Source organism: Oryctolagus cuniculus, chromosome 17 (assembly GCF_051225735.1).
Source record: "Oryctolagus cuniculus isolate XC-2025 breed Fujian yellow rabbit chromosome 17, ASM5122573v1, whole genome shotgun sequence".
NCBI classification, from domain to species: domain Eukaryota; kingdom Metazoa; phylum Chordata; class Mammalia; order Lagomorpha; family Leporidae; genus Oryctolagus; species Oryctolagus cuniculus.
The window spans coordinates 20847211-20913438 of record NC_142883.1 but is presented as its reverse complement, the minus strand read 5'-3'; the positions used below and the strand labels follow the sequence as shown (position 1 = coordinate 20913438).

Sequence of the window (66228 nt, the reverse complement as noted above, 5' to 3'; positions counted from 1 at the left end):
CCACTGACTTACTCCTTAAATGCACAAAATGAGGAGGATTGGGCCAGGGCCACAGCTGGGAGTCGGGAACTCAATCTGGGTCTCCCACGTGGGTGGCAGGGGCCCAAGGACTTGAGCCCTCACCTCTTCCTTCCCAGGGTCTGCCTTGGCGGGAAGCTGGAAGTGGGAGCAGAGCCAGGACTCAAACCCAGGCTGATACGGGGTGTGGGTGCCCCAACCAGGGTCTCACCTGCCAGGCCAAAGGCCTGCCTCCCTAAGTTTTGAATCTCTCACAGACAAGCAGCAGTTGTGATTGGGGTAGTTAAGGAGGAAAGAGGCAGGGCCTGGGGGCTGGACACAAAATCACAGACCTGCCTGCATCCTCTGGTCCAGTCCCCTGCCTCTGGGCCTGCCAGGGGATGGCTCCACCTGAAGATCTGGCCCTTGTCCTCTTTGCAGACAAGAAAGATGCTGCGACCGTGGGTGTCTGTGCTGGTCTTGGCAATGGCTCTGGCCGCCTTCTGCCAGGCTTCTCGGAAGCCCCATTCCCAGCCGCAGGATGCACCCTCGGGTCCGGTGGCCAGCAGGGGCCTGGAGCCACGCTGGTTGGATCAGCCGGGCCCAGCATCTCACCACCGGAGGCAGCTGGGGGCCCAGGCTGCCCCACACCTCGTGCCAGGTAGGAGTGGCAGATCCCACCCACCCCACCCCACCCAGCTTGCCTGGCCTCTGTCCTGGAGATTAAGTGTCCTCCCCGCCCTTCTCACCTCCTCTCGGCTCCTCAGACCTGTCCAAGAAGCAGGGTCCATGGCTGCAGGAAGAAGAGGAGGCCTACGGGTGGATGGACTTCGGCCGCCGCAGCGCTGAGGAACCGGAGCTGCGTCCCTAGAAGCAGGCTATTGAGCCCAGCCTGCTGCCAGCCCAGCCCAGCCCTGCCCCAGGAAACAGAATAAACCAGCTCCCTGTGGATCAGTGGCTTGTGTCAAGTGTGTGGGCCAGGGGAGCGAGCTGGCAGAGGGGAGGGGTCAAGGCCGGGAGGAGGCCTGAGCACCCTCTAGGGGCAGGGACCACGGCTAATTCTTCTTGATGTCCTAGAGCCCAACAAACACTGACCACGAATGCACCTGTGTGGGTGGGACCCACAGCCGGAGTAATACTCTTAATGAATTAATTTGGAAGAAACACACACACACACACACAAACTCCCATCCTGCTGGTTCACTCTCCAAATGCCTGCAATGGCTGGAGCTAGGCTGGGGCTGAACCCAGGAGCCAGGAACACAATCCAGGTCTCTCGTGTGGGGGGCAAGGACCCAAGGACTTGAGTTGTCACCGCTGCCTCCCAGGGTTTGCACTAGCAGGAAGCTGGAGTTGAGAGTCGGAGGCAAGTCTCAGGTCACACCCCAGGTGCTCCAGGATGGGACACAGGCTAAATGTACCCTCCCCCGAGCCGCTGCCCGAGTAAGCTTTCCAGAAGACAAATCAAATGGCGTCACTCTCAGGTCTAACCTTCCATGGCTTCGCACTGCACGCAGGGTAAAATCTTAGCTTCCTGCCCCGGCAGGAGAGCTGGCCCTGCCGCCCTCCTCTGGCTCCTCGACGTCCCATACCTCCCTCCCCTGCCTCCTCTTCCTCCTGCCACTATACAGGACACACCGTGTTTGTTTCTAACCAGAACCTTGGGGCTTGCTGTCCCTCCCCCCGAGGGCACAGTCGTGGGGGCTCCCCTCCCCCTCCCAGGGCCTCTTGCTGAGCCAGCGGCCCTGTCTGCTCTGCCAGCCTGAGCCACACACCCTGCAGTCGGCCAGCTTCCTGTCTGCCTCCCCAGCTAGACAGACACTCTGTGAGAGGAGGGAGCACTCGGCCCCCTCCCTGCTGAGTCCCCAGTGCCAAGAACGGGGGAAACCCAGTAAGCATTTGCCAAATGGATGGTGGGTGAGCAGCTGGCGCAGGCACTCCCTCGCTGGGGTCTCACCCATATCCCCTGGTTATCTATTTGACAAGCAGGGTGGCCAGGCAGGGGGAGAAGCACACAGAGAGACAATATTCCAGCTGCTGGTTCACTCCCTAAACGGCCAAGGCCAGGGGCTCCTGCCAGGTCTCCCACATGAGAGGTGGGGACCCAAGTACCTTGGCCATCATCTGCTACCTCCCTGGGTGTGCATTAGTGGGGTGCTGGATTAGAAAACAGAGACAGGACTCACACACACACACACACACACACTTCCATAGGGGTGCAGCCTCTTCACCGGTTGCACCAAACACCTGCCCACTGCCTACAGTTTTCGGCTCTGCTGGACCAGAAATCCTGGTTTCTGGAGAATGAATGGGGAGGTACTTCCCTCCCCTGCAGTGCCAGGGGCTGCCTGGCCCTGTTGAGCTTTTCACACCGCAGACAAAGCAAGGCTAGGGACCGTCGGAGGTTACTGACCCTGCGTATCAGGGGGAGCCAAGATCACTGCCACACACAGGAACAGGAAGGGCCATGTCCCGAACTCGGGGGACATGTGGGTGCTTCTTGGTGCTCCCGCCTTGTGTTGGCTACAAGCGGACCATCACAGCACCCACAGTCTAGCAAGAGCACGGTGACCGAGGGCTCGGACCTCTCAGGGGTGAAGGTCTAGGTCTCTGTACCAGGAGAGACACCCACAGCAGCCACCCTGCTGGGCTGGGGGGGGCATACGGGCTGGTGATGGAAGATCTGTATCAGCGTGTCTCAAACGCTAACCCGCACGTGAACTCCCTGGGGACCATGCGAGCCTGCAGGGGCTGGTGCTATGTAGTCTGGGGTGGGACCTGAGGCTCCACTGCTGCCCGGATCATCTTCCAAACAAACTCCTTGTTCTCGAGCCCCATTCCAGGCCTGTCCCTGGGGGCCCTGAGCCCGGGCACTGGGTAACTCTCACTCCCACTCTAACCTTCACAGCCAGGGCCAAAAGGACCGGGGAGGGGAGCCTGCCTGAGCACAGGCTCCAAGGACTTGGGTTCAAACCCAGCTCTCCAGGGTCACTTGACCTGCCTGGGCCTCAGTTTCCCCTCTGACACCGCTCATTATCCCCCAGGGGGTGTTGATGTGATTCCACGGTGCATTTAATAAAAGTCAGAGTTCATCTTCTTTAACGTTGTTCCGCAAAGTGTACACACGCACACCCCTGCACCCACACACAGGCACACATGCTCCCTGAGAGAGAAGGCTGGAGGCTGGACCAGCAGTACACAAATCCTTTATTTCCTGCGCAGACACCTACACGGACAAGCAGCAGGGCACTAAGAAGCGCAGTGGGGGTCCTGAGGCCCGGAGCCCAGCTGTGTATGAGCGAAGGGATACAAAAGGAAGAACACCCAGAACTAGGGAACAAGGGCCCCCCAGGGAGGAGCGTGGGAGCCTGGACACTCGCAGGCCACAGGCTAGTGGCCGGGGCAAGGCAGACATACCACTGGGCAGAGGGACCCCTCCCCCACCCCACACAGAGCCACTTCTGAGTACAAACACCAAAGGGGACTGAGCAGGAAAGACAGGACTGGGGAGAGGGCCAGGTCCCCAGGAGGTGACCCCCAACAACTCCCGACCCTTGGGATCACCCCCCACCCCTCCTCAGAGCTGGGTCTGGTAGCCGGCAGGCCTCCCCCGGGGCTTCTTCCGCGCCTGGCGCCACCACGTGACCCAGGCCCAGCAGCCACAGCTCCTGCACCAGCTGCAGAGCGAAGCCCCGGGCTCCTTCAGCCTGGCCGGGAAGAGGCTCGAGGCTTGGACCCTCACGCTCTGGCCCAGGCTTGTCAGGACAGAGGGTGGGCTGCTGACATGCACCGGGTCACGTTTTGGAGAGGGGAGAGGGAGGGCTGGGGTGGGGAGGGCTTGGCCAGGCAGCAGAAGGAGGGGCCTCATGTCTGTGGGGCCTCTGCAGGCTGCTGGGAAAAAGCAAAGCCTGGAAGAAAAAGGGGTAGACGTGAAGGCCTGGCCCAGGTGGCTCTGCACCGGGAGGCGGACAGCCATCACAGATCCACAGGCCAGAGCCCACTGCCCAGCCACGGGCGTCCGGTTCAGCTTACAACCTGCACAACCTCACCCGGAGGCCCTGCTGAGGCCAGCGCTATTCCAAACCCAGCGGTGACCAAAGCACCATCAGAGCCGAGGCAGGCCACATCACAGGGAGGTTGCCAACAAGTTATAAACCCACGGCTGCCCACAGGCCAGCAGCAGAGGGGATGTACGGCACAGCACGGCAGGGTGTGAAGACATCTCAGCTGGACCTGGATCGAGTCACTTCAGCTCTCTGATCATCTCAGGGGACACCACCACCTACCTACAGGGCCGTGAGGGTGACAGGGGCTAACACCCGGGAAAATGGTCCGTCTGCAGCGCTGTCACCGGGTCACTGCAGAGGCAGGGCTCACCAGGCCTACGCCCGGCAGGTGCAGCCGCCTCAAACTTTGGGGCTTCCAGCTGGGGAGAGGAGACCCTGACCCGCCTCCCGCCACCCTGCAGCTGACCCTTGCCCACCTTCAGACTCACCCAGGGGACTGGTGCGACTGTGGCCCTTGCTGGCGGGGGCCTCGGTGCCAGCGGCCTAGGTGGCCCCCGAAGGCCCATCTTCCTCCCCGGCCCCGGGAGGGTGGCTGGCCCTGTCCTCCTCCAGCCTCCGAGAGTCCTGGGTCGGCACCCCGGGCCGCTGCTCCACGCTCCCGCCCCCCATGTTTGTTTTGGCCTGCTGCTGCCACTGCTGCAGGGTTGGGGAGCCTTGGGGACAGGGGAGGTGGGGGTGAAGGGTGGGGGGAGGGGGCAGGCAGAGACAGGAAGCTGAGGTGCAGTGAGGGAGACAGTCCCGGCCCTGACCCCAGCCCAGGAGCCAAGTGGGTGGACAGCTAGACTCCTAAGCAAATTCCACATAAAGGAGTGCTGGGTCCCAAGGACACCCGGGAAGGGGGCTTGAGGTGCCTATGCAAATGATATGCAAAGTCCATGCAAATAAGCACGCTGGGCAGGGCCGGGCTGGGGCAGGTGAGCACTTTCATCGGCTTGAAGACCTGCAGCTTGTCCGGCTGGCCGGAGGGAGGCCCCCGCGGGAGCACTCACCTTTGGGAGGCACCTTCGGCTTCTGCTGCCGCCTGCAGTGGGCGTCCTGCCAGTTGGCCAATTGCTGGAGGACATACTTCATGTCCAGGTGCGAAGGGCCCAGGCCGCTGGCCTCCAGGGCTGACGTGACCACGTTCATCCGCGTGGCCTCATCCAGCTCTGGCTCCACCTCCTCCCAGGCCTCCGTGTCCTCGGACAGCAGCTCCGCCTCCTCAGTCGCCCCTTCCTCGGCTGGCACCGCCTCCTCCGCAGCCCCCAGCTCCTCCTCGGGGATCAGCTCCTCGATGGGCTTGAAATCCACAGGCACAGCCTCCTCCGCCTGCGCAGAGCCCTCCTCCTCCTCCTCCTCCTCCTCTTCCTCCTCTTCCTCCTCTTCCTCTTCCTCCTCCTCGGCCCTGTAGCCCTGTGCCTGCGCTCGCTCCTCCCTGGAACACAGGTCCAGTCAGGGTAGGGAGACAGCCAGGTTCTTCCAGATTGCAGCAAGCCAACTCCTGCTGCAGCTCGCCGCGGGCATGCACACATGTGCACACACACATGTGCACGCACACACACACACACACTCCTCTGGGACACCTGCTGTTGGGGCTGTGGAGGAAGGTCCCACCACAAGCCCGCCCCCTCCCAGCCTCTCCAAGGGCAACCCTGCCCCACCCAGCCCTCACCCAGATGCCTGTGGTTCCTTCCTAGGTCTGCCCCAGCCAGGGGAAAGAGGAGCTGGGTACCAGCTTCAAACACACAGCCCCCAACACAGCCCAGCCTTCTCCCTCCCTCACTTCACCCCACCGAAGAGCCCAGCAGGACCAACCGTCCCTCCGCCTTCACAACCCACCCCACAGCTGGTTGCCATGGAACAAATCCATTGTCCTAAGGCTCAGACAGGCCAAGACACTGGCTGTGGGACTTCCAGCCAGCAATGGGATGGGACCAAGCTGGGGACTGAGTCCCAGATGTCCCCAGTTCCTAGGTCAGCGTTTCTTCCCCTCTCAGCCCCTGGACACAACCTTAAAGCAGACAGCTTCCTGGGGGCAAGCTTCAAAGGAATGGGGGCCACTCCCTCCCACAACTCTCCTTGCCGCGCCGGCTGCAGGCAGTGACGCGGAGGCCCCTGGCCAGCTTACCCCTGGTTTGGTGTCTCCCCCCTGGCCCTTCTGGAACTCCTGCAACAGAGAGAAGTGGGCACAGAAGCAATGTAAGCTGGAACCACAAACGCCCTGGTGCCCTGTCGTGCCAACAAGTCCCAGGGAAAACCGATGGATCTGCCTCTCCCCACCAAAAAAAAAAAAAAAAGATGGATCCCACACCACACGAGTATGGGAGGGGCTGAGAGAGGGAGGGAGGCAGGCGCCGAGCACGAAGGCCGCCCCCCTCCCACGACAGGAAAGGCTGCTGCCCACAGGACGGACGAGGCTGAGTGTGGGTCAGGCAAGGGGCCGGGGTCCCAGCAACACACCTGTCGGTAAAATACGTGGGGTCTGAGACCATCCTCCCGATAGATATTTTGAGCTCATCAACCAGGGACGCCGGAAGGCCAGAAAGTGCTCCCTACGGCCAACAGGGGGGACATTACCAGGGGACCCCACCGCACCCCCACTCACACCCCCAGGCACAGAATGCAGCTGACAGGGCTGAGACGCAGGGCCCACAGAGGTAAAGAGGCAGCCCCCTGGAGGGGTCCTCACCAGCGGCAGGCTGTACGCGAAGTGGGTGACCGACCCGGTGGACATCGGGGGCTGCGGGCGGAAGGTCTTCGCCTCCTCCTGGCGTGTGGCCCTGCAGTCCGAGTACTTGTCCCGCACGTCGTGCAGCTGCTGGGACCCACGTGCGTCCAGCCCAACACTCTTGCCTGCCCTGGCCCTAGGCTAAAAGGCAAGAAGCCCAGGCTCTAGACCCAAACAGCAATTCCCTGAGCTACCACCCGCTGCACCCTGGGCCACACACAGAGGGAAGAGCAAAGGACAGGACCCAGTCCCTCCTGCAGGCTGCTCTTCCTCTAAGGAGAGCCAGATGGCTGCCGGGAGCCTCAGTCCCCACCCGACCCGGGGCCTGGCGGGGCAGGGGCAGGGCCAGCAGCCTGGGCAGCCTCACCTCTGCATTCCCTTCTCTGAAGCCAGCGGCTCTGTCTCAGCCCCATACTGGAAGGACCTGACCAGTAAGCCCCTCCCGAGGCCCGCACGGCACCCCGGCCCCCCGCAAGGCGACCCCGGGCTGCATTTTGGGCAGCCCTGCAGTTAGAAGCCACACGGGAGGAGGGCAGATTAGGTCGGAGGGCTGTGCGGCCTGGCTCCTGGAGCCTCTAGACCCTCCTCAGGACAACGAGGCGCTGGGATGAGTGTCTCCTTGACGTCCCCTCCAGCTCTGACTCACACGGAGAGGGGCCCAGAGCCCCACGAGGCAGGGGCAGGGAAGAGGCCTGGGCCCCCAGGGGCCATGCCACGGGGAGGAAGCTCCCCACGCCCGCCCGGGCTCACCGACTGGCAGCGCTGCTGCAGCCTCGCGATCTGGGCCTGCAGCTGAGTGATCTCCTTCTGCTGCCGCTCATAGTTTTCCAGCCGGAGCACCAGCACCTCGGACAGCTCGGCCATCTGCTGGCTGGCCTCAGCTGCGGGAGGGGGCAGAGGTCAGAGGTCACCCACCCCTCAGCTCCCGAGGGCTCAGCATCCCCTCCCCACCCCCGCCAGAGCTGCTTCTCCTGATCCGCCTCTGGGTACCGTGCAGGGTACTGGGGCCAGTGGTCAGCAAGGCCTGGTCCCAGCCCACACTGTGCTTGTCTAGTAGGGGACAGCTGGGGAAAGAAACTCACAATAACAACCTACATAGGTTATGATGGAGCAAAGGTCAAGGGGAGGTCGTGGGGAGGGGGGCAAAGGTCAGGGAGGAGGGGTCATAACTGCAGCACACAACCCAGCCTGCCAAGGCCCAGGTAGGGTTCCTGCGAGAAGGAACCACTGAGCTGAGCTCACAGGGCAGAGGCTTGGCCAGGCAAAGAAGGGAAGACACCGGCCAGGCCCAGAGGGGACCGCGTGGGTCTGGCTGGGGCAGCGGACAGGGCCCAGAGCACAAAGCCTGGGAGTTAGCAGGAGGAGTGACATGGTCAGATCTGGTTTTAGAAGACTCAGCTAGGCTGTGTGCAGAAGGGTCTGGAAGGCCCAAAGCGTTCCAAGGGGGCAGCTAGTGATTTTCCTGGGCTAAAGGCAGCCGGAGCCCAGAGGAGCAAGGAGACTTGAGGCCGTTCCTGGGAGCAGAAGCAGCAGAAACTGGGGGCTGGCTCCTTCCCCAGGGGAGCTGGGAAGGTCAGGTTCAGGGTGAGGGGACAACAGGAGTTCAACCACTGGCCCGGAGGCCTGCATCTCCCAGCTGGACCAGAGGCTCGGGGCCAGGGCAGTGTGGACTCTGCCCTGGCGTGCCTGGCCTCTGGCAGCTCGTGGCTCCCTCCTGGCTGCCTCCAGTAGATGAGCAGCCCCAGGGCCCTGCAAAGCCCGTTACACGTTGCACAAAGCACTCCCTCAGCTGTTGCCTCTGGGGATTCTCATAAGCCCTGAGGGATGGGGGCAGGACTATTAACCCCACCCCACACCCCCTTGTAAAGAAGAAGGCTCAGAGAGGTCAAGGAACCATCCAAGCCCACACAGCTAGGAGGTGCCAGGGCTGGGGCTTGAAGCTCAGGCTCTAGAACGCGGGTGCCTCCCTGCACTCCTGGGGCAGCCCCCAGCCCAGGCTGCACCCGCACGTACAAAACTGCTCCACGCACTCCAGGATGAGCATCTGCTCCTCGTCCTCCAGGGTGTCCAGGTGAGAGGCCTAGAGGGAGGGAGTGAGGAGGGGGCAGGGCGTCAACAGCGCCCGCCCCCAGGGCCTGCCCTCCCGCCCAGCCTCACCTCCTCCCGAAGCTGGTCATTCTCCTCCTCCAGCAGCCTCAGCTTCCGCTGCAGGGCCTCCAGCTGTGGGCAGTGGTGCAGCGACTCCTCCGGAGAGGGCCTGGGGGATGCAAGGGAGTCAGGGTGCGGGGCGTGGGGCCCGGCTCCCAGCCAGCCACGGCCTCCCCAGCAGGGCTAGGGGTGCAGCCTGTGCGTCCCAGCTGTGCACATCCAGGCAAGGGGAGGATGCTCACGGCCTGGGGTCGTCATAGGGATGGTCATGCCTCCGAGCCTCCTCTTCCTCCTGTTCCTCTTCCTCCTCTTCCTCCTCCTCCTCCTCCTCCTCCTCTTCCTCCTCTTCTTCTTCCTCCTCCTCCTCCTCTTCCTCTCCTTCCTCTTCCTCCTCCTCCTCCTCTTCCTCCTCATCTTCAGAGTCTGAGTACAACTGAAGGAGATCATCTCTCAAGTTCACCTGCTGTCTGAGGTGTAAAATCTGGTAGAAGGAGAGAGGAGCTGTGGGCGGGGGCGGGGGCAGGGGCAGGGGCAGGGGCAGGGCCCTGCTCAAGGAGGGAGTAGGCCGGCCCCCCTCTCCAAGCCTCCCACCCTGTCACCTCCTCCCTGGCCCCCACCTCCACACCTCCCACCCTGTCACCTCCTCCCTGGCCCCCACCTCCACACCTCCCACCCTGTCACCTCCTCCCTGGCCCCCACCTCCACTCCTCCCCGGCCCCCACCTCCACAGCTCCTGCCCTGTCACCACCTCCCCAGCCCCACCTCCACACCTCCCACCCTGTCACCTCCTCCCTGGCCCCCACCTCCACTCCTCCTGCCCTGTCACCGGCCTCCCCAGCCCCGCCTCCACGCCTCCCGCCCTGTCACCTCCTCCCTGGCCGAGCCCAGCATGGCTTCCAACTTGCTGTTCTCCTCCATGAGCACGCTGTTCTGTTTCACCAGGGACTGGCCGATGCGAGCCGCCGTGTTCAGGTCGCGCTCTCTCTGCAGAGAGACCCCCACCTGTCGCGACTGCTTTCCCCATTGTCAAGCTCTCCCAGACGGGAGGGAGAGGCTCGGAGGTGCACAGGGGGCAGCAGGAGGCCAGGACTTCAGGGGAAACCCCCCCATCCTGCAGTTCTCAATGTGCCCGGCCGGAGTCTGCCACTAACCCACCATGGGACCCGACTCAGTGAGTGCCCCTTATGGAAAAAGGCAGTTCTAACCAGCCTGGCTGGGCGCTCTCCCCTAGCCTGAACATCCTGTATCCACTGCCTTCCAGAAGACCAACCGTCCTCCCCTCCCCGCTGGGTTGCCAGAGACTCAGGCAGGCAGGAAACAGACTAGACCCTTCCAGGCTACTTGGCAGAACTAAAGGGGGTGGGGGAGACTGGCTAGGGCTCGGGGCTGGCCTGCCTGGGAAGTGGGTACACACCTCCTCCAGCAAATACAGCATCACTTTGATATCGTCTTGGGTGATCTTCTTGGCTGGGGGTAGGTTAGGGCACAGCGCTGCGGGAGGTACAGGCAGTCAGGAACCAGGGAAGCTATGCCTCCAGGCGCCCACTGGAGTCCACACGGGGGGCGTGGAGGGAGGGCACTGGGCCACTTTCCTGCCCCAACATCCTCCCCCAGTACTCATCCACCCCCCAGTATTCAGCCCCTGCCTCCAGGGGCCAACTGGACCAGACTCCCGCCCCCATAGCGAGATCTGGGTAAAGCGAGGGAGTGGCAGTCCTCGGGGCTCAGGAACTGGACTCCCAGGCCACCCGGGTCCCCGCACCTAGGAGGCAGCATGGGAGCACAGCCACGCACTGGCTCCATGAAGCCACGCGAGTCGCAGAAACAGACTCAGTCCCCACCCTGCACCTGTTGCGCACTGACAAGAGGGGAGGGAGAGACTTCCAGAACCGAGACAGGGGTACCCAGACCGGAGGTCTGCCCCGCCCCGACTCAGAATAGGACGGAGACAAGAAGAGGGGCAGATGCCAGGCTGGGCGGGAGCGCGACCTAGATTCCCCTGGCCCCTAGAAGTCCAGAAGTGCGCAACGCTTGCCCCTCCGCCCACCAGCTCTGGGTCGCCAGCGAGCCCTGTGGGCCAGCGCAGGCTCAGAGCGCGCCTGGCGGCGCCCTCCCGCAGCCCCCCGCCCCTCTCCTGGCATTGCAGTAGACGGGGAGGGGGCACTGAGAGCGCGCAGATCCGCTGCAGCAACAGGCGCCCGAAGCGGCGGGGGAGCTTCGGGCCCTAGCCCGGACGCACCCGCGGGAATCAGGGAGCCACCGGGGAGCAAGAGATAGGAAGGGGGCGGCCAGACAGCGCTTCAGACAGGACACCGCCGGGGGGGGGGGGGGGTAGCCGGCTGGGACCGAGAGCCGGGGGCGGGGCTCTCGGACTCGACGGGGCCCCTTCTCCCCGGAGCTGCGCTGGTCCCGCCCGTCCCGGGTCCCCGGGGACCTGGTTACCTTCCTGCAGCTCCCGGATGAAAGCGGCGCGCTCAGGGCCAGACACCCCGGGCCGCCGGCCAATGTAGGCGGCCGGCGTCTCCCAGATGCCAGCAGCCTTTCCACGTCCCAGGCCCGTGGCCCGGGGACCAAAGGGCCCTTGAAACACGAAGCGGGTCCAGGGCGCGTCCCCGTGTTCGGCCCAAAATGCAGCCGCGCGCTGGGCTCGGGACTTGGTCCCGGACTGGGGCCCGGAGGCTGCTCCGGGTCCGGCCCCCGGTGCCTGCGCGGGGCTGGGTTCGGGCTCGGCCGAAGGCTCTGGAGCGGGGCCGGCTGCGGGCGGGGGTTCGGGGATGACCGCTGCTGGATCCCCAGGGACGGGGCCGGGGCCGGGGCCGGACTCCAGCCCATCGCCGGCGCAGCCCTGCCCCTGCTCCTTCGGGCGCATCTCGACTCCGCAGTCCGCTGCCGCAGCCGGTGCTTTATAACCTGCGCGCGGAACCGGTACCCCCGGGCCGTGCCACGCGTGGGGACGGGGGTGGCCGAGAATGAGGCGGCGGGACAGAGCGCGCGCGGGGGCAGAGCGGAGGACGCAGGCAGAAGCCGGGCTGCGAGGAGAGTGCGGCGTAGCGTCCCGCCGGCCCCGCGGGCGGGGGCTCAGAGTGAGGGTTTCTGCCCTCTCTCCCCCATCTCTGGAGAATGGTTCCTCCCAAAGCCGCTGCCTCCCGAGAACTCTCGGACGAGACTCCAGCCAGGTCTCCAGCTACGAGCGCCCACCGCCTCCGCGGCCTCCGCTCCCGCCGCTCCCGCCTTCCCTGTGTCGCGCCCGCCGGGGTGACCGGTGGGCGCGGCGGTGTCGTGCCTTTTGCGGTGAGCGGGGGACCGTGCGCAGCCAGCAACGCCGCCGACTTGGCTTTGTCTGCCTCCTGCCAGCCTGGCAGACACCTGTTCTGTCCTTGGGCGACTTCCCTGAGCGTCCCCGGTGAGCCGTGGGGCAGGCGAGAGGGGGCCCTGGCTGGCCCGTGGGTCACTGCTTCCTCCCAAGCCCCAGGACCGTTCCTGGTGTCCCCGCTGCCTTCTCCTGCACACCCCGGCGCCCAGCCCTACTGAATCAGCCTCTGAAACATCGCTCGAATGCTGGCCTCCTCCTCAGCCCTTCTGCTTCCTCCCATCTCAGACTCGCGGAGGCCGCCCCATCCCGTGTCCCCACATCCTCCCACGGGGTCTCTCATCCGTCTCTAACCCGTCCTCTGGCTCATGCACCTAAGCCAAGGAGTTCCAGGTGCCCCTGGCCCAGCCGCTGCTCCTAGCCTGAGTCCTACACAGGGTTTGGGGCCCCCACACCCAGGCGAGGCTCCTGGTACCTGTGGGCCCAGGTGATGCAGCTGCAACAGGAGACGCCACCCAGGAGGGATCAGCGTGCGCCCTCCACCTCCTTCCTCTGGGCTCACTTGTTCATTCCACAGATGTGTACAAGGGCCTCCTGTGCGTGCCAGGCCCTGCGTCTGGGGCAAGAGCAGGAACAAGAGAAACCAGATGTCTGTTCCCTCGGAATTCAGAGTCTAAAAAGGAGGCAGACAAGCAAGATAATCACAGGCTGCAGTGAATTCTCAGAAGGAAGCGAACAAGGAGCCACAAAGGAGGAGAGCAAAGCCCCACCTGCAGGTAGGGTGCAGAGAACCCCGCGTTCGCATCTCAGCCCACACCTGCGCGACCCACTCAGATCCCCTCCTCCGCTCAAGCAGGACCTCCCTCTCCCAGAGCCGGTATTGCCCGCTGCCGGCTGCAGGCTGAACGCGCCACCTGCCCCCTCGTGCCACACACCCACCACAGCCCCACAGGGATTCACTTGCCCAGCCATTGAAAGCGCGGTCCTGGCCAGCGCCGCGGCTCACTAGGCTAATCCTCTGCCTTGCAGCGCCGGCACACCGGGTTCTAGTCCCAGTCGGGGCGCCGGATTCTGTCCCGGTTGTCCCCCCTTCCAGGCCAGCTCTCTGCTGTGGCCAGGGAATGCAGTGGAGGATGGCCCAAGTGCTTGGGCCCTGCACCCCATGGGAGACCAAGATAAGTACCTGGCTCCTGCCATCGGATCAGCGTGGGGCACCGGCCGCAGCGCGCCAGCCATGGTGGCCATTGGAGGGTGAACCAACGGCAAAGGAAGACCTTTCTCTCTGTCTCTCTCACTGTCCACTCTGCCTGTCAAAAAAATTAAAAAATAAAAAATAAATTTAAAAAAAGCACGGCCCTGTCTGGTTGTGCTGTTACTGAAACACTGGATCCAAACCATCACCTCATTCGCCGGGAATCAGAACCCCACACCCTCGACCCTGCCCTCCCTGTCCTCACTCCAGGTCGCCGGTCCCTTCTGACAAGCTGTTGCGCGTGGCTCAGGCCAGAGACATTGGAGAAAACAATGGGACTTCTGCAGCTGGCGTTGTGACACAGTGGGTTCAGCCGACACCTATAGCCCAGGCATCCCATATGAGCATCAAGTCCAGGCTGCTCCACTTCCAATCCAGTTCTCTGCTAATGCACCTGCCCCCATGTGGGAGGCCTGGATGCAGTTCCTGGCTTCTGACTTTGGCCTGGCCCCCAGGCCTGGCTGTTGCAGCCATTTGGGAAGTGATATCCGTGATATCTCTCTCTCTGTCTCTCTCCCCTCCCCCCTTTCAAATAAATAAATAATTCTTTTAAAGATGGGAGCTAGAGGCAGGAAGTCCATTCTCTGCACTCCACATGTTTCTGTTTCCTGTGGTTTCTTTGTCAGTAAAAAGCCCACAGGAGGCGCAGCCACAGGGACTGCAGGCGACAGTGAGGGTGAAGGTGGTGAGGGCTGCACGGGCACCAGTGCAGCCGGGACTCGGTGAGGCTGCAGCCCCAGCACCTAGCACAGGGCAGCTGTGCATCCAGCAGGAGCCCTACATTCCCGAGAGATGCTTGTGGAATTGAATTGGTTCTGGCCCACAAGGGAGAGTCCTGTAGTCCTGTGGCCCCCAGGGAGTTGGGGTGTAGAAGAAACAAGAGGGAGGGAGAGGATGGAGCTGGGGGATCCTGGTAGCTTCCTGGTGACTGCACCCCCAGGTCGGGGCACCTGGCAACTCCGGCTGCAGCCACCAGAGGGCAGTGCCAGCCTACACACCACCTCAGTCCACAGCACGCACACAGACACACACACACACACCCCTGCAGGGTCTGTTCTCCAGGAGGGATAGTGACTCCATTTTAGAGATGGAAAAACCAAGGTTCAGACCCTCCCCCAGTAAACATTTTGAGCAGGACTGCCCAGGAGAGTCAAAGACTAGAGGGGGTCGGGTCTCTCCAGGGATGTCCTGTCTGCTGTCCCCTCCCTTCCCTGCCACTGGGCAGAGAGACTCAGGCTTCCTGCCTCCTGTCCAGTGGCTGCCCTCTGACCCCTGCTGGACCAGAGACTGGACAGGTGGGAGCAGAAGACTGACCAGGCTGTAAAGCCTGGCACACCCTCCAGGAACTCAGAGCATGGCCACCCGGATGCTCGGCCTCGGGCAGTGCACGTCGGCTCCTCCCATAGACAGTTCCTGGATAAAATCATCCACAACAAGTGACCCCATTAAAAAAAAAAAGGCCCTGAGGGTCAGTGCTCAGGATCCGGGCAGGGCCAGGCACCAGCATTACTTCTGTATCAACTAGGGGAGCCAGACCAAGGGTGCCCTGGACTTTGGATGGGGGCCACCTTCCCACCCCCTGCCACCTGCTGCTTCCCAAAGGCCTCGGAGGAGTAGCCCCCTCTTCCCCACCCCCCTTCCCCATCAGGACCGGGCATCAGTCACCATAGTCCCCACCCCGCCCAGCACCCAGTCATCAGCAGAGACAGGGCCACTGGACCACCCTCCACCCCGCAGGGCCCCCCTTTCCTTTACTTCTTCCAGACCTGGCCAGACTCCTGAGGCTCCCAGGCCCTCTGCCTCCCCCTGCTGGCCAGGGCAGGGAAGGGAGAGCAGCAAGGACTGAGGGCGAGCAGACGGCAAGTGTCCGGTTGAGGGCGGCCGGGCAGGAGCTCCAGTTTCCAACCAGAACCCTGCACAAAGAGACATTTCCCTCACCCTGAACCCCTGCTCTTTCCAAGCTGGGGTCTCTTGTGTTCAGGAAGCACCCCAGGTCCCACACACCCAGCAGGCACACCGCTACCCCCCCTTCTGAGGTCTGACGCCTCCTCCAGGAGGCCCTCTCCGGGGATCCTCTCCTGCCTGTAGCTACTCAGGCCTTATTCACAGGGTGATCCATTTGAATTACAATGAGGCCAGTGTCTGCTCTGTTCACTTCTGTGTTTTTCAGACTCTAATTAGCAATCCTATAAATATTTGCCGAATGAACACATGGATGGATTTCTGGGGCTGGGGGTGGGGTGGTGTCTCCTGGGCTATGAGCCCCGATGGCTCCAGCAGGACCTGGCTTGCCCAGAGGTCTGGGCTCCCAAACCAGTGCTCCATGTTCCCCCGCACAGGCGACCTAGCACAGGTGGGCAAGCCCCACCAGGAACAGCAGGAGCAGCAGACCCTCAGAGAGTGACCCTCCGCACAGTCCAGGTTCCCTCCCCTGCTCCTACCTGGAGGCCCTCAGCCCAACCCCCCGCCCCCCCTCCTGGAAGCAGAACTGGAGGCCTGGGGTGGCCTGGCACTGTGTCCAGCAGGTTGGCAAGTCCCTGACCAGGGAGGCTACAGAGACAGCAATTTCGCTCTGTGGAAGGGCAGGGCTATCAGCCGGCTCCAGCCTTCAGGGCAGGTGGCCAGGGCGGGCGGCAAGCCTGGCAGGACCCTGGCAGGTCCCCACAGCGTCCTCCACTGGCTGGCCTTGGCCCTAGTCCACCGCTCCCTGGGATCTGTGCACCCAGGGAGAAGCGCACCTTCACAGAGCTGAGCTGAGCCGGGGCACTGTCTGCCTCTGTCCCTTCCTCTTCTCATCACTAAAAGGAAAACAGTGTAATTACTATTTTACAGATGAGAAGCTCAGGCCCAGAGAGGTCGAGCAACATATCCAAGGCCACGCAGCCAGGAAGTGCCAGGGAGGTCGGACCACAGGCCGGGGAGGGGACACAGGGGCCTGCGCCCCTCCCTACCCCTTCCCTCCCCGGGGCTGCCTATGCTCCTGAGCCATCTCTGCATTTTGGGGACAGACATCACGGTGCAGGGAGTTAAGCTGCAACTTGGAGTGCCTGGTTCAAGTTTGGCTGCTCTGCTTCCAATCCAGCTCCCTGCTAATGTGCCTGGGAAGCAGCAGAAGATGGCCCAAGCCCTGGGCCCCTGCCACCCACATGGGAGACCTGGATGGAGTTCCTGGCTCCCGGCTGTGGCCTAGCCCAGTGCTAACTGTTGCAGCCATTCAGAGAGTGGACCAGTGGATGATCTCTCTATCTCTGTGTCTCTCCCTCTTTCTGTGTTACTCTGCCTTTCAAATAAATAAATAATTCTTAAAACAGAAAAAATAAAAGACAAGAAAAAAGAAACAGTAGTTTTGGGGTCTACCGCTAGATCTTTTTTTTTTTAAGATTATTATTATTATTTACTTGAGAGAGAGAGTTACAGACAGAGAGAGGGAAAGACAGAGAAAGATCTGTCTGATGGTTCACTCCCTAAATGGCCACAACAGCCAGCGCTGGGCCAGGCCAGGCCAGAGCCGGGAGCTTCACCTGGGTCTCCCATGTCGGTGCAGGGGCCAAGGACTTGGGCCATCCTCCACTGCTTTCCCAGGCCATAGCAGAGAGCTGGATAGAAAGTGGAGCAGCCAGGACTGAAGCCGGCACCCATCTGGGATGCTGGCATCACGGGCGGCAGCTTAACCAGCTATGCTACAGTGCCGACTCCCAGTCTTAGGCATTGTAAAAACACTAGTCTAAGGAGTCTGTGGCTTCACAGGCTTAAAAAAAAAAAGTTGACGAGCCCTGGGCTAGAGAAGCGTGAGGAGTATTTCAGGGTGAAATGATACGAGATCTGGGGTTTGCGTACAGAGACAGCAAAGTGGACGTGAGTGACATAACAAGAACAGCACAGCGTTCATGGCCTTGAAGGTGAGATCTGGGCACACGGGAAAGCCTTGTTCCACCGGCAGCTTTTAGGCCTTGCTTGGAAAGCTTCCTAAGAGAAAGATGTTTCACATGTCTGCGTCCAGCCACACTATCTGTGGTGTGGGTAGAGCTCGCGTGTGGCTCCCGGGGTCCTAGGCTGAGACGATCCCCATGGTGAGGGAGAAGGCGTGGACCTTTCCCCACACACTGGGACGCCCTGCTTCTGCAGGTGAGTGGACCCGGGAACACAGCAGGTGCAACAGCTGCTGGCCCCGCCCCAGGCGGGGGCGGCAGAGTTCTCTGTGCTCACCACAGCTGGGCCTCCTGCAGGCCAGCCCACACGCCCGCCCTGGCTTCCTCTCTGCCCCGGGTGCAAACGCTGACTCGGGGCAGGGGCCTGGCACTCCCTCATCTCTGTGTCCTCCAGCCTGGGGAAGGCTGTGGGCTGCAGCACTCGATGAACGCCCGCAAACCAGGGGAGCGGGCTGGTGGGCCCTGACCACCCTGACCCCAGGCTCTTCCTCAAGGCCCGGCTCTCCCCAAAGCCTCCTCTATCTTTCGCCTCCTCCAACCACATCGCAGTTGCTGGGCTGGGGGCCGGCACTGTGGGGTAGCAGGTAAAGCCACTGCCTGCGATGCTGGCACCCATAGGGGCACCAGCCAGTTCATGTCCCAGCCGCTCCACCTCTGATCCGGCTCCCTGCTAATGCTCCTGGAAAGCAGCGGAACATGGCCCAAGTGCATGGGCCCCTCACCCACGTGGGAGACCCGGATGGAGTTCCAGGCTCTTGGCTTCTGCCTGACCCAACCCTGGCCACTGCAGCCATCTGGGGAATGAATCGGAGTGGATGAAAGATATCTCTCTCTCTCCATCTCTGTTTGTTACTCTGCCTTTCAAATAAACAGATAAAACTCTAAAAAACAAAACAATAACAATAACAAAACCACTGGGCTACACAAAGCGTTGGACTAGCACTTGGGTGATTATTTAGAGCTTTTGGTGTGTGTGTATGTATTGATTTTATTTACTTGAGAGGAAGGGAGACAAGGAGAGGGAAAGAGGGACAGAGATCCTGTCCACTGGCTCACTCCCCAGATGCTGAGCAGAAGCCTGGAGCAGCCACTCAATGAGTCACCTTCGAGGGTGGCGGGAACCCAAGTCCTGGAACCATCACCGCCGCCTCCCAGCATCTGCACTCGCAGGAAGCTGCGCTCAGGGCTGGAGCTGGACACCACACTCAGGCACTGACTGTGATCTGGGACACGGGAAGCCTAAGCAGCTTCTTACCCTGCAGGCCAAATGCCCACGTCCTCCGTGGCCGTGAACTCTTCCTCATGGAGACCTCAGCTGGACTGGAAGCGGCCACACAGGGGCAGGGGCAGCTGCGCACTCGCCGTGGTCCACTCACTTGAGCACCTTCCCCGCTGTGCACCGACTCCTTAGTCCCGACGGTGGGCTTTCCGGTTGCACGGGCAGGCAAGGGTCGGTCATCCCCAGGGCCAGCCGGCCTGTGCACCCCTGCAATGCTGTCCACTTTTGCCGGAGCTCTCTGCTCACACTCGACAAAGGCTATCAGAGAGAGCCTGTGTAAGAGCTCTCAAAACCTCAGTTTTCCCTATCTGGTAAATGGGGGCAGTGAAGTGCAGGTCCTGCTTAGTAGAGCCCTCATAGACGCAGGTGGGATAAGGAGGGTAAAGTTCTTCCTGGCTGCCTCTGAGCCGGTGCTCAGCTTGGGGGAGCAGGGTCACCCCTCCAGCTTCAAGAAGGCCCTGGGGCAGTCATGCAGGATTCTCAGCCCCTTCTCTCTCCAGGAGAGAAGAACCAAGAGCAGTGCCCTGGTCAAAACCTCCAGAGGCAAGGGAGGGAGGAACAGGCGGAACCCGGAGGTCTGGTCCATCCTGCTGCAGGGCAGAGGCAGGAGCAGTGAGGCAGGGCGGCCAGGAGGGGGCGTGCTAGGAGCAGGTGCTCCCCCACCCTCCAGCGCCCTGCTGAGACCCTGGCTGGACATGAACCGCAAGCCCAGGGACCATGGGGCTCGCATCCCCGCGGGCGGCTGGCGGCTCTGCGGCTCCCACTCCAGCGCGCAAGTGCGTCCGGCCGCCCAGGTTTCTCCACGCGTGAAGGGGCGGTGGGAGGGTCAGAGCGCCAGTGTCACGGAGCTGCTTTGAGAAGGGACCAAGAGCAGAGCACGCTCACACAGCTCCACGTCCAGCGCTCCGGGAGAAGCCGCTGGAGAAGATGGACACAGTCCTGTGGGGGCTCCGCACAGCGCCGGGAGCAGTCCCCCGGGGCGCAGAGCTGCGAACTGGCCTCTGTGGGGCAGAAGCACCCCGGACCCAGCCCGCTGAGTGAGGAGTCCAGGCATTCTAGGATCCTAAGGGCCCTGGGCCACACTTTGTCCCACAGGTGGTGACTTCTGGCAGAGCCTGGGCACCTTCATCCAGGCCCTCCCACCGGGCAGCCTCCAGCCTCACCGCCCAGGGACAGGGAGCCCGGCGTAGCGGTCCCCAACCTTGTGGGCAGTCCTTGGTCTGGGAAAGCCTTCGAGACTTCTGCTTGGGGCCAGCATATCAGCCCACCCCAGCCACTTCGTGTCCACCCTCCCGTGCTCCCGAGGGCAGCTGGCAGGCCTTGTGCTAACCCACCCGTCCCCTGGCACTGGTCCTCCTGACCCCATGGGGGCTCCCCAGGCTGGCCCCGAGTTCCCAGTGCACCCGGGCTCCAGGTCTCCTGGGGAGAGGGGCTGGGGGAAGAAGCGCTTGGGGAACGAGGATGCCGACCCCAGCTCTGGTAGTCAGAGGAGCAGCTGCTTAAGTGCCCGCTTGCCACACCCACATCCCACATAGGACCACCAGTTCCAGTCCTGGCTGCTCCGCTCCCAATCCCACTCCCTATCCCGCTCCCTGCTAATGCATCCGGGAGGCAGCTGGCCTGAGTGCTTGGGTCCCTGCCACCCACGTGGGAGACCCAGAGTCTCCATTTTGGCTCAGCCCAACCTCAGCTCTTGTGGACATTTAGGGAGTGAACCAGCTCTCTCTCTCAAATTAAACCAAACCAACCCCCACCCCCACCCAGTGGCTTGCACTCCTAAGCCCTCTCCAGGGTCCAATGCACATTGCATGCTTGGGCCACATGCCCGGGCCCTCCCAGTCCAACTCGTTCTCATTCTGCAGCCTTGCTCTGTGTCATCTCCTCCTCCCCTAGGCTGGCCAGGCCGCCGCCCTGCTGCCATCTCTCACTCTCCACCCAGGACAGGCCACTGTGTCGGCTGCCCAGGAACACCAAGGCCTTCACTGGCGCCCAGCTGGCACCTCCAGCCCCCCGCCCCTGGGCAAGCGTGCTCAATCCTCTCCTCTCATTCCTGTATTGCTTCTTGCCCGCTGCCCGCTGGGAAGAGAGGATGCTGGGCCCCTCTAGTGCCAGTGTCCTCCAGGGAGCCTGAGTGAGCCACCAGGGAGTGCGGCCAAGGCAGAGCAGCCGTGGCTCCCCGTGTTCTGTCTCTCTGGTTACCGAGTCAACGTTGTCTGACTCGGGGTGCCCACAGGAAGCACTGCGTGTGTCCGGCAGGGTGTTTAGGAGAATGGTGTTTGAACCTGTGGATTTCCTTACATTGCTCTGTCCAGTGAGGGGTGGGGAGCACTTTGGAATACACTGAGGGCCTGAAAAGGGGGGAGGAGGAAGGCAGAACCCGTCCCCTTCTCTCCTGGGAGCGGGGGCTGGGGCCTCTCCACAGTCAATCCTCTCAGGAACCCTCCTTTTTGCAAGCATTTATTTCTTCCCTTGCATTTTATTTGGAAGAGAGACGAAAGGAAAGCTTCCATTCACTGGTTCACTCCCCGAAGTGGCTGCGACAGCCAGGGCTGGGCCAGGCTGAAGCCAGGAGCCAGGAGCTCCACCTGTCTCCCATGTGGATAGGAGGGACCCAAGTACTTGGCCGTCACCTGCTGCTGTCCCAGGTCATTAGCAGGGAGCTTCATAGGAAAAGGACCGGGACCTGAACGAGGCACTCAGAGGAGATGCAGGCATGCCAAGCAGTGGGTTAAGGGCTGCTCCAGTCATAACTTAATTCTGACTTATTTTGCTAACTTACTGACATCTCACTTTGTTGGATTCTGTTTCTCCTTCTAGTTCCTCACTATTTCTAGATAGCTTTTGTTCTGCACTGATTTATTTTCAAAATTTTTATTTATTTATTTGAGAGGCAGAGAGGAAAAGGCCTTCCATCGGCTGGTTCACTCCCCCCGAATGCCCACAGTGGCTGAGGCTGGGCCAGGCCAAAGCTGGGAGCCAGGAACTCCATCCTGGTCTCCCACGTGGATGGCAGGGGCCCAGGGTGGAGCATCAAACTCCGGCACTCAGACATGGGTGGCAGGCAAACGCCAGCCCCTGGTTCTGTATGTACCTGCTCCCCTCCCGGAATCAGCGTGGCACCTGCTGCTTTGATAGATTCGCTTCTGTCTCCGCTAATACTGCCAAGTCCAAGGTAGGAAGGTTGACTGTGGTGGGTGCCAAGGAGACCCCCCTCCCGCCTGGCAAGAAGGCCAGGTGACCTGTTCCTCGCAGGAGGCTGCTGCAGCGAGTCTGCCCACAACTCCTACGCCTGCGTTTCCTCTCTGGTCTGGCTGAAGCCCAGACACTCAGAGCTCTTGTGCCTCCTTCCTCCAGCCGCAAAGGAAGTGAGGTCAGTCTCCTGCTCCCAGGTGCCGCAGACCGAGGGAGGGTCTCACCAGCGTCTTCCACATCCTCTTTCTGGTTTTTTTCAAGCAGGCACGGTGCACCGCTAAGACATTCTCAACCCCAGCCAGTGTCCGGACAGGTCCGTGGGCTGGATGTCCCTTCTGAGAATCACAGCTTTCTGGGAAAGAGCTTTTTGCTGTTTCTCCTCCTTCCTGCTAGGACTCCCGCACCCTCTCATTTCATCTTCACGTCTGGGAGGCAGAGCAGGCATTTACCAGACAAGGACATGGAGGTTGAGACTGAACTGACTTCCTTGAGGTTGCAGGGCTCGGACAGCTCCTACCTGAAACCTGAACTGGCCCACTCCCTCCACGGAGACTGACTTGCCTTGAGTTGTTGCCGTTTTAAGATTTGCTTCATTTATTTATTTGAAAGGCAGAGTAACAGGGGAGAGGGAGAGATCGAGGTCTCCCACTGCTGGTTCACTCCCGAAATGCCAACAACAGCCAGGGCTGGGCCATGCTGAAGCCAGGAGCCTAGAATTCCATCCGAGGTCTCCCAGTGGGGGGCAGGGACCCAAGCACTGGAGTCGGCCTCTGCAGCCTCGCAGGTGCACTAGCAGGGAGCTAGATTGGAAGCGGAGGCAGGACTTGATCCCAGACAGGGGGTGTGGGAGTCCCAGTGGCAGCTTCACTCCCCTCGCCCCACACAGCGGTGCCAGCCCCTTGCCTTCAGTTTTCCTCTTTCACCAGGCTGCCAGGAAGCTCAGAGCCTCAGGTGCAGCTCCGTCATGCAGGGCATTAACCCTTCCCGTCCTGGCCCTGGTGCTCCCTGCGTGTCAGAGGGCTGGGAGAGCCGGCCTTTCTTGCAAGCCACAGGAGGAAGGGAGCTGGGGCACTGCATATCTGCCAGGTGTCTTCATCAGCTTCCCCACGTCCTCTTCACTCTGCCCTGGGCAGCGGACGACCCGGATGGATGACAATGGGCTCTCTGGTTTCTGCTTGGGTGTGGCCGACAGGGGGCAGCACAGGGAGGACGGTGGGGTCTCAGCCTTCCCGTGTGGGGACGACTCTGCAGAGCTCCCAGCCTGCCCGCCTGCAAGGAGCAGCCCAGCCACTGTCCTCCCCTTGCTTTCCCTGCACCTGCTCACGGCTCTGCAAACCGTGCCTTGACCAATGTCTCAAATTTCCTAGCTTTGAGTATTTCCAGTCACGGCTCTGGACAGAGTACAGAAGTGCGTGGTTAAAAGGCCGTCTGCTCTGGAAACTCGGTCCTCTATCCCCTCCCACAGCCTCAGCAGGCAGCGCTCAGGGGACCTTAGGCCACCTCCTAATCGGGTGCTCTGGCCCCAGACTGGGCAGGTGGGGCCAGCAGGGGCACAGGTGCCTCTTGTTCTCAGGTTTGCCAGGAGCACTGTGAGTGGCCATCATGTAAGCCGAGAGCCTGACTGACATGATGAGGGAGGTCAGCCGAGCACCAGCGGGGCGTGGCCAGGAAAGCAGGGGCCACAGAGCAAGTGCTTCCGGGTCAGGTCTGAGCTGGGTCCGGTGGGGTGGATGAAGCAGGCACAGCGATCGGTGCTGGCTGTCCCTGGGATGGCGGAGGACAGAGTGGGCAGTGGGGGATCAGAGGGGAAGTGGGCAGGACCCGGGGTGGGTCCACTGCAGACCCACAAGGGGCTTGGACAGCATGCCACAGACCACAGCGGGTGGAGGGGCAGGGAGCCCCATGCCTCCCCAACCATGCCCCTTGATGGCCCATCGTATCTGTGTTACTTTTATTTTCTTTGCTTTGGTCTATACAAAAAACCAATAACCAAAAACATAAAGCGATGATAATAAAACTCTCCACTGGGACTCCCGCAGCCCCCCCACCCATGTGCAGGGGGTGGGTGGAGCCAGAAGCAAGAAGAGAAGAGAAAGCCCCTCACTACACACCGCAGGGGGCAGCTGTGTGCGGGGGAGTGCGCAGGAGCTGTCCCCCAAACACCCAGGGTGGGCCAGAGCTAGCCCCGCCCGCTGGAGAGGCACGGCAGGGTTCCCATGCCCCGTCTCCGTCCCCTCACCCCCGCACTTTTCATGAGAAGCTTTGGATTTCGGGATCTGGGGCCTTGGATGCTCAGTGGGGTTCAGTGAGAAAAACCAGGCCCAGAGAAGGAACCGAAGCCCGGAGGCCGGGACTCGGGCAGCGGGAGACAGGTGGGCCAGGGGCTGCTGGGGGTACCGAGCGGGCGGCTTGCGTGTAAAGCTTCAGTGGCCAGGGCCCAGGACAGCAAAGCGAGAGGACACCATCCCAAGAAAGACCCCGCGGAGGAACTCCGGCGGCCCGGGCGCAGCAGCAAGGCGCAGCCCCGGCTCCCCGCTCAGGCACTTCTGTCTCCCCCATCGCCCGCACGGGGGCCTCTCGGATGAGGAGCCGCACCTGGGGGGAGGCAGACACAGTGGGTCAGGCGGCCTGGCAGACCTGTGACCCCAGAAACTCACACCACTCCCGTGTCACCTGCCCACCGCCCCCTCCCCCAGAAGGGCCTGGGGTCTCCCCTGGAACAACAGGCTGGGAGGCATGGAACACCCCTCACCCCACTCCCATTCCCCCCACAGGAGCCAGGGTTTCAGCAAAAGGTGGAGACGGGGCAAGGCAGGTGCCATGGTGGCCGGGAGGGCGGGGCCGTACCGGGGCGGGGGCGGCTAGGCGAGCATGTGGTCGGCGGTGGGGTAGGGAGGCCTGAGGCCATCGCTGTAGGTGTCGATGGGGTAGTCGCCGTCCATGTCCATGTGCATCTCCAGCGGGTCGAGGGGCACATCACTCGAGTACATGGGGCGGTAGGTGGCGTCCATGTCTGGGGACGAGAAGGGGGCTCCCTGTGGGGGTCTGCAGGCCACCTCCTGTGCCCCTGCCCACGGCCAGGGGCCTGACCTCACCCGACTCCCACGCCAGGGAATCAAGGCTGGAGCACACGTGGACTGCCACAGACACGGGCTGTCCCAGGCCCTGGGGAGGCCACTTGTACTTACCATCCGCATAGGGCTCGTTCACGGGGATCATGCTCTGCGCCTGCGCAAGGAGAGGGGAGGGGCGGCGCTAAGGACTCACACCTGGGCAGCCCTCAGTTGGGGGAGGGGAGCGAGGCCCCCTTGGAGGAACACGGGATGGTGGGGGCGGAGACCTCACACCTACACAGCACCTCGGCTTTCTGCCTGCCACCCCAAACACTTGCTCTTCCTTTGGGCAGAATGAAACGGCCACTTTGGTGGGTCAGAACAGATCTGGGGGGCCGGTGGTGTGGCGCAATGGGTTAAGCCACCGCCTGCAGCGCTTGCATCCCCTGTGGGCACTGGTTCAGTCCCTGCTAACACGCCTGGGAAGGCAGTGGAGGATGGTCCAAGTGCTTGGGTTTCTGTTGGAGACCCGGATGGAGTTCCAGACTCCTGGCCATTGTGGCCACTTGGAGAGTGAACCAGTGGATGGACACTGCCTTTCAAATGAATAAATAAATCTTTAAAAAAATAGTAAAGATATATATGGTTCAACCTAATTCCATGTGCTAGGAACTGCCATAAATGATCCAATTATAAAATTAACAATATGACGCTGACAGCATGCTAGGAGCCCTAAAATGTCGCCTTGCACCACCACGCACTGCAGTTCAACGCAGGGTACTCACAGCCTCCCAGGCCGCCGGGTCGTGCTTGAAGAGTGAGTTGGTGAGCTCCACGGACACGCGCTTCCGGTAATCTGGGTTCTTGTCCTCAGAGATGCGGAACAGGACAGCGGCGGCGTAGGTGGCTGAGTGGACAGGCAGGGACAGGCTGGGTCAGATTCGGGCCTCCACCCAGCCTGCTCCCCTCTGCCCCGCACAGCCCCTCACCAGTGCCCTCGTTGCGGGAGTGCAGCAGCTCCATGAGCGGGGCAGAGGCGCCCTCGGCGTCAATGGCGTCGGCGGCCTCCTTGTCCTGGGCCAGCTCGCACAGCACGCCTGCAGCCACACGCTGAATGTTCTCCACCGACGAGTACAGCAGCTGCAGAGAGCGCGCGGGGCGTGGTGGTGTGAGGCAGGCGGGCAGACAGCCCGCAGGCCCGCACGGCCCTTTTCCACGTTCAGCCCAAGCTCATCCAGAAAAAGGGCAGAGAGCCCCGGAAATAAACAAACCAAACCACCACCCCCCACCCCTAACAGCTTGGCGCACTGCCAGGTCTGGCTCCCATCCCAATTAGCATACAGTCGATACAATACTGAGTCCTGCTTTTTTGCATCTGACATTGTAGCATAAAGCACCTCCTCATATATTATTTAAGTTTTTCCTAGGGGGCAGGCACTGCGGAGCAGTGGTGTTAAGCCGCCACCACACCCCATATAGGAACGCTGGCTTTGAGTCCCAGCTGCTCTGCTTCCAACACAGCTCCCTGCTAATGCTCCTGGGAAAGCAGCAGAGGATGGCTCAAATGCTTGCGCCCTGGTCACTCACGTGGGAGACCCCAATGGAGTTCCTAGCTCCTGGCCCAGCCCTAGCCAGTGGAGCCATCTGGGGAATGAACCAGTGTTTAGAAGATCTATTTGTCTCTCTGTCTCCTTCTATCTGTGTCCCTCTGCCTTTCGAATAAATAAAATCTTAAAAGATTGAAAACACTCAACTGCTCACCACTGAAGGCAGCAGCTACAGTCCTGCCCTTGACTCTGAAAATGAATGAAAAACAAAAGCATCCCAAGGAGTACTTCCTGTGCAGCATCCGGAGGCGGCCACAGGGTAGAAGGACCATGCCCTGATCTTGCCCTGCGGTACCACGGCAGCTGCAGTCGCCACCCCTGAGTCCTGCCCATCTTTTCGATGATGGTAAAGTATTTCCCAAGAAGAGGGTCCCACGCAGACCGCACAGGGCTCCCTGCACAGCACCGCACAGCTGCCTGCGCGGCTTCAGCAGCATCTGGGGCCGCTGTGTCACCTCATCTCACCAGCACAGGGCACTCCCAGTTGTTTTTTCCTTTGCCAATTTGATAATGGAAAAAATATATATATATGTATATATATATATATATATATAAAGAGGGCGGGGCTGTCACTGGGGTGTGTTTGATTTCTTTAAGCTCCTGGGGCTGAGCCTCCCGGGGCCCGCTCGCCACCTCTGCTGTGCAGCCCGCTCACTTCCCCAGCTGGCTGTCTACTCGGTAAGCTCTTTAGGTGGCTTCCGCACCAACACCGGGTGGCTTTATGCGCATGTGTGAGTATCAAGACTTCTTTTCTCAGCCTCTTTCAGGTTCTCGCTTCCAAGATGACAGAAAACAGGCACAGCCGTGCCAGAAAGGGCCCCATTCGCTGCAGCAGCTGCACGCAATGCACGCAAGGCCATGAGGAAGGGGCACGGCGGAGCGGCCAGCGTTGTGGCACAGTGAGTTAAGCCGGCCTCCCCTATGGGCGCCGGTTCGAGTTCCGGCTGCTCCACTTCCGATCCATCTCCCTGCTGATGTGCCCGGGAGGCCCAGGTGGTCCCAGCGCCCATGAGGTCCCTGCACCCACATGGAAGGCCAGGAGGGAGTTCTGGCTTTGGCCTGGCACAGCCCTGGACATTGAGGCCATTTGGGTAGTGAACCAGCATTTCCTCATTGCTCCTCTCCTCTCTCTCTCTCTCACTGTAATTCTGCCTTAAAAATAAATAAATAAAAAACAAAACAGAGCAGAGGCCACAGCCCTCAGGGACGGGACATCGCCAAGGTGAGGACGCTCGAGGCCTCTGCGATCCGAGCCGCAGGGCAGCGGCCTCACCACACCAGCCGCGCCATTCACAGCAAGGCGGTCAGAAGTGGATCTCACGACGCCTGCACAGACCAGCACCACCTCCTGATGTGGCCCCTGTGGGCACTGCCCCTCCACCTGTCCCCAAAGCACAGGTAAGGAGCCTGGCCTCTGGACTGAATAAAAAACGTAACGCGGAAACAAGTGCTTTTCTTTAAAAAGAGCTCTTTGTTCATTCATGAACTCTTCCGGTCTGGGCTGGCTGCCTTCCTCCAATTGCTCAAAACACGTCTTTAGGCCCAGCACCAGGCCCCTCCAAACCCATGACTCTACCGCCCACCTGCCCCAGGCTCACCTGCACAAACAGGGGGATGGTGTTGAGTCGGAAGATCTCCATGCGGTTCATGGGGTCCCGGGCGAGGATGTGCAGGGCTCCCGTGCAGCCCTCCACGATCTCCTCCATCCTCACGCCGTCCTGTGCAACAGGGGCCATGGGGCATGGGGCACGGGGCCAGGTGGCCCTGGCTCATGGCCAGGATACCCGACAGACTTCAGCTGTTTTCCACACACCCACACACGTGTGCACACAGGGGACACCCAGACCCCAGGCAGGGCTCACTTACCGTGTAGGGCTGCTGTGTGCCGGCAGCCACATGGCGCTGGGCATCCTGGTGGGCCTTGACCAGCAGCTGGACAAGGCGGGGAATGACGGCAGCCTCCTGCAGCGGGGCATGGTTGGCTGGGCACAGCGCCAGGTTCCTGATCAGCCCGATGGTTGCCTGGGAGGGAAGGGGCGGCTGTCAGGGGCATTTCCTGGGCATCTGGAGGTGCCCAGTTTACAGCTGCAGGGGTCTCCTCCCTGCCCAGCACCCTCTCTGTCCCCAGCCCAGGCACAGATAGGCTGGAAGACTCCAGGACCCGGCCTGAGTAGGACTCACGGGGCCTCATGCCTCACTCTCATAGCCTCTGCTCAAAGGATACCCCATTCCAGAACATTCTGTCAGTCCCTCTTACCCCACCCACAGACACCATGGCCTCTCTCACTTTCTCACAGTGCCCAGACCCTGATCCAGCTATGGCTGGCCCCAGAGCCTCCTGCCAAGGGACCCCAACACGGTAACCAATGCCCAGCTGGGGAGGAGGCCCAGCGACCCTGACTTCCAGGAGCCACTCCGGCCTCCACAGCCCCTCAGGGTCTGGCAAAGCCACTGTCCCCTCACTCGACCCTCAGAACAAGCAAGCAGCAGGCAGAGCTGACGGGTGCAGGGCAGGCAGGAGCGCTGGCGGGTGCCCTGCTGGAGCGTCCTGGCCCTGTGCAGCAGGCACCGCATGCCAGGGTGGGGACAGGCCCTGCCATCGTTTTCTGACTTCGGGTTATTTTACCCAATGTACATAAAATCACTCAAGTCAGCCTTCTCTGTCCTGGAGCCCCGGTCTGGGGCAGCCTCCTCACTCTGGCACTGGTGTCACCCTGCCTCCTGTGTCTACCCAGAGCTGCACACATCAACCTTCCCCGGTGACTCTGTCCGAGCCTGCCCACTGCCCGGCCACCCTCACTCACCTCCCTGCTCAACGGGGACTGAGCCGCATCTTTCCCCACCAGGCAGCTCCGGAGAAGGCTCTAGCCCCCACCTGGACAGCATCTCCCAGAATCCTCTCTGCCCCTTTTCAGTTCCCCTCCTGAGTATTAGCAATGCCCCGGCCGGCAAGCATGCTTCCCAACACCTTCGCATCTCAGTGAGGCCAAGGGACCAGATTCCGGGGTGGACGGGAGTGACGCAGCCCATGCTCTGGCGGCCAGGGGCCCTCCCCACTGCCTCAGTGCCTTAGCACACCCGTGAGTATGATGCTGTCTGACTGACCCTCCCCAAGAGGGTCACCCTCCCCACCTGTACCCTCTGGCCACACTTGGAGGGTGGCAGACTGTTCTGGAATGAGATATCCTTTTATCCTTTTTAGGGACTGCTAGGGTTAGACATGAGGATCCCATGGGCTCCACAGAATAAGGAACACAGGCTCCGTGGGCCAGCAGCAAAACTGCGGATGCTCAGGCCCGCCGTGGGCGGCCCCACAGTCTCCCGAGCTGGCCCAGGGCTTCTCCTGTGTGAGTGGAGATGCTCCGATCTGGGCATGGCAGTGCTATGGGGCAGGAAGAAGCTGAGTCACCACAGCAGAGCAGAGCCACTGTCCACGTGTGAGCTGCTGTGTCCAGGGCCACACTGTGCCAGCAGCTCTGCCCCGGCCCCCCCAGGGCCTGCCCGCCCGGCCCACAGGGTAGCAGCAGACAGCGGCGGCTAGGGGTCAGGGGCCAGCACCTTGACCAGCGGCCACTGGTTGGGCTGGTTGAGCAGCTTGACGATGGCCGGGATGCCGTAGTTGAGGCGCACGGAGTTCTGGGCCATCTCGGCCTCGGGGTGGCGGCTGGTGAGGTGGCGCAGGGCGCAGACGGCCGGCTCGGTGATGTCATCCTTGTCGCCGGCACGCAGGATGGCGTGGATGAGCGCCTCCACGCCGCTGTTCTGCGTCACCAGCGTCTTGTTCTTGCTGTTGTTGCAGGTCAGGTTGGAGAGCGTGCCCGTGGCACAGGTGAGCACGTTGACGTCGTCCACGCTCAGCTGGTTGACCAAGATCTTCAGCACACTCTCCAGGCCCTCCTGGGTGCGGGCAGAAAGGGTGGTGAGCAGGCTGCCCACTCGGGTGTTTTCCCCACCAAAGCCCTGCCCTGGGTATGCCTGGAACTTTACACCCCGATGACCTGCGGACAGCCTGTGCGAGGCCACTACCAGCCCTGGGAGCCAGTGAGGCCGCAGGGCTCAGAGTTTGGGGAGGGGGGTGGCTTGCAGATTCACAGCTAGGCTGGGCCTGAACCTACACCTGTCACTAAGCGTCACTCCACCAGGCCTCCTTCCCATAGGACCCCCAGCCAAATCTGCTTCCAGGACAGTGCCCTGACCCAGGGGCCTACTTCCCTCAGGGCCAGCCTTGTGGTAAGACAGACAGGGCTGGTTTCCAGTCCCGGCTCTGTCATTGCCGCTCTTGGGAGTGGCGGTCCCACTGGGAGGCGGGACCAGAGGGCTTGTCCCGAAGCCGCATTTTCCCCGGGGTGCAGCAGGTGAAGCTGCCCTTGGGATGCCGCCATCCCTCATCAGAGTGCCGGCTTGGGCCTAGGCTGCTCTGTGCTTCTAACTCAGCTCCCTGCTAATGCGCCCGGGAGGTAGCACACGACGTCCCAGGTACTTGAGCACCTGCAACCCACGTGGGACCCTGATGGAGTTCCTGGCTCCTGGCCTTGAGCTGGCCTAGTTTTGGCTGTTGTGCGCATGTGAGGAATATAACAGCGATGGAAAATCTCTCTCAGTCTTACTGCCTTTCAAGTAAGTAAATAAGTCTGGTGATGATGATGATGACGATGAGGAGGAGGAGGAGGAGGAGGAGGGGGAGGATGTTGTTTTCAGCCCCTGGGGCCCATGCTGCCCAGGTGAGAACCAGTCCTTTGCCTCTGCCCAAACCCTAGCTTAAAGCCTTCAACCCCACCCACTTCCTCCCCGAGTCACTAAAGGGATGAGGGTCTTCAGGGCATCTGTAGCCTCAACCTCAATCAGGAGAAGCCTCCGCCCTCCCCTGGCACCTAAGGTCTGAGGCTGGAGCTGGCGGCTAAGAGGGGGCCCCGCGCCTGGACGCCTGCCTCACCTGCTTGGTGGCCACGTCTGAGAGGTTGCGCAGGGTCCACAGGCAGTTCTGCACCAGGCGGGGGCTGTTGCTGGTCAGGTGCTTGCCCAGGGCCTGCATCCCACCTGGGGTGGGGGGACAGCAGTGTCATCAGCCGCGGGGTGGGGGGCAGGGCTGGGAGAGCCCCCTCCCCCCAGCCCCGGCCACACACTCACCAGCCTCCACAATGGCAGGCTTGTTGCTGGGACACACGGACAGCACCTTGAGCACGCGGCTGGTGGTCCAGAGCAGCTTCTCGTAGCTATAGTTGCGCATGATCTGCACAAGGGCCTGGGGGCCCCCGTTGGCCAGGATGATCAGCTGTGAGAGGAAGAGGGAGGATGAGTGTGAGGCAACGAGGAAGGAGAAGGGGCCGGAGGTGCCACAGCTGTCCTTACCAAGCTGCAGCGAAAACCCAAGCAGCTGGAGGGAAAGAGGGGTAACACCCAAGGCTGGCGAGGATGTGGCAGAACGGGGCTCACACCCCTGGCCACTGAGGGCACTAGAAACGGGTCCAGTCCTGCAAAGCAGCCATCTGGCCTTCTGGGTACAGAAGTGTTAAAAACCTTCAGTGCCACGGATGAAAACTCCTTCTACTCTCTGGGGAAGGCTGAGTGCATGGAGATGTTCGTTACAGCGTTGTTTACAAAGCTGGGACTCCAGGAGCACTGCCCGTGTCCTCCCTCAGCACGAAGCCCAGGGCCTCCACTTAATGACAAGCTGGCTGACATGACTGCCGTTGGTTGTGAGGACCAGAGGGGGGTGGGGAAAGGCTTTAAAAGCACCAAGTAGATGGGGCCCGCACCGTGGTGCAGCCAGGAAACCTGCTGCCTGCGACACCGGCATCCCACATGAGCTCCAGGTCAGATCCTGGCTGCTCCCCTCCCCATCCAGCTCCCTGCTAACGCACCTGGGAAAGCAGCAGCAGATGGCCCAAGTGCTTGGCCCTCCGAACTCACGTAAAAGACCCAGATGGAGTCCTGGCTCCTGGCTTTGGCCTAGCACTGACCACTGTGGCCACTCAGGGAGTAAATCAGCAGATGGAAGATCTCTGTATCTCTCCCTCTGTCTCTGTAATTCTACCTTTCAAATATATAAATAGGGGCCAGCGCTGTGGCGTAGTGGGTAAAGCCTCCGCCTGCAGTGCTGGCATCCCACATGGGTGCCAGTTCGAGTCTCAGCTGCTCCTCTTCCAATCCCGCTCTCTGCTATGGCCTGGGAGGGCAGTGGAGGATGGCCCAAGTCCTTGGGCCCCTGCACCCACGTGGGAGACGGGGAGGAAGCTCCTGGCTCCTGGCTTTGGATTGGCGCAGCTCCGGCCGTTGCGGCCAACTGGGGAGTGAGCCAGCAGGTGGAAGACCTCTCTCTCGCTCTCTCTCCTTCTCTCTCTGTGTAACTCTGACTTTCAAATATATAAAATCTTTAAATATATATATAAATACCCTTTTAAAAAAGTCATAATTTTGACCAATTCTGACACAGCGCGTTTTTCTGCATGTGCTCCTCCACTTCACACCAAAGCAGTCATCAGGGCTGGGAAGGTTTTTCCTGCCAACGGCCATTTGGAGATTTACGACGTCATCCGCGGGCCATACAAAATGATCAACTTAAAAATTAACCTGCTGTGGAGTTACTGAATCTCTAGTCCCGCCCACGATTGCCTTGGCAGGGCCAGAGCCAATGACCCTGGCGGCCTCCGACAGCCCGCGGGCCGGACGTCCCCCAGCCCCGGAGGGAGGGGAGCGCAGCCCGGGCCGTGGCAGCAGGAAAGTGATCCGAGGGTGGGCCGCAGGCCACAGGGGAGGCGCACCTTGCTCTCCTGGTTGCCATAGGCCAGGAGCTGCAGGCAGTCGGTGGTGATGGCCAGGAACTTGGGGTTGTTCTTGTTGAGCAGGGGAACCATCTTCTGCAGCCCGTCCGCCAGGCGCACCGCCATCTTGGCGCCCTCTTGGTACAGCAGCAGGTTGTGCAGGGTGGTGATGGCGTAGAACAGGACCGACTCCACGGGGGAGCTGCAGGGTGGGGGGGGGGGAGCAGGAGACAGATCCTGGGGGCTGGAATGAGTTCCGCCTCCCCGGGGAGCGCTGTGTCCACACCGACCCTGACTTCGTGCAAATGGCCCTTTGCCTGTCGTTCCCTGCCCTGCACTTCTGCACGCAGCACCTCTCCTGCCCCAGCGGACGGCGGCTCCTGCTCCTCAGCTCCCAGCCTGGCGCTCAGCACACAGAAGGCCCCCTCAACGTCGTTCCTGATTGAGTAACTACTGTGTGGAAGGCCACAGGGTAGGCAGGCCCTGAGCGGGGTTCAGCAGGGAACAGAATCAACGTCTCTACCTTTGGGGCCCTCCTGGCCTGGCACAGAGGGATGAAGAAGCAGGCCAGGAAAATGAGTACCAGGCCAGGAAAGAGAAGGGCTGCAGGACAGGTGCTGTGGTGCAGAAGGTTAAGCTGCTGCTTCGGGCACCAGCGTCCCATATTAGAGTGTCGGTTTGAGTCCCCCAGCTCTGCTTCCAACCCCAGCGTCCTGCTAATGCACACCCTGGAAGGCAGCAGGTGGAGGCTGAAGTACTTGTCCCTGCTGCCCACACGGGAGACCGGGATGGAGTTCTGGGCTCCCAACTTCGGCCTGGCCCAACTCTGGCTGTTGTGGGCATTTGGGGAGAGAACCAGCAGATGGAAAAGCTCATTCTCTCTGTTGCTTTGCACATGCTGCTCTTCGTCCCTGGAATCCTCTCCCCCTTGACCTTCACGGGCCAAACTCTATTCACCTGTCAACTCAGGCTGCTAGAGTGACTCCACCTCCCAGCTGCCTCAGCAGGCACCTACGTGGTATTCTCAGCACCAGCCCGCAGTTCACCTGCCTGTGAGGCCAAGCCAGGCCACCTTCTGCACCCGGCACGTAGCCTGCTTAGAGAAGCCGTGAGCAAGGGGGCGGAGCCCGGGGCGGGGCGCTGGGTACCTGAGCATGCGCACCAGGGCAGGGATGCCGCCCGACTTGAAGATGGCGAGCAGCCCCTCGCGGTGGTGGGAGAGGTTGTGCAGGATGCTGGTGGTGCAGCGCGCCGTGTCCAGGTCACTGGTGTTCTGCATGGTGCGCACCACGGCCGCCACCAGCTGGGGCGAGCCCATGAGGGCCCGGCGCGACGCCTCCTTCTTCGACAGCTGGTTCACAATCATGGCCGCCTTGGTCACCACCACCTGGAGGGCGGGAGGCTATGAGCAGATGGGCCAGAGACCCTTCCCGGAAGCTCAGAGGGACGCATGTCAGACCCCCCCCTCCCTGGAGACACCCCACCCCCACCGACCGGGTCCTCATCGTTGAGCAGTTTGGTGAGCTCCGGCAGGGCCCGGGTGGCCAATTCAGCGTCGTCCTGGTAGTTGATAAGGTGCACGATGGCCGACTTGAGCAGCTGGGATGGCTCAGCCAGCCGCTGCAGGTTGGTGGTCTGGCCCTCCACCTGCGTGGCCAGCAGCAGCGAGCTGTCCTCAGCGGTCACTCCGGGACACATGGCCTCCCGCACCCGCTTGGCTCTGGCTGTGGTGGACATCTGGTACTCCAGGTCACCTGGGGGCCAACAGGGCAGGAGCTGAGCTGCAGGAGGCAAGGAACTGGGGCGGAGGAGCATCGGAGCATAGTGCAGGCCACGCAGACAGCACCTACCCGCCACCCTGCCCTGACCAAGCCCCAGCACCCACTCGCGGTTCTACCTCTGCTGGTGCCAGTCAGCTCAGTTACCTGTTCTGTCACATGGGACCCCACCTGCTGGGCCCATCCCAGTATTTTTTTTTTCTTTTTTAAGATTTATTTATTTATTTGAAAGGCAGAGTGAGGCAGAGGCAGAGGCAGAGTCAGAGAGGGAGCTCTTCCATCTTTTGGTTCACTCCCCAAATGGCCACAATGGCCGGAGCTGAGCTGATTTGAAGCCAGGAGCCAGGAGCTTCTTCCAGGTCTCCCACATGGATGGAGGGGCCCAGACACTTGGGCCATCTTCTGCTTTCCCAGGCACATTAGCAGGGAGCTAGATCGCAAGTGGAGCAGCCAGGACTCAAACCGGCGTCCATATGAGATGCTGGCACTGCAGCCAGCGGCTTTACTGTCTGTGCAACAGCACCGGCCCCAGAATTCTAACAATTCAATGAGATCCTGTCAGCCATAACTGTCAGCCCTCCAGATCCAGGAATCCAGCCAACCACAGGTCAAAAGCATTTGAAAAAGAATCATGTCTGTCCTGAACGTGGACTTTTTTTTTGTTCCTTGTCATGATTCTCTGCACAGCACGGGGCAGAGCCATCTAGCGGGGACTTAAGGTGCAGGGGAGGGTGTGCAGAGCTTACGTACAAATACTGCGCGAGGCTCTGCATGGGACTTGCGCACTGGCCAACTTTGGTATCCACGAGGGTCCTGGGCCAGCCGCCCTTTGATATGAGGCACATCTGTACCGTTCGTCTTCCCACTTCACAGATGGGAAAACAGCACAGAGAGGCAGCAAGGCCTGACAGGGAGCACAAGGCCCTACCTCCCTCTGCCCCCTTAACCACCAGCGCTGTGGTGCAGCGGGTTAACACCCTGGCCTGAAGCACTGGCATACCATTTGGGCATCAGTTCTAGTCCCAGCTGCTCCTCTTCTGATCCAGCTCTCTGCTATGGCCTGGGAAAGCAGTAGAAGATGGCCCAAGTCCTTGGGCCCCTGCACCCATATGGGAGACCCGGAAGAAGCTCCTGGCTCCTGGCTTTGGATCGGCTCAGCTCCAGCCGCTGCAGCCATTTGGCGAGTGAAACAGCAGATGGAAGACCTCTCTCTGTCTCTACTTTCTCTGTAACTCTTTCAAATAAATAAAATAAATCTTAAAAAAACAAACAAACAAAAAAAACACCAGGCAGGGGAAGGGATGAGACAGTCCAGGTTGCTTTTCGACCCTGAAACTTCGACCTTGTACTTCTAATTACACCCTCATCACTCCTGATGGCAGCGAGGCTCCCACCAGGCAGCCGGGGGCCCCCGAGAGCCACCGGCGGCACTCAGCAGCGGGCAGAGGGAGCCAGGGTGCTGGGAGGGCCCAGGAGTCCCACAGAAGTGCCCAGTGCACCCGGGGAGGGAGGCCGGGGCTCTGCACTGATTCGCTGGGAAGGAGGCGCCGTCTCCCCAGCTTTCCCGCTGGGCTGCTCTGCTGTCCGCTGCCAACACAGGGTCTGGGGCTGCTGAGCCCAGCGGCCTCTGCCTGTGGTCAGGATGCAGCCAGCCACGGACCCCACGGTCCTGAACGGTGGGTGACAGTCCCTGTGCCCAGCGACTCCTCTCCCCCAGGGGAGCCTGACCATGCCCCTGGCCATGGGGCAGGTGGGCTCTGCCCGTCGGTCTCCTTCCCTCAACAGGAGTCCCAGCCCTAGGGACCAACTGCGCTGCCTCCACCAGACTAAGGGCTCCCCAGAGCTGCAGCCCTGCCTCTCCCATCAAACCCAGGGCTCCTGGAGCAACAGGAAGTATCTCCCCTCCTCCATCCACGGGCTCCCAGAGGGCAGTGGGCGTGCCTCCCATCATGCCCTGAGGTTCAAAGAGGGTGAGGACTGAGCCTCCTCCTTCAGACTGGTGACCTTCCGAGGGCAGGGCTCAGAAAAGAGTGTGTGTGTTTCTCCCAGATGGGGCGCCCTTAGTGTGCCTCCTCCCTCTGACTAGGTGGGCCCCTATGAGCAGGAGCTGTACCTCCACGCCCAGACTACACAGGTGCCCAGAGAGGAGCCCCCTCCAACCTCCCTCTGTTGACTCGGCCCGCCCACCAGGGCCCGTGCCAGCCCCCAGGGCTCCCGACCTTGGCTCTGGGGCCCAGCCTGGGTGTAGGTGGTTGACTTCTTGACGGTGTACTGGCGCCCGCAGGCCTCCTCCTCCTCCATGATGCCCTTGCTGCTGACGGAGGGCACACAGGTGTTGGCGCCCGAGTGGATGCCCGAGTCGTAGGTGTAGGTCTGCTGCCACTCGGTCACCTTGATCGGCTGCTCCATCAGGTTCATCACCTCCATGGTGGCTGCTGGGGCACAGATGAGGGCAGCCCGTGAGCTGGCCACCCAGCCCGTCTCCCCTCACCCCCACCATAGCCCCAGGGCTCTGGTGGGTCACAGGATGAGGCAGTGGGGAGAAGGGGGCAGAGAGCAACAGGGCACAGAGGGGCTTGCTGTGAGGAGACGCCTGGGGGACCTGTCGCGTGTGTGCCCCTGGCTTGCATCTCTGACCTCCGGCCCCGGGTGGGTGAACCAGGGAGTGGGCAGTACGGGGCCAGGCACTGGCCAAGCCTGGACTCCCTCACTTCGCTGCCCCAACCCACCCTCCTGGGAGCAGAAGGCACTCGGGCCTCCCCGGCTCCTCGTTTGGGCTCCCTGGGAAAGGCTGCGGAGGAGGCAAGGAGCGCACCCAGCACCCAGCACCCAGGCGCTGGAAGGAACACTGGGTGGGGCAGGAAGCAGTCAGACAGGTTTCTCCCGGGCGCCCCAGGCTCTCTCAGAGATTCCTGGATGTCACTTTCCTGCAGGTGGGGCAGGATCACGAGTGGTCCCAGCACCCCAGCCCCTGGGAGCTTCTCCCAGCACTGAGTGCCACAGACTGAGCCACCGACCCGACCCGACCACCAGGCAATTCTCAGCGCAGCCTCAGTGTCCCCCTCTGTGAAATGGGTCACACCGCCTCCTGGCACACAGGAGGGTGCTCAGGCCGTCACTCTCACCACCAGGAGCCCGGCCCTCCCTCAAAGACTCGGGGTCCCTTGAGGTTAATGAAGGCCAGGCCCTGCTGGGTGGCATGGAGGCAAACCTCCCACTGTCTTGGGAAGTGACCTGCCGAGGTCAGTGGCTGGGGGAAGGCACGAGAAGCTGGGACCCTGTGAGGATCTGCTCAGAGTCGGGCCCCCTGTGAATGTCACCATCCTCACAAGCCATTCTCAAAACACCATTCACAGATGTGGAAACTGAGGCTTGAAATGGCAGGGCCAGGCCCAGCCACAGGCTGAGTGGCCTTTGCACATTCCAGGGTGGTCTGCAGAGCAGGCAGACCCCAGGCTGGCCCACCCAGCAATGCTTGTCCACTGTGACAGGGAGACCATAGGGGGACAGGGCGAGGACAGGGGTGGGACGGGGAGGCTGGCGCAACCCGGCCGCACCCAGGAACAAAGAGCACAGGGGACAGGTCCTCCCAGTGACCGTCCCAGCGCCGCCCTCAAGGAGGACGACGAATGGCCCTCCAGGTCTGGCTGCCTTTTATGGCCACACGCACCCCTCCCCTGCTGGGAACACACCTGCAACAGGCAGAGGCAGGAGCCCCACCAGCCCCCAGCTGCCTCCTCCCCCCCCCCGCCCCCCTGAGTGACTCAGAGTTTCGGGCTGAAAACAGAAGCAGGCCCAGTGCACCATACGGCAGGCTTGGGCTGCCAGCTGCGTGCAGCTGCTGAGCCACTCCCCGAGCTCGGCTGTTCCACGAGGAGCCCTGACCGCCCCCCAACCACCGCCGCCGCCGCCAACAGCCCATCCTGGGCAGCAGACAAGGTCAAAGGCAGGAAATTGGGGGCTCCTCCTGCCTTCCCATCCTGCCCAGGGCCGGGTGGATCCCAGGAGAGCGCAGAGGGCCTGGGAGGGGGGAGCTGTCACAGAAGCCACCCCAGGGCAGGCGGAAGGCAGCAAACTGGACAGCCTGGCTCTGCAGAAGGGAGGGGAAACCGGAGCAGTAAACACAGCGAGTTAACCCTCGCTGCGCTGCCGTCTGCTCCGCTTGGGCCTCTCTGGCCCCAGTGACAAGCACCCCGTCCTCACCGGACAGCACCTAACTCCGGGGCTTCTCAGCCGGGCCACGGAGAAGAGGGCTCACCCCACACCACGGGGACCAGCCCCAGCCCGGAAGGGACTCCCATGGCCAAGGCTGCCCACCATGAAGCCCCTCAGGCCCAGCAGCCAGGGGCCGCTGAGGTCTGGACAGCTGCCCCTGGTAAGAGGCAGAGGAGCAGTCGGAGGTCAGAGGTCAGAGGTCAGCACGGGTGAGCGCGGGGTCCGCCTGCCTTCATGGGCAAACGCAGAGCAGTGCCCGCGGTCTTTTTCCGATCTCCAGTTTCCACATGAGGAAAGCGAGGCTCCACACGGAGAAAAGGGGGCGCTCAGCTCCAATCCGGGGGCCTCACCATGGGACCAGCCCTCCGGCCAGAAGGCCCGGGGGCCGCAGAGGCCAGGGTGCCTACGAGGAAGAGCTCCTGGCCGTGAATTAAGAGCCCAGGTTCTGGTCCCTGCCCCACCACCGTAGTGCTGGGCGTCCCCGGTCAGCTTCTTTCCCTCGCTGGGCTTCATCTACAGGAAGGCTGGCTGGAGAGTTCCGAACGCACATGGGTGCCTAAGATTCCAGGAATAAGGAAGGAACCAGGATGCCCAGGACAGACAAGAGAAGGCAGGGGGCGGGCAAGGCCAGGACCGGAAGGCAGTTCGGAGGGGACACACGGCCCAAGTCTTCTGGAGGAGAGGGTCATGGGACAGCTGCACCTGCAGCAGGATGACTGCAAGGCAGACTTCAGGTAGGACTGTCAGTCAACCAGTCCCACCTTCTGCCTCACCTACTCCCAGAGAACCGGGAAAATCCTCCCACAAGAAACAGCAGTGCTGCTTTTACAAGGTCCAGGCCACACCCAGTCTGGTCTCATCCCTCTCCACCCTGGGCCTGGAGTCAGACCTTCCGCGACACCCCAGCAAGGGCTGGGGCGGAATGGGGTGGGAGAGACAGACAGGGGCCTTGCCCATGCATCCGGGCACGGGCGGGCGCAGATTCTGAGCTGAATGGGGGGCCTTTGTTTAGCAGGGAGCTCTATTGTTGGCAGCCTAGAGGAAGGAGGCTTCTCAGAGATCGCGGGTGGAGTGGGGCAGCACAAGGACAGGAGGAGAGATGCCCGGCCCAGGCCCGGGCCCCAGGGAAGGTCTGCGGGAGTGCGTGGAAGCTCAAGGGGGGCTCCCGCCCTGTGCTCCCGCTTCCTCCACCCTAGCCGGCCCTGGCAGAACACGGCCCAGGCCCGATGTTAAAAATAAACCCACGGGAGCCCCATCAGGCTCCCGCCCCCACCCGCACCTGGCAGGACCGTCAGTGTCGGCACAGCTGGTCTGGGCGGCAGGGCAGCAGGTGTCCATGGGACACCGGGATCGAGGGCGCCCAAGAGGCTGGGCCGGAACCTCCGGCCAGGGCTCCCCAGGGGTTCCTAGGCCCAGAGGCCAGTGGCCTGTGCAGAGCCAGATCCAGGCTCAGACAGAAGGGAGCCAGGAGCTGGGGAGCCTGTGCAGGAGAGCTTGTGGTTCGGGCGTGGGAAGGGGGCTCCATCCCGTCCCCCATTCATGGGCTGTGATCGCTCGGCCCTGTCACTCTTTTCCTCAGGCCTCGCTTTGCTCATCGGTGAAATGGAGCTCCAGCTCCTCACACCACTACAGGACTGGACCCTGGAAGGCTCCAGCAAGCATGCAGATGCAGAAGGTCGTGCCAGGCCCAGCGACACCCCCCCAAGCCTGTCCTACCTCTTGGGAGATGCCGGGGGGGGGGGGGTGCTGCCTGCAGCCCAGGCCAGGACCCTGGGGAGGAGACGCGGGACAGGCTGAGGAAGAGGGGTCAAGTTCAGATCCAGGGGAGGAGGGAGAACAGCTTCCCCCAGCACAGCTTCCCCCCCTCCCCGCCCCCACCGGGGGCTCCAGCAGCACGGGCTGGTCACTCCCAGAGGGCAGTGGCAGAAGCGGGACAGAGTGGGACAGAGCTACAGTGGCCAGGGCTGGGGACAGGAGACGACAGAGAAGCTTCCGGAGGAAAACCCTGGCTTCCAGACTGGAGGGACGCCCAGGCTGTCCCTGAGGCTGGGGGGGGGGGTGGGGGGGGCGGGACGGGGAGGCCCAGGCCTGCGACCCAGCTGCTGTTTGTTTTCCTCCTTCTGGGCCCCTTCCCAAAGCAAACAAACCAGGGTGGGAAAATGAAGGGGATTCGCGGGAGAAGGAAGCGGCTGAGGCCAAGTGGCTCGACCCGGGAACCCCTGGGCTCCCCTGGCGAGGGCTCCCGGAGGTGACCCCTTGCAGGCAGCGTCCCAAAGCAGCAGGTGAACCCACACCAGGACTCCAACACTTCCAAGGGCGGTCAGCGCACAGGTCTCCTCCCAGTGGTGGAGCCGGGGCAGGAGCTCTGGCCCCAGCTGCCGTCCACTCCCGAGGGTGTGATTCTGCAGGGACCGTAGCCTGACCCTCTCCTGTTCCTGTTCGCTACACTTCCTTGAGCGGCACACACTGGAGAAAGCCAGGACTGGGACAAAGGTTTGGCTAAAACGTGTTCTGGTGGACAGAGCATGACCTCATCAAGACGGAAGCCAAGGCACAAAAGGACGATAAGAAAGCGGAGGAGACCTCGCAGGGGCTGCCGACGGGGCTGGATTCTGGATTTTTCTCTTTCCCTCGTCAACTTTTTTTTAACACCCCAACTTTTTCGCAATCACCCCCAAAGGAGCTTGCTGACTACCCAGCCCCTGTCCCCGACACGGCCCCGCTCCCTGCCACCTGCTGCCTCCACCCCGTCCACCGCTGGAATATGGGGCAATCGGGTCCCTAGACCTCAGCCAGATCCAACCTCGGCCAGATCCAACCCGGGTCCCAGCAGAGGCCTCAGGCTGTTGCGTGCAGGAACAAATTCCAGGGACCTGCCCCCGCCAGCTCGGGGGGGTTGGGGGGGAGCAGCCCGTGCCCTCACTATCGTGTCCCTCCTCTCCCCTCCATGCAGACCCCAGCAGCCCCCTCCCCTCCCCGCTCCAGGCAGGAGGGTCCTCCTCAGAGAAGACACAACACTGGGCCCCCACCTTAAGGGACAGGAAGCTGCCACTCCTTCTACGTGGCACCAGTCTCGGCTCCCTTGCCACCCACTCTCTCGAGTCAGCCAGGACCCACGGGAACCTCTTCCCTCAGTCCCCTCCAGTCCCCTCTGCCTTCTGTGCAGGAGCAGCAATCCCCATGCCTGGGGTCCGCTGGGCCCTGGAGGGGTGTGGAGGCTGCTGGGGCTAGGCTACAGAACCCACCTCCACGCCCCCTCCGGAGCCGGGTGTCAGATGCGCAGATGGCAGCAGCAGTGCCAGACCCAGGCAAGCCTGGGAGGACAAGGGGACGCCAACTCCTCACCCCAGGGCCAAGAGGGGCTCAGGCTGACAGGGGGCACCCATGGCGCTGCCGCCCCCAGTGAAGGAAGAACCCCTGCCCAACCACCTTCCACCTGCCCCTCGGGGCTCCCAGGCTTCCGACACAGGCCAGCCAGCGCCCCACCAAAGCAGGCTGATGGGGACATGAGGCAGCTCTCTGAACCCCGGCTCTCCTCTCTGCACTCCCCAGGGAGCAGCCCCCTCATTTTCTTGGCACAGCCCCAGCACCTGCAAAGCAGGCAACTCCTACTTCCCACCCAGCTCCAGCCCCCTCTGCCCCTTGCCCTCTTCTCCCTGCCCTGTCCCGCCCCTGGCCTTGGGGGAGCTGCCCCCTCCTCCAAGAACTAAGAACCCAAGTCAAGAGGGCGGGCAGCTAAGACGTGAGTCACCCCACCGGACAAACCTGCCTCCACCCACACACACCTCACTGGGCCTTCTGAATGCTCTTCTCGGTCAGGCAGAGGCTCTCCAAAGGGGACAGCAGAAAAAAATCATTCCAGAGCTGCGGGGTGAGCTCTGGGCTTGGAGCCCCAGGACCCAAGTGTAGGCGCTGGCTTCGTAGGGGTCTCACTGTGCGACCTTGGGCAAGTGCTTTAACCGCCCTGTTTCCATCTCCTCTGTGGATAGCAGACAACAACAGCTGCTTGGGAGGAGAGCCGGACAGATGAGGTGGGGACAGTCACGGAGGCTGTGTGCGGACCCCCCCAGGTCTCCCCTTGATCTTAGGTGAGCACCCATCAAGCCCTTGCTGGGGAGCTGGGAAGATTCTTCCCATTTTGCCAATGGAATACTGAGGCTCAAAGAGGTGAAGGGCTTTGACCACGCAACACAGAGCTGCGATGGAAATCAGTGCCTCTCCCCCGGCCCTTCTAGAAGCCCACCGGCCACCAGACCCAGCACACTCCAAGGCAACTGCTGCCCACGGGACCCACCCGTGGGCGTCCAGGAAAGGTGGCAGGCTGCTAGCCCTCGCCTGACCTACTGGGCTCCTACATGCTGCATTCTCCCAGCTCAGCCCTGGCAGCCCAAACAGAGGTTCCACAGGGAATGGGGAGGAGCTGGGGGGGGGGGGGGCTCCTGTCACCCAAGATGGGGTTTGGTCTGGCCAGAAATGACTAATCGGGTCCTACCTCCCCCCCACCCCGCCCCAGACTGCCCAGCCAGGAGCCAGTTTTCACCAGGCACCTCCTAGCAATACTTCCTTGCTATTATCTTTTCATCACAGCCACAAACCAGATTAGCTAAACTAATCATTTAGCCAACGTAATTACAATGCCTTCCCCTCCTCCACCTTAGCGCAGAGAGGAGGGAAAACAGGCAATTTGGGCCCCAACTCCATGGCTTCCTAGAGGTGCGCCGGCACACACCACACAGCAGAACAGGGCTTCGGTCCCCTCCTCAGGCTCCCTCACCCCAAGGAGCAGCCAGATTCTGCCCTGGACACACCAGGGAGGTGGGTCTGGCCTCCCCTCCCCCTCAGGAGGCTGGGCTCCAAATCCCCCAAAAAAGACCACACTTGAATTCTTAAAAACCAGGGAAGACAGCCTGGTAGAGATCCCATGCCGGGCAGGAGGAGCGCTCGGGAAATTGGGGGGGGCAGGTCGGGTGGGGCCCCAAGGCATGTGTGAGGGAGCCTAGCATTGAAGCAAAGCACCCCAGAAAGCCTTGCTCCCGCCTCCCCCTCCCCCACCAAACTCTCCCGGGAAAGGGGGTGGGGAGGCGAGGGTCTGCAGAAGCTCCAAAAACTGGGAAATCAAAGGGAGAGCCAGTCCGGGCCTCAGCTCCCGCCAGGGAAGTCGCACAGGACTCGGTAGAGGAGGGGAAACAGACAAGAATCACCACTCCCCCACCTTCCGCAGTTTGGCCCAGTCCTGCCCCACCCCCATTCCTGGGGAGGGGGCAGAGCTTGGGAGAGAGCCACCAGCGCAGGCCTCATCCGAGGGGGTGTGGTGGTCCCCGGAGGCAGGAAGAGAAGGAAGAAGCTGCTTCCCTTCTCAGCCCACCCCCCACCCCGGCCCCCACCTCGGGCCCCAGGGGCCCAGCAAACAGGATGGGGGTGGGGGCGGGGGAGGCAGGTCAGGGCGCAGGCACTGGGCCGGCGCGGGGAGGGCGCCCTGCCCCAAGGAAGCAGGAAAGCCCCCAGAGAAAGCAACCGCGAACACTTCCTCCAGGAAAGTTTGTTCGGGTGATTTTTCAACAGGAAGGTAGAGAAAGGTAGCTCCGTTCCCACATCGACACTGTGGGAGCCACAGCGACAGAGAGCCGGGCCAGGTGACCCCGAAGCCCTTACCTAGGCACAGACCCCTACCCGCAAGCCCCAGTCCGAGCCACAGGCGCCGGACACCCACTGAGCACTGACCAGGGCTCTGCCCCAGCCCCACGGCCACCCCATCCCACTTCCGCTGGAAGAGCCCCAACCCAGCGCGAACTGGAGCGGAGGGGGGCGCCGCAGGTACTGCGCCGACGGAGCTCCGCGAGCTGCCAGGCAGGGCCTGCGGCTCCGAGCGCTCACCTGCTGGGCAGGTGGGGCTCGCGTCTCTGGGAAAATGCCTGCTTGGCCCCCACAGTTGGGCAAGCCGGGCGCAGACAATAGGGCCCCACCCAGGCCTGGGGGAATAGGGAGGGAGTGAGGGAAGGCGAGGATGACGCGTGGGTGGGGTGAGGGTGGCCCCAAAGAGACCAGTGGCAGCAAGTTTACTAAACCGTAAATTCCCAATAGCAGAGTGAGCCCTAGGACGCGGGCGGAGCAGGTCAAAGTCTCCCCAGCCAGCCCAGGGCGAGTCAGGGACGCGGCATCGAGCTAGCTCCGCGGACTCCGGGGGAGGCGCGACCCTAGAGGCACCTGTCCCGGCCCCTCCCAGCCCTTCTCGGGTCTCGGGCTCATCGAGGCCCGAGGTGCGCTTGGCCCCCACCGCGCGTCCCCTGAGTCGCCGTGCCCAGGACCGCAGCGCGCCCCCTGCCGCCGGTGCAGGGTGGCGCTCCCTGGCACCGGCCCTCACCTGCCCGGAACGGCTGGGACTGGTCTCTCGACCGCTCGCCGCCCCTTTCCTCTCCCCAACGATACCTGGCCCCGATCGTCCGCACCTGCGTGTGGAGCCTGGCCGGGCTGGGTCGGGGTCGGGCCGGGGTGGAAGCCGGCGTGGGCAGCAAACTGAGCTCGGCGCGCTCGGGCGGCGGCTGCTCCGGACTCTGGCCAAGGCAGCAACTCAGTAACCGAACAAAAGGCGAAGGGACCTGACAGCCAAGCCACGCCTCTCGCCCCCTCGAAGCTCCACCCCCTAGGGAGACGCCCACCCGCTGCTGCGAGCTCACTGGTTGCGGCGCCTGACTGTCCCAGAGAGGGGCGGAGCCTCGCGCCCAGTCCTCTTCCACGGCCGCCTCTGTTTATCCGATCGCCATTGGCCCAAGGGACTGCCAGTTGGCTCTAGGGATGGGCCCCCACTTGAGGCACCATATTAACTCTGCACCTATTGGCGGATAGAAAGTTACTTCCTCCTGATTGGACGAGGGGCTGTCAGTAAGATTAAGGAAAGGACCAATGGAAGGGATGGGGTGTGTCTTGCCCCACCCTAGCTTTGAGCAGGTAAGACTCATTACTCTCCCCTTCCCCCTACCTGTCCAACAGGTGAGTCAGGGGGCGCCGTGGGAAAGGACAGACGCCTTCGCCGGCCAGCCCACTTAGCGTCAGGCATGATGTTTCTTTGGGCTTATTCATCCTTGCGCCAAGGTAGTAATCACATAGTTGTGTAGCATTTCATAGGCTTTGTGCTGGGTTGGGATTTTTCCCCCCCGCAGAGGATAGAGAGTTCCTGAAATTTAGGACTAGAAGGCCTGGGTTTGAGTTCTGCCATTTGTTGGTGGCAGGTCGCTTCACCTTTCACCTTGTCTGTCCTCATCTGTAAGATGGGCACATTCACGAGAGGGCCAAGAGCTGGATGAGGTAAGGCCCTTGGACAACTGCTAAGTGTCGGGATTTAAATCGATGATATGATTTTTAAAATGCTGCTGACAGTTCCGAAAAATTGCCAGGACAACCAAACAATCCTCATTTTAAAGATCGGAGAAATCACTAGGAAACGACTTGCCTTGAGCCGGAGCCCCTTTTCTCTGATTTCAAGTCCCACCGAACCTCGGTTTGCTCCTCCTGGAGGAGTGGGTACTGACATCAAAGCAGCGGGGAAGGACCAGGGACACGGCAAAGCAAACACTCTGGGGAGTGATGGAAGGGCGGTTATTTGGTCCAAGGACAGAGCATTGGCATAGGGAGCTTGGGCAGGTGTAGACAGAATCAGGCAGTGGCCGTAAAGGAAGAGGAGTTGGGGCATCAAGGGAGTGGGGCAGCAGGGCTCTCTGTGGTCCAAGAGCCTGGGTTGGATATCAGAAAGAACTTCCCATGGGCAGTGTAAGGTGACAAGGGTATACCCTTACAGTGCCTGAGGAAATGAGTGCTGCTCATGACGTACACTGTGCCAAGAGTCTCACAGATGTCCACTCGTTCAGTGCAAGTATTGAGCACCAATTGTATGCTGGGCACTGGCTTAGACCCTGGTGGAGAGCTCACAGAGACTCTGTGTCAAGTGTCTGTAGCTTGTGTGTCTTGGGGGAGTGGTCGCGTATAGAGAGTCCACCCCTCCAACATGCTTCGCAGCCAGCCGAAGCCAGCACACAGCACGGGCTGGGGGGAGGTACCCCAGTGGCCCCTTGACCACCGTCCTCAGCAAGGGAAGGAGTGATGGCTGAACACTCTCTTGTCTGAAGCCTCACCATCCAGGAGTCTCCCTGTGATGGGGCCAAGGACGCATCGACATCCCTGAACCTACAGCCACCCCAGATGCCATGTCCCTGACCCGCTCCTCCAGCTGACCACGGGCCCCAGCCTGCCACACAGCACGGGGCCGCCCACAGCCTGGGAGGGAAAGCGCTCACCACCCTCGGCTGCTGCCAGGGCCAGGCTGGCTCTTGCTCCCCTCCCCACCCTGACCGGCACACCGACACACCAACACACACGTAGGCCTTCCCAGCCCCACACCTTGGCTCCACTCCCGCCTCATTCTCCTGACTTCAGCAAACGCGCAGGGTAGGGCTGGCTGACTGCAGAGAGGGGCGGGGGCACTGGGGTGGGGTGGAGGGAGGAACCCCTGTGTGTGCGTGCGCACGTGTGTGTGTCTCCCAAGAATGCCCCCTGCGTGTCTGAGTGCGGAACATGCTGCAACACGCCTGCCCCAAAGCTGGGCTCTAAGGCGGAGACTGGCTTCAGGCACCACCCACAGCAGAGAAGATAGATTCCAGCCCTGTCTCTCCTCAGAGGAGGGGATTTTGTGCGCATTTATTAAGCACCTACGGTGTGCCTGCCAGGCACAGAGGATTCCTCCGTAAGTGGTGTTCCCTGGAGTCAGCTGTCTGTAGAGCAGATTTTTTTTTTTTTTTTTTGACAGGCAGAGTGGACAGTGAGAGAGAGAGACAGAGAGAAAGGTCTTCCTTTGCCGTTGGTTCACCCTCCAATGGCCGCCGCGGCCGGCGCGCTGCGGCCGGCGCACCGCGCTGATCCGATGGCAGGAGCCAGGAGCCAGGTGCTTTTCCTGGTCTCCCATGGGGTGCAGGGCCCAAGCACCTGGGCCATCCTCCACTGCACTCCCTGGCCACAGCAGAGAGCTGGCCTGGAAGAGGGGCAACCAGGACAGAATCCGGCGCCCCGACCGGGACTAGAACCTGGTGTGCCGGCGCCGCTAGGCGGAGGATTAGCCTAGTGAGCTGTGGCGCCGGCCCTGTAGAGCAGATTTGCCCTCACAGGAGGAGGTGTCTGGGGGCAGGGACGAGGTGTGCTGGAGGTGTGCTGTGGCCACAGCCTCCCCTGTGCCTTGAACTTGAAGGAAAGGCCATGAGGTCATCTCCTCCAGGACACCCCCCCACCGCCAAGCCTTTAAAGGTAGGGATTTCTCTGTTTGACAAATCTCCAGCTGCCCTGATGAGGCCCCTGTGCCCCAGTGTGGGCCGTGAGCTCCTCCCGACGTCCGGTCTCAGCCACACGCAGGGGTACTGATTCCGACATGCACATGATAGATGTGTCCCCTTTCTCTCCCACGGCCCCGCTCCCCTCCCCGGCATGTACCCACTGCCCCCTTTCCCTCTTCTTGAGCCTCAAGTAGCCTACAAGATGGCCCCTTCCATCAGGGGACCGAGGTGGACAGCTGGGTGCCAAGCTTCACAGCAACACGCAAAGAACACAGACAACTGGAAGTGCCTCCCGTGGGGCAACACAGGGTGGCGTTTGGCTCAGAGATTAAGACAACATTGGGGGGGACGGCGCTGCGGCATAGGGGGTAAAGCCGCCACCTCCAGTGCCAGCATCCCATAAGGGCGATGGTTCGAGTCCCAGCCGCTCCACTTCCAATCCAGCTCTCTGCTATAGCCTGGGAAAGCAGGAGAAGATGGCCCAAGTCCTTGGGCCCCTGCACCCACATGGGAGATCAGGAAGAAGCTCCAGGCTCCTGGCTTCAGATGGGCCCAGCTCTGGCTGTTGCTGCCACTTGGGGAGTGAACCAGTGGATGGATGGAAGACCTCTCCCTCCCCCCTGCCCCCCCCCCCCGCCAACCTCTGCCTCTCTGAAACTCTTCTGCCTTCCAAACAAGTAAATAGATCTTAAAAAAAAAAAAAAAAAGACAACACTTGGGACACCTGCATCCTGTATCCCAGTGCCTGGGTGCACGTCCGATTCCGGGGTCCTGCTAATATGTCTCCGGGGAGACAGCAGGGATGGCTCAAGTAGTTGGCTCCCTGCCGCCACCCACGGGAGACCAGAGATCTCTGTCTCTGTGTCTCTTTCAAAATCATAAATCTAGAGGCGTCTTGGGCATTTGCTCTTTGAAAACTCCCTCCATGGCCTCCCGATGGCCTCCGAGGGCTATGACTCTCCCCCCACCCAAGGCTAAGGGGCGGAGCCCCCCTCAGGCCATGCTCCAGGTACCAGTACCAGTGGCCAGAAACAGGAATTCCATGGCCAGCGCTGACCCTGCTGCCAGGCCTGGGGGTCTTTTCTCCTGGGAACCACAGCCTCCCACGTGCATCTGTGCGCACTGAGGCAGGAAGGGGAAACACAGTTAGGGCGGGGCGGGGGGGACAGGACACAGGCTGGGTATGCAAATCAGGGATCTACACGCCTGTGCTAGGGGCACAGCCAGAAGTGGGGAGGGGGCTGGGAGGCTAGGGTGCGGGGAGAGCTCTCTCAGGGGCTGCTGGGTTGGGGCTCTACCCAAGGGGGGGGGGGGGGCGCTTGCTTGGACCCTCCTCTTCTCCACCCGGCCCCACCCACTGGTGTTGAGGGCAGGGCTTGCTCAGGTGACCCTTTCAGGGCTAGGGAGAGGACACTGGGTACAGAAGGGGCCCCAGGCTCTCCAACCCTGCACACTGCAGGGAGCCCAGGCAGGGCCTTAGAAGAGCTTGGATCAGATGGTGGTGCCAGACCTTGGAGGAGCAGGGTGTAGACGCTGCCTGAGAAGCCAGCATCCCAGAGGAGTCCTGGCTGCTCCACTTCCCATCCAGCTCCCTGCTAATGCCCCTGAGAAGGCAGCGGAAGATGGCCCACGTGCTTGGGCCCCTGCACCCATGAGGGAGACCTGGATGGAGCCCCAGCCTCCTGGCTTTAGCCTGGCCCATTTGGGGAGTGAACCAGCAGATGGAAGATCTCTCTCTGTCTCTGTCTCTCTCTCTCTGCCTTTCAAATAAATACATAAATATTAAAAAAAAAAAAAAAAAGACAGCAGGATGGAGGGGTGCCTGCTCTTCACCTGCCCTTTGTCCAGGGGAGGAGCCCTGAGGCCAGAGGCTGCCCACAGCCTGTGGGTGTGTCCTGTGGGCATGAGCCCAGCAAGTGAAGGCTCCTAATTACAGAGGTGGCTCCGGCGACACTACCCTGCACGGCAGTGTGTGTGGGCAGGAATGGAATGTCAGACGGAAAACAGGGAGACAAGAAAACTGAGATAGGAGCAGCCAGAAATAGTACAGGCCAGGAGGGACAGCAGAGGTGGGGGAGGGGCGGGGCCTCTGCCAGACCACTGGCCCCAGGCTGCCCCGCCCCCACCCCGGAAGTGGACCCCCACAGGCCAGGCTCCCAGCAGCTCCAGCCCCCTGTCCTGAGTGGTTTTGGGAGGCTGAGGGCAGGAGAGACCTGGCCACCTGACTCACCCTCTTCCTGCTCCTGGCCTGGGCGACTCCACGCAGAGGCTGACACAGCTGGGGCCCCACCCTCCCTGCCAGCCTGCCTGCCCCTCCCTCCGCAAGCCCAGACAAGGCAACCTTCCCACGGAGGCCACGCCTTCCGTGTGTGTGTGTGTGTGTGTGTGTGTGTGTGTCAGCGCGCGCGTACAGCCATTCTTCCCCACCTGTGGAGCCTTTGGGCAGAGCAAGAAGACATCGTGGAAGCAGAGCCCCCCTCTCCTGGTACGCTGGGGGAGACCGAGGCTGGAGCTTGGAGAGGACCGCCTCCACCCTGACACAGGCAAATTCCTGTCTCTGCCACCAGCCCGCTTCCCTGCTCGCTGCTGGCACTGCCAGCTGAGCAGCGCATCTGGGCCAGGGCAGGCAGTGGCAGAGACCCCCGGGGGTCTTCGTCAGTCAGTACCCTAGGCCTCCCTGAGCCCCAGCAGCCAACCTCGGAGAGAGACTCTGCCCTCCCCGCCCGGGCTCCTCCTCCTTGGTGGGAACCGGAGCAGCACGTGGAGGCCTCAGGCCCCGCGGCAGGCCTCCGGGGAATCTGCAAGTTGAGATCCTTGAATATTTCATCAGCACTTCAGCTTCCAGTTGAGGCAGCAGCCAACTTGCAGCTCATGGATAATTTATGGCCTCCACAGAGAGCCTGGAAGTGGCGAGGGGGAGGGGCGGCCGGGAAGGGGCGGGAGACCCCAGCAGGCTGCTGGTCAGGGAGCTGGGGAGAAGCCAGCTGAGTTCAGAGCGTGTGAAGCCAGGGGAAGGGGCTCCAAGGCCGGGGCCCTGTCCACTTCTGTGGCTATCAGTGTGTGTGTAGATAAATAAATAACAGGGTTTTCAAAAATAATCATGTCAAAGGCTAAAGCCGTGGGACATTCCCTGCCTGCAGTCTCGCCTCTGTTTCTGGCAGGGTGCAAAACTTCACTTGGAGATAACAGAAAGCAAGGTGGGGGGCCAGGGACTGGGCGCAGCCCGTTAAACCTCCACCTGCAGCACCAGCGTCCCACACAGAAGCGGCGGTTCCAGCCTTGGCTGCTCCGCTTCCTCTAACGTGTCTGGGACAGCGCAGATGATGTGCCCGGGACTTGGGCACCTGCCACCCACGCAGGACACCAGGATGGAGTTCCTGGCTCCTGGCTTCAGCCTGGTCCAGCCATGGCTGCTGCAGCCATGTGGGGAGTGAGCCAGAGGATGGACGATCTCTCGTTCTGCCTTTCGAATAAATAAAATCAACCTATTTTTCATAGTATATGTACACTGTATTTATTTGAATTTTTGTTGATGATTTTTTTCTTAAGATAGATTTATTTATTTGAAAGTCAGAGTAACACAGAGAGACAAGGAGAGGGGGAGAGAGAGAAGGAGAGGGAGAGAGAGAGAGAGAGAGAGATCTTCTATCTGGTTCACTCCCCAGTTGGCTGCAACAGCCAGAGATGCACTGATCCGAAGCCAGGAGCCAGGAGCTTCTTCCAGGTATTCTACGCAGATGCAGGGTCCCAAGCACTTGGGCCATCTTCTATTGCTTTCCCAGGCCACAGTAGAGAGTAGGATCGGAAGTGGAGCAGCCAGGACTCGAACCGACACTCATATGGGATGCCGGCACTGTAGGCAGAGGCTTAACCTTCTATGCCACAACACTGGCCCCATAAAATCAATCTTTTTATTATTATTTGACAGATAGAGTTAGACAGTGAGACAGAGACAGAGAGAAAGGTCCTCCCTCCATTGGATCACCCCCCAAATGGCCGCCACGGCCAGAGCTACGCTAATCTGAAGCCAGAAGCCAGGTGCTTCTCCCGGTCTCCCATGCGGGTACAGGGGCCCAAGCACTTGGGCCATCCTCCACTGTACTCCCGGGCCACAGCAGAGAGCTGGACTGGAAGAGCAGCAACCAGGACTAGAACCCAGCGCCAATATGGGATACCGGAGCCTCAGGCGGAGGATTAACCAAGTGAGCCACGGCGCTGGCCCCCATAAAATCAATCTTAAGAATAAAATTTCATGGATGGTCCTTTTGGCTCTGAGACCCCCTGGTGACACTTTGCTTCCCTCCAACCAGGTGTCAGCCCAGAGAGAAAGGCAGACCCCCCACAAGGACTGGCCGAACCCTGCCCTCAGGTCACCCCAAAAACATGACGCTGCACTTCCCATCTAAAGGAAAGATCGGAAAGGGGACCCAGCACGGAGAAGGCTGGGGTCCCTGTGCCGCTTCTTGGTGTGCAGCCTTCCTCAGTCTCCCAGGGAACAGGGGTCAAGTGCACTGCATGTGGGGCAAGGTGGACAAATAAGCATGTCCTCCCCCTTACCCCAGATCCTCCACCTGAGTAATGGGCACCAGAGCGTCTCCCATCCTGAGGGCTATTTGGGGGGGGACAGGGAGATGCTATCCAGGTACCCGGCGCCAGCTGGGACCCGGACAGGTGGTGATTATGGGATGACGTATCCACAGGTCAGGCCGGGGTTTGCGGCTGCGACTGGCTCCGGTGGCCCCCAGCACAATCCCACCCAATCCCCAAGTCATCCTGGGACCTGGTTGTGAGGGGAACTGGGGGCAGGGTGGCAGCAGCCTGGCTTAGAGTGAGCCACAGCCCGGCGGGCTGAACCCAGACTCTCTGGCCTCAGTTTCCCCATCCATGGAACTGGGGCCACCAGCCAGGGCTGACCTTGGAGAAAAGTTGCAAGAGAAGGCCCCAGAATGCAGAGATCTGGGGGCCTCCTGTCGGGCTGAGCAGGTGGCCCCGGTGCCCCAACCTCCCACTGTGGAGGGGCACTCTGTGTCCCCAGGAGAGACGCGCTCTGCCAGAGAGTGGCGCACCAGGGTGAGACTTCGACCCTTCCAAATCTACGAGGGGAATTTCTCCCACGGGAATTTCCCGGAATTTTAGCAGAGCCCTTGGGACCCCTTCTTCCCTCCCCTGACCATCACTCCCAGGATTCAGGAAGTTGCTGGTCTAAGTGACCCCAGCAGCCCTGTCCCCAGGTTCAATGCCACGCAGCTGACAGTGAGGGGCAGGAGAGGCCTCTGGACCCAGGCTGAGAGGGGCTCGTCTTCTGCTTCCCCTTCCCCTCCCTTCCTGCCTGCATCCTTTCCTCCTTTTTCTTTTCTTTTTAAATTTATTTATTTATGTATTTACTGGTTTACTCCCCAAATGACCACAATGGCCAGGGCTGGGCCATGCCCAAGCCAGGACCCAAGAGCTTCATCCAGGTCTCCCCACATGCATGCAGGGGACCAAGGACTTGGGCCATCTCCCACTGCTTTACCAGGCACATTAGCTGGGAGATGGATGGGAAGAGGAGCAGCCAGGACTCGAACCCACACCCATATGGGATGCCAGATCTGCAGACTATGGCTTAACCCACTACCCCACAATGCTGGCCCCCCTCATTTTTCTTTTCATTCCCCACTCTTCCCTTCTCTGAGAACCATGGATTTGGGGAGAAAAGGTCCAAGCCCGGCCCAGCCACCAACACCTCCAGGAGCCTTGGACAGTTGCTGCTGGTTGCTCGGCCTCACCTGCAGCAGGGGAGCTGCCGTGCGTGTGTGCGGCAGGACTGCCGTGAGGGCAACCTGCCCAGGGCCTGGCACAGAGCGGGGGCCCAGTACACTGTGGGGGCCACACCCTCCCTAGGCTCAGGACAGCTCCGAGTCTGTTCTCGCTGTGTGATGGTGATGTCCGCAGTCCCTGCTGGCCAGCCCTGACCTCTTCCCCTTCGTCCCATGATTCTGAGACCCACGACCGATGGGTGGAGTTCCAGGGTGCAGCCAGGCAGAGGAGTGGAGGAGCAAGGGCGTCTGAGCTGGGTGGGGCTGGGAGACTGGGCTGCAGGGCCCCAGAGGGCCCACGCCGGGACTCGGTCTCACCGGTTTGGGGAGCTGGCAATGGGGAGACGCTGGCAGCGGGGAGGAGAGGGAGGGGCCGGCAGATCCCTGGGAAGGGAGGACTATGTAAGGCACGGGAATAGGCCCAGAGAGAGGCCGGCCTGTGCCCCCCAACACACACACACACACACACACACACACACACACACACACTGCTTCTCCACCAGACAGGGTCACACGCAGGGCGGCACACTCCAGTGCCCTGCCCTGCTCTGCTCTCTCTTCTCACCCACCCAGCAGAACCCTCTCATTTCTGGGCCATTATAATTTACTGTGTCTCCCTGTTGGTATGCAGCTCCCGCAGGGCAGGGGTCTGGTATGCATCGTCCCTCTTGCACGCCTGGCACCTAACAGGTGCTCAGAGACTGGGGGCTGGGGGAGCCGATGAGAGGCTCTGGAAGCAGCACCCAGGCTGCCCCGACATCCTCAGACCTGCACTCGCACTGCCACCTCCATGCAACACCCAAGCACAAGGCTCTCCCAGACCCACGCCCAGCTGTCAGATTCCAAAGCTTGGACTCACGGCGGAACACATCCGCCCAGACGCGCTCCAGCACACCCCAGAGACGGGCAGGGCTGCAGCGGGCACCAACACACAGCCTGCCCCCGAGCCCTCAGACCCACCTAGGGCAGGGAGGGGGGAGGAGGGGAGGGTGAAGTCACCAAGCCCTGGCCTGGGCCCCACCCCTGCTCCAGAAGCAGAGACTCTGGTCCTCCTGCCCTTGTTGGGCCGGAAGGCCGAGGAAGGGGGCTTGGGATGGAACAGGGGGTCCTCCTGGGCAGGGCCAGGTCACCAGGCACATCTTGGGGGTGGGAAGCGGGGTGCCATTGTCCAGCAGGAAGCTGTCTCTGCTGCCCTGCCCCCGGGGGACCAACAATGTGGACAGTGGGAGAGAACTGGCACCAGCCCCCCAACCCCACACTCCCTTTCGTCTCCCTGCTGCGGGAAGGTGTCACTCACCATAGATGAATGACAGCTACTGGGTGCCATCCTTGCCCCTACACCTCGGGACTCTCCACCCCAAAAACGATACAAGATTGGGCAAGACGGGTCCAGCTTCCCAGTGCACCCCCAACATTCCCAAGTCATCCAATCTATCCCTGGGGCTCCTCCAGATGTTGAGCTGGGCCACAACCCAGGCTCTGGAGCTGGGGGGGGGGGGTTAAGCCAATGGCCAGAGAGGCCAGGCAGGTTGCTTGGCCTGGCTGTAGGAGTACAGGTCAGAAAATGCCCCGGGGCCAGCGCCTTGGCTCACTTGGTTAATCCTCCGCCTGTGGCGCCGGCATCCCATATGGGTGCCGGTTCTAGTCCCGGTTGCTCCTCTTCCAGTCCAGCTCTCTGCTGTGGCCCGGGAAGGCAGTGGAGGATGGCCCAAGTGCTTGGGCCCTGCATCCGCATGGGAGACTGGGAGGGGGCACCTGGCTCCTGGCTTTGGATCGGCACAGAGCCAGTCGTAGCAGCCATTTGGGGAGTGAACCAGGGGAAGGAAGACCCCTCCCTCACTGTCTAACTCTGTCAAATAAATAAATAAAAAATCTTTAAAAAAAAAAAAGAAAATGCCCCGCAAACATAGGAGGTAAATGTCCTTGGCCCCCTCACCACAGCCCCCAAGGGAAGTGATGCAGAATTAGGAAAATACAGGGCCACCCATGACGGAAACCTGAAACCACTATCTTCCTGGAGTCCCGGGGAAAGCTGTGCTCTCACGCCCCCTGGTGGCCGGTCTGTGACACACACCGCTCACTCAGACTCCAGGCGCTTCGGATGTACCCCTGCCCTCTGCACTGTAGAGAAGAGGGAGGCGAGACCTTGGGAGCTGGGACTCATTAACAACATTTATTGAGCACCACCGCCAGCGCGCCCAGACCCCTGGACTCCTGCTGCAGTGCTCTCAAAGCTTCACCGTCCCTGCAAAGCGGCTGAGACTCCAGCCAGCAGCGGCAGCCTTCTCCGGGAGGCCAGCCGAGGAATCCCCAGGGGTGGGGGGTCCCGAGACACAGACCAGGCAGGACAAGGACACGGTCCGGGGGCAGCCGCACTCCCGGCTGGGCCAGGCTCAGCCGCGTCCCTTTGAAGTTGTAATAAATATTCTCTTCTGCCCAGCTTGGCAGGCGCTCTTGCCGAGTGTGGGGTGGGGGCACTTCTCACGCTAGTTCAGGCTCTGGCTCTGCAACGGGCAGGAGACAGCGCTGGCATCAGCCGCCTCCCAACAGGTCCCAGCCGTCCGGGACAGGCTTTGCTCACGAGCTGGACGCCCCCCAAGGAGGGGTCCCCGCAGCCGCACACCTGCCCCAGTGGCTCTGTAGCCCCGCAGGAAGATGGCTCAGTCCCCACCCCCCACCCCAGGCAGCACCCCCACCCCTCCAGGGGGACCGCCGCTGACCAGCTTCAGCCTCATCTCCCTTGGCATCCGGCTCCTGCCACCAGTCTGCATACAGGCCCTCCTCATAGTCGCCCTCCCCCTCAAACTCGGCGTCCGAAGGGGGCTCCTCGGGCTCCGTGGGCGGCCCTGGCTCCTCCAACTCCATCTGGATGGCAGGGGAGAAGTCGCGGGCCCCGGCTCAGATGGGGCCCTGGCTGGCCAAGGGAACCTCTGCTCCCACCTCTCATTCCCCAGAGCCACCCGGCGTTGGCTTGGGCACCGCCCAGCCACAGCCTCGCCTTCTAAGCGTTAACTACTGTGCCGAGGACATCGCCAGTCCATACCCAGTGCCTGGACATCCCTTGTGGGCATCTGCTCTGGAGCCCTGTGCTGGCCTCTGCAGCAGCACAGCTTGCCCCTCCCCCCGGGCTGCGATCTGCTTGGGAAAGCCACTGTGGCTTGCATCAGCTTCCCCCAGCCCCAGGCTGGGCAACAAGGGGCAGCCATGGAGCGCAGCACCGCCCACCACCGCCATGCCCTGAGCACCCAGCATGTGCTGGCTCTCACTGCATTCCCACCACAGCCACGGCAGGTGGGCGTCATTCGCCCCATGAGAGGAAGAAACGGAAACCTCAGAGCCCCCCAAGACTTTCCTGGAGGCTTCCCAGCTGGCACGCGGTGGGCCAGGTCTGGTAGGCACCTGTGCCTGGGCGCTAACAGTGTGGACCCCGCCCCGGGTCGGATGGATGGGGGTGGGTTCGTCATAAAGGAGGGGGCGAAGAAATAACCATTTAGCAGTGGCTCCTCGGGAAACGCTGGCTGTGGAGGCCTCATTCATAATCACGTGGTCCATCTCTGTGGCACCAGCATTCACTCCAGTCATTCAAACCCCACAGCTGGGAGCGACCTGGCCGCTGTGCCATGGCACAGTCCTGCGGGAGACTGGCCAGGGAAGCAGGCCAGGGGCAAGATGGACCCAGGCTGCAAAGAACTCCAGGTCCAGGCCACAGGTGGGCAGGGAGGCAAGGGGGGTCAGAGGTGGCGCTGCAAGCCCAGAAGAGAGCCAGTGCACGCAGCAAGGGCTTCCTGGAGGAGGCGCCACCTGAGCTGGCCCAGGAGACACAGACTGGAGCGGGTGAGAGGAGAGGCCTACACACTGAGGGGGAGGAGAGGGAAGACAAGCCTCTCCCACGCCCCAGCTGCCCGCTGCAGGCTGCACTGGACTTCAGCCCACGCCGCAGCCCCTGGTAAAGGTGTCCCCATCACAGCCAGCCCTGGAGGGCAGGGCCACTCACCTCGTCGTCTGACTGCAGGTACATGTGCGAGAACTCCAGCAGCTCCCGCAGCTCAGAGGTCTGGTTGTGGTACAGCACGGCCTCCTAGCAGGAGGGAAGGGTGGGCGGTGAGCGGGGCTCTGGTCCAGACCGGGGAGCCAGGCACCGGGCCTCTTCCAGGCCAAGGACCAGGAGCAGGTGGCCGCCCCCCTGCGGACTAAATGACAGCAGCTGCTTGCAGAGCTGTGGTAAGGCGCATTCTGAGGGTGTCCCAACGGATGGGCAATGCCTCCCACTGCCGAGGAAGGTAGGCGTGGCACCATGGACCTCACCAGCCTTGCCCTGGTCTCCAAAGGGCTGGCTCAGCTGGTCCAGGGTCGTGGGGGGGGGCAGTCCCCGGGGAAGAAGGGGGAAGGCTGGGAGTGAGGGTGGTGGGGGCGAGGAGGGTGCAGGAGGTGGGCCCCGAGCGGGTGCAGCAGATGGGACCAGCCCCTGTGCAGACGTGAACAGGGTCGGGGCTCTGAAGCCAGCACTCCAGCCACAAGCCCGCGTTCCCCTGGCCGTTCGAGGGGGCCAATTTCGTTTTGTTTCACTGAAATCACAACGCAGCTGCGGCAGGAGCCGCAGGGAGCTGTGCCCACCTCCCGCGGCCGGAAGTCGTCCTCCTCCAGGCCCCAGCGCGCGCGGTGGAAGCGGTAGTACACCAGGTTCTGCTGCATGACGCTGTCCTCGGGGTCGAAGAGCATGTAGCTGGCGGCGCTGCGGGCGGCCTGGCGCACGTCATTCACTGGGCAGGACAGGCGTGGGGATGGCCCTGGCACTCCCCTAACCCTAGCCCACCCCCAAGAATACCTGTTGCCCCTCCCCACCTGGAATGATGCAGCCAGCACGTTTTAGGCACCTATGGCACGCCCCCGCCTCCGTAAGCTGGCCTTGACACCAAGTGCAAGTCTCGGGCACGGAGGCGTTAAGTAACTCGCCCAAGCTGAACTGCCTCCTGTTCCCTGCCTCTCCCCACCCCAGACCCCCAGCCTTCCCTCCCACTACATAGGGGCCTCATTCTGGGGGACAGCTCCCCACCAACCCGGGAGAGCCCAGCAGTCCTCTGTCCCGCCCAAGTCCCGCCCCAAGAGGCTCACGCTTGTAGTAGGCAAACTGCAGGTAGTGATACATGGTGGCCACGAACTTGTCCACAAAGTAGCCGCCCACATTGGGGGTCAAGTTGGTCTCGCAGTCCACCTTGCACTGCAGCGACTCTGCGAAGAGATCTGGAGGTGGTCGGCAGAGGTGAGGAGCTGGCCCTGTCCTCACCGCTCCCTCCCACCCACCTGGCCTCCAAGTCCCGCCCTGCCCACCGGGCCCCACTTCCTGTCCGGAAAGTGCACTCTGCTGCGTAGTGCAGCCCCAGCCACTGGGGGCCAGGGCATCCTGGGAGAATGACAGGTGAGGTTTGGGACAGGACTGGAGCACAGAGAAGCTAAGGACACCCCTGTCTGGGGGATTCTGGAGTGAGAGATCCTAAGGCAAGGTGTGAATTTTGCCCACAAAGTGCCTTCTGTGCTGTTTCTCACCTTTGCGCCTGCATTGCCCTCTGCAGCCCCGCCCGGCACCTTGGGCACCCCAGCCTCTGTCTCTGGCAGCTGGAGGGCTCCCTGGGGTCCAGGTGACAGCTCTGCCTGTCCCACGGAGGGGACGCATGCAAGGTACCCTCAGGTGCTCTGCCACGCAGGCCCACACGGCGGCGTGGGAGATACCTGCGATGGCTGGGTAGAAGTCTTTGAAGTCCACCTGCTCGTGGGCGCCCTCGCAGCCGGCCAGGCACCGCGCGAACACGGCCAGGTACTCGGCCAGGGCCCGCTCCATGTCCTCCGTGCTGCCGCGGAAGTCGCCGCTGTTGTAGAGTTTCACGGCTCGCAGAAACACCGCCTGGGGGAGCGCGCGGGGGGCGTCAGGGGCACCCCGTGCCCGCCCCGCGCGCGGCCTGCCCGCCCCACCCCACCCCACCCCACCCCACCCCACCCCACCTCGTAGGGCTGGGCCTCGAGGTCGGTGAGGGCCTCGTCCGCCACGTCCAGCATGCCCCGGTAGTAGCTGAGGTACTTGGCGGTCAGCTCGTGCTTCGGGTTCCTCTGCAGGAAGGTGTAGGCGGCGGCCACGGCCTTCTCCAGCCGGTTAGCCTGGCGGGAGGCGAGGGCAGCCGGTCAGCGGGGCCGCCGGGCGCGGGCGCGGGCGCGGGCGCGGGCCCGGGGCGGCCGCGGCCGACGGGGCGCGCACCTTGAACAGCGCATAGTGCAGGTACTGGTAGGGCAGGCGGCTCTGGAAGTCGCGCAGCAGCTGGCGCGGCGGGTAGGGCAGCTGGAACGCGGGCAGCGTCCGCTTGCAGCGCCGCAGGCAGGCGGCGCGCTCCAGGACGTGGCCGAAGAGGCGCAGCTCGCGCGCCCAGTCGTCGGCGCGGGCGGCGGCGGGCGCGGGCGGCGGGCGGCCGGCCGCGGCGGCGCTGCAGTTGGCGTGGCAGAAGGCCTCGCTGTCGCGCAGCAGCCGGTGCAGCCGCAGCGCCGCCTCCAGGTAGCGCGCGCTCTCGCGCCAGCTCTCGCCCTCGTACTGCTCCAGCGCGTGCCCGTAGGCCGCCGCCAGCGGCATCAGGTCCTCTGGCGGGAAGCCGCGGAAGCTGTACTTCTCGTACTGCGCCCCGGCGCTGCCCAGCAGCAGCCACAGCAGCCCCCACGCCGCCCGAGCCATGCCCCCGCCGCGCCCGGAGGCTCTGCCGAGCTCCGAGGGCGGCCCGGCCCCGCGGGCGGGCGGGCGGGAGCGGGGGCCGGGCGGGCGCGCCTGCTGGGTCTTAGCGCCGGGCGCGAGCGGAGCGGCCGGGGCAGTGCCCCCCCCTGCTCAGAGGGGCCTGAGGCGTCCGGATCCCTCCCCTCCGTTCGCCCGACCTCTCGCCCTCGGGAGGTGGCGGGGACGTGGGAGAAGGCTGCATGCCAAAGATGCGGAGCCAGGAAGACCCCCACGGCCAGTGTCCGCCCTTTGCGAAGAAGAAGCGGAGGGAGCAGCCTGAGCCCCGGAACCTGGGCGCCCCGGTCCCTTCTGCACCCACCACGTGTCGTCCCCAGCTCGCCTTGGGAGGCACCCACTGGGGGACCCCCCCCGCACGCTTTCTACCGTCTCCATCCCCATCTCACAGAGATGGAGACACAGCTGCCCCTCCCCGGGGAGACGGGGGTGGGGTGGGGAGGGGGTTGGGAGGCCCTGAGCCCCCGCTCCTATCCACCTGGTGGGGCCTAGATTCGGGGGTAGGTGCTGCAAAGGCCGGGACGGCTTAGGCTGACTTTAGGACCCGGGGCCTCCGAAAAAAAGACGGCGAACTTTTCTGGGGTTGGGAAGTCCGCTCAGACTTCTCATCTTTCCGCAGCCTCCCTCCCCGGCCTGGGCCCCGGCTGGAGACGGCAGCGGGCAACCCGGAGCTCTTGCGCCTCATTCCTCGGGCGCCACCGTGGCTCTCAGCCGCGACCCCTCCTCCAATTCCTGCGCCACCACCCCCGCCCTGCCAGCTCAGTCTCCCCAGCCCCCATTCCACGTGGACCAGCCAGGGCGGGGGTAGGGAAGGACAGGAAGGGGGGGAGCCATCTGGGGAGGAGGGGGAAGCAGGCCGGCGCCCGCGGCTCGCTCGCTGGCCCTCACTGCCGCCGTCTCGGTTGCGGGCACCATGTTCGCCGCGGGCCCCCCCAGCCACACCCTCCGCCGGCTCCCGCTGTCGCTGCTGCTGTTGCTGCAGGTCTCGGGCAGGGGGCTGGGCCGCGCCAGCCCGGCCGGCGGGCCCCTGGAAGATGTGGTCATCGAGCGCTACCACATCCCCAGGGCCTGTCCCCGGGAGGTGCAGATGGGGGACTTTGTGCGCTACCACTACAACGGCACTTTTGAGGACGGCAAGAAGTTTGACTCGAGGTAAGGAGTGCGCGCCCCGACTCTCCACCGCCTCCCTTCCCCGGCCCTGTGGTTTCCTTTGAAGCCGTGCATCCCCCGTGTGGCTCCGGGAACCCCTAACCCCAAACAGCAGCCTGGGGCACACCTCCCCGGCCCGATCGCAAGCCCTCACCGCTCGGACCCCCACGCGCCCCCATGCTCTCCCTCCTGGCCGCTGTCTAGGACGCGACTGGCGGGTGTTGGGGGCCAGGTGTGGCCCAGGAGGCTGGTGAACTGGGGGTGGTCTGTCGGCCTGGGACCCCCTCCCCTTCCACCCCACCTGACTCCCTTCCCAGATCCACCCCCTCTTTGCAGTGAGTTTGTTGCCGTTGAAGAGGCAACAGGACTTGTGGGAGGCGCAGGGATTTTCAGCAGGGAGATAAAGCAGTCGGGCAGTGTGGCTGCAGGCTGGCTCTGGGGCCGGGCAGAGGGGCCCTGTCTGTCTACGTGTCACACCCATGGCCGTACCATTCTGGGTTCCCTCTCCGAGCCTCCTGGCACCCCCCCTCCTCCATTTTAGCTCTACCAGGCCAGTGCTGCCGCCCATCTTGCCAGCCTGGAGACTTGAGGTGCGGACTTCAGGTCTGATCCGGGCCCGTTGAAGTCCACTCGGGTTGGTGGAGCGAGGCAGAGCCGTGCACTGGCCTCAGGGACAGACTCTGAGACCGTGTCTCATGCACGCATCGCTGTCCCACACTCAGAGGGGTCGACCCCCTGGGACTCAGCCCAGTCCCGGGGAGGGCAGTGGCCTTGACTTTGGAGACAGAACACCCGGTGGTAACAGCAGCCGCAGATTCAAATGCAGGCTGTGACCGTGAGCTGGCTTCGTTCTCCTTGTGTGAGAACTGAACGTAAAAACTTCCCATGCCCGGGGCCGGGATGCTCGCAGGCGGCCTTTCCACGGAGGCTCCTGTTCTCAGGTTTGCTGTGCACAGCCTTGACCTTGGAGACAGCTTTAACCCAGAGCAGCACCTCGAGGAAAGCGCCCGGAGTCAGGAGGAGTTGGAGGCCCTGGGGGCTCTGGTAGCTGACCCCCAGCCGAGTGTGTGGAGCTGGGAGAACTCTCGGCCCTGTGGCGCTCTGTGATCACATTTAAAATCTGCTGCCCTCCCTTCACTTCTGAAAGCCGAAAATAAACTTAAAAGGCGTGTAGCCGAAAATGGATACAAGCATGGCCATTCTGGGAAAGGCCTTTGAACCCAGCCCCTGTCCTCGGCCCTGGCCAGCTCTGCTCCCCCCACCCCAGCCCCTTCCTTAGAGAATCGTCGTTGCCACAGCAGAAGCAGGGGCCCACATACTCCCACCAGCCGTGTGACCTTGGGCCAGGTGCTTGGTTTCTCCAGCCTCAATTCCTCTCGTAAGAAAAACAAAAGCAATAACAATAATGCCCACGTCTAGGAGACAGAAATCGGTAAGACAATAAACAAAGTGCCAGATGTTCCGTCTGGTATACAGTAGGTGCTCAATGAATGCTCCTCTGCCCCCTCCTTCATCCAGCATATAATAGGTGCTCAATAAGTGCTCCTCCGCCCTTTCATGTTGTCCTTAGCTCTCCTTGGCTGTCAGCAAATAGAAGCAGCACACAGGCCCACCCTGCCCCACCCCGTCTCACCCCCCTTTTGTCGGAGCCCCTCCCCCTTAAGGCAAGAGAGGGTGGTTGGAAAGAAAGCAGTGAGCCTGTGTGCGGATCCACACCCGTGCAGAGGGAGGGGCGTGGTGTGTGTGTATGTGTGTGTGCACCAGTGCACGAGCGCCTGCCTTTGCCCTCAGTGTGCACACCCCAGGCTGCCTCAGCCCATCGGCCCCTTTTCTGCCCCCAGCTATGACCGCAACACTTTGGTGGCCATCGTGGTGGGCGTGGGGCGCCTCATCACCGGCATGGACCGAGGCCTCATGGGCATGTGTGTCAACGAGCGGCGGCGCCTCATTGTGCCTCCCCACCTGGGCTACGGCAGCATCGGCGTCGGTGAGCACTGGCGTGCGGGCAGGGGAAGCAGGGTTGGAACCCTGAAGCTCAGAGGTGTGGAGTGACTTGGCCGGGCTCACGGGGCACAGGCACCCCAGCAGTGGCAGAATCGGGGGGTGGGGGCAGGGAGGCCCCCCCGCCCCGTCCCGCCCAGGTGCTGCACCTGCACACGCTGCTCCATCCTCACAGCGGGGCTCATCCCCCCGGATGCCACCCTCTACTTCGACGTGGTCCTCCTGGACGTGTGGAACAAGGCAGACACGGTGCAGGTGAACATCTTGCTGCGGCCGCCCCACTGCCCCCGCATGGTGCAAGACAGCGACTTCGTCCGTTACCACTACAACGGCACACTGCTGGATGGCACCACCTTCGACACCAGGTGGGAGCTGGGGGGGAGCCCTGGGCCCAGGGTGGAGAGGCCAGGCCCTTGCTGTGCCTCCCGCCTGCAGCAGCGCCCGCTCCGCTCCTCTGCAGCTACAGCAGGGGCGGCACCTACGACACCTACGTGGGCTCTGGTTGGCTGATCAAGGGCATGGACCAGGGGCTGCTGGGCATGTGTCCCGGAGAGAAACGGAAGATCATCATCCCGCCGTTCCTGGCCTATGGCGAGAAAGGCTATGGTGAGCCAGCACCCTGGAGAATTCTTTAAGAGACGCCCGGGGCTGCACTGACTGCGGGTCAGGTTGTGCACAAGGGCATGCAGCCAGAGAGCTGAGAGGGGGTGAAATCCAGCCGGCGCGAGCGTCTCGCTGAGAACGGGTGCTTTGTTCCAATTCATAAACGGTCAGCAAGGGCTGCCGGTGGCCCTGGGGAGAGCCCAGCTCATGCTTCACAGGAGCAGTAAGAAAGGGCGGGCAGAGGCCGCGTCTTCCTGCATCGCGCCCGCCTGAGCAGGAGCCCTGTGCCTTCCCCAGGGACCGTGATCCCCCCGCAGGCCTCCCTGGTCTTCCACGTGCTGCTGGTTGACGTGCACAACCCCAAAGACAGCGTGCAGCTGGAGACCCTGGAGCTGCCCCCGGGCTGTGTCCGCCGGGCCGCGGCTGGCGACTTCATGCGTTACCACTACAACGGCTCGCTCATGGACGGCACGCTCTTTGACTCCAGGTCAGCGGGGCCCCCGAGGGTGGGGGCCGGGGGAGGATGCCGGGGTGCCCACAGGCAGCAGCTGGCGCTGTTCCGAGCTGACTCCCGCCGGCCCTCCCTGCCTCGTACTGCAGCTACTCCCGCAACCACACCTACAACACCTACATCGGCCAGGGCTACATCATCCCCGGGATGGACCAGGGGCTGCAGGGCGCCTGCGTAGGGGAGCGCCGCAGAGTCACCGTCCCCCCTCACCTCGCCTATGGGGAGAACGGAACTGGTAGGGCCACTATCCCAGCTCCTCTCCCCCACCCCAGCCCCTGCATGTAGTGGGATTCCTGCCACTGGTGCCCCTCATCAACAAATGCATGCGGGCTACCTCCTGTCACCCATCCACTGTCCCCGGGAGGGAAGCAGACGTGGCGTAGTCCCCTAGGGAGCAGGGGCCGGAATTTGAGACCCAGCTGTGCTGGAAGCCTCAATGCTCTGACTTGTAAAGTGCGGCTCGCAGGCTAGGTCAGCCGGGACCCAGGAGGCAGGGGGATGATGATTCTCCTCGGCTGCCCCTCCCTCCCCGGGACGCCCCAGCAGCGCTGGGAGGAGAGAGGCCTGGGGTGGGAAGGGCCTGGAGCAGCCTCTCGGGGCTCCGAGCTGACTCACTGGCCCACTGGGGCCCCAGGAGACAAGATCCCAGGCTCCGCTGTGCTCATCTTCGACGTCCACGTCATCGACTTCCACAACCCTGCGGATCCCGTGGAAATCAAGACCCTGTCCCGGCCGGCCGAGGCCTGCAATGAGACGGAGGCCGCCAAGCTCGGGGACTTTGTCCGCTACCACTA

The 66228-nt window shown here is 62.2% G+C and overlaps 5 protein-coding genes across 15 annotated transcripts in view; 2 read left to right on the top strand and 3 right to left on the bottom strand.

Moving 5' to 3' along the window:
• Positions 1 to 934, top strand: part of GAST (gastrin) — an 8259-nt gene extending 7325 nt beyond the window's left edge. For both annotated transcript variants that reach the window (XM_002719385.2, XM_089317672.1), the window contains exons 2-3: positions 439 to 658; positions 765 to 934. In XM_002719385.2, coding sequence (XP_002719431.1) covers positions 448 to 658; positions 765 to 868 — 315 coding nt within the window. In that variant the 5' untranslated portion in view covers positions 439 to 447 and the 3' untranslated portion in view covers positions 869 to 934. The remainder of the gene's footprint in view (positions 1 to 438; positions 659 to 764) is intronic.
• A 2252-nt stretch (positions 935 to 3186) lies between these two features.
• On the bottom strand, positions 3187 to 11930 carry HAP1 (huntingtin associated protein 1). Of its 4 annotated transcripts, none has more exons than XM_051825678.3 (13): positions 11362 to 11930; positions 10334 to 10410; positions 9787 to 9903; positions 9162 to 9400; positions 8929 to 9028; positions 8785 to 8851; positions 7522 to 7652; positions 6733 to 6912; positions 6504 to 6595; positions 6172 to 6210; positions 5054 to 5478; positions 4493 to 4700; positions 3187 to 3905 (listed from the first exon to the last, which is right to left on the bottom strand). In XM_051825678.3, exons 1-13 carry the CDS (start codon positions 11786 to 11788, stop codon positions 3575 to 3577), a joined length of 2433 nt encoding a protein of 810 aa, XP_051681638.3. In that variant the 5' UTR covers positions 11789 to 11930; the 3' UTR covers positions 3187 to 3574. The 4 variants fall into 4 exon arrangements, 3 of the variants coding, with proteins under 3 accessions (XP_051681638.3, XP_051681640.3, XP_051681639.3); XR_007911523.3 differs by having other exon boundaries at positions 3767 to 3905; positions 4493 to 4717; XM_051825680.3 differs by lacking the exon at positions 4493 to 4700 and having other exon boundaries at positions 3727 to 3905.
• An 11888-nt stretch (positions 11931 to 23818) lies between these two features.
• On the bottom strand, positions 23819 to 45865 carry JUP (junction plakoglobin). Of its 6 annotated transcripts, none has more exons than XM_002719386.6 (15): positions 45657 to 45865; positions 37300 to 37515; positions 34797 to 35056; positions 34451 to 34689; positions 33303 to 33504; positions 31669 to 31813; positions 31475 to 31578; positions 30100 to 30438; positions 28408 to 28563; positions 28140 to 28259; positions 25924 to 26074; positions 25720 to 25841; positions 25070 to 25109; positions 24729 to 24894; positions 23819 to 24476 (listed from the first exon to the last, which is right to left on the bottom strand). In XM_002719386.6, exons 2-14 carry the CDS (start codon positions 37505 to 37507, stop codon positions 24743 to 24745), a joined length of 2238 nt encoding a protein of 745 aa, XP_002719432.3. In that variant the 5' UTR covers positions 37508 to 37515; positions 45657 to 45865; the 3' UTR covers positions 23819 to 24476; positions 24729 to 24742. The 6 variants fall into 6 exon arrangements, with proteins under 6 accessions (XP_002719432.3, XP_089173949.1, XP_017204822.3 ...); XM_089317823.1 differs by having other exon boundaries at positions 37300 to 37512; XM_017349333.4 differs by having other exon boundaries at positions 45722 to 45865.
• Positions 45866 to 56561: 10696 nt separating this feature from the next.
• On the bottom strand, positions 56562 to 61178 carry P3H4 (prolyl 3-hydroxylase family member 4 (inactive)). The gene is made up of 8 exons (XM_002719387.6): positions 60655 to 61178; positions 60405 to 60557; positions 60135 to 60306; positions 59520 to 59648; positions 59022 to 59167; positions 58402 to 58485; positions 57128 to 57272; positions 56562 to 56911 (listed from the first exon to the last, which is right to left on the bottom strand). The coding sequence occupies exons 1-8, from the start codon at positions 61117 to 61119 to the stop codon at positions 56889 to 56891; spliced, it is 1317 nt and encodes a 438-aa protein (XP_002719433.3). The 5' UTR covers positions 61120 to 61178; the 3' UTR covers positions 56562 to 56888.
• Positions 61179 to 61739: 561 nt separating this feature from the next.
• Positions 61740 to 66228, top strand: part of FKBP10 (FKBP prolyl isomerase 10) — a 6489-nt gene continuing 2000 nt past the window's right edge. Inside the window, exons 1-7 of one of the 2 annotated variants that reach the window (XM_051825686.3) lie at positions 61740 to 62322; positions 64161 to 64306; positions 64496 to 64685; positions 64781 to 64926; positions 65221 to 65410; positions 65524 to 65669; positions 66072 to 66228. The exon at positions 66072 to 66228 is cut by the window's right edge and continues 39 nt beyond it. In XM_051825686.3, the coding sequence (XP_051681646.1) occupies positions 62084 to 62322; positions 64161 to 64306; positions 64496 to 64685; positions 64781 to 64926; positions 65221 to 65410; positions 65524 to 65669; positions 66072 to 66228 (1214 nt within the window). In that variant the 5' untranslated portion in view covers positions 61740 to 62083. Of the gene's footprint in view, positions 62323 to 64160; positions 64307 to 64495; positions 64686 to 64780; positions 64927 to 65220; positions 65411 to 65523; positions 65670 to 66068 lie in introns of both variants that reach the window. The other variant, XM_008271477.4, reaches the window with a different exon arrangement.

What these genes read in the sequence shown, in the direction of transcription:
- HAP1 (XM_051825678.3), bottom strand. Translation starts at nt 11,788, where the DNA reads ATGCGCCCGAAGGAGCAGGGGCAGGGCTGCGCCGGCGATGGGCTGGAG. An exon ending in TCGCGTACAGCCTGCCGCTG is followed by an intron (nt 6,596 to 6,732) that starts GTGAGGACCCCT and finishes TGTTGGCCGTAG; the next exon opens with GGAGCACTTTCTGGCCTTCC. An exon ending in CAGTCGCACCAGTCCCCTGG is followed by an intron (nt 3,906 to 4,492) that starts GTGAGTCTGAAG and finishes TTTTTCTTCCAG; the next exon opens with GCTTTGCTTTTTCCCAGCAG.
- P3H4 (XM_002719387.6), bottom strand. Translation starts at nt 61,119, where the DNA reads ATGGCTCGGGCGGCGTGGGGGCTGCTGTGGCTGCTGCTGGGCAGCGCC. An exon ending in CTTCTACCCAGCCATCGCAG is followed by an intron (nt 59,649 to 60,134) that starts GTATCTCCCACG and finishes GACCACCTCCAG; the next exon opens with ATCTCTTCGCAGAGTCGCTG. An exon ending in GGGAGATGAGGCTGAAGCTG is followed by an intron (nt 56,912 to 57,127) that starts GTCAGCGGCGGT and finishes TGCCCGTTGCAG; the next exon opens with AGCCAGAGCCTGAACTAGCG.
- JUP (XM_002719386.6), bottom strand. Translation starts at nt 37,507, where the DNA reads ATGGAGGTGATGAACCTGATGGAGCAGCCGATCAAGGTGACCGAGTGG. An exon ending in GCCTGCCATTGTGGAGGCTG is followed by an intron (nt 31,579 to 31,668) that starts GTGAGTGTGTGG and finishes CCCCCACCCCAG; the next exon opens with GTGGGATGCAGGCCCTGGGC. An exon ending in CAGACGTGGCCACCAAGCAG is followed by an intron (nt 30,439 to 31,474) that starts GTGAGGCAGGCG and finishes GCCCGCACCCAG; the next exon opens with GAGGGCCTGGAGAGTGTGCT.